The sequence below is a fragment of the Ursus arctos genome, unplaced genomic scaffold (assembly GCF_023065955.2).
Source record: "Ursus arctos isolate Adak ecotype North America unplaced genomic scaffold, UrsArc2.0 scaffold_9, whole genome shotgun sequence".
Lineage (NCBI taxonomy): Eukaryota > Metazoa > Chordata > Mammalia > Carnivora > Ursidae > Ursus > Ursus arctos.
This window is the reverse complement of record NW_026623111.1, coordinates 35,514,182-35,586,270: the sequence shown is the minus strand read 5'-3', so window position 1 is coordinate 35,586,270 and position 72,089 is coordinate 35,514,182. Positions and strand designations below refer to the sequence as shown.

General features: G+C 35.1%; 2 protein-coding genes across 2 annotated transcripts; one reads left to right on the top strand and one right to left on the bottom strand.

Annotated features, from left to right (window-relative positions):
• The first annotated feature begins 15,514 nt into the window (after positions 1–15,514).
• Positions 15,515–40,140, top strand: GNPDA2 (glucosamine-6-phosphate deaminase 2). Its single transcript, XM_026508822.3, has 7 exons — positions 15,515–15,658; positions 18,973–19,134; positions 23,175–23,276; positions 24,352–24,534; positions 29,856–30,040; positions 33,787–33,961; positions 39,114–40,140. Exons 2-7 carry the CDS (start codon positions 19,011–19,013, stop codon positions 39,173–39,175), a joined length of 831 nt encoding a protein of 276 aa, XP_026364607.1. The 5' UTR covers positions 15,515–15,658; positions 18,973–19,010; the 3' UTR covers positions 39,176–40,140.
• Positions 40,141–42,648: 2,508 nt separating this feature from the next.
• On the bottom strand, positions 42,649–64,166 carry GUF1 (GTP binding elongation factor GUF1). The gene is made up of 17 exons (XM_026508821.4): positions 63,759–64,166; positions 61,917–62,028; positions 61,613–61,761; positions 61,265–61,345; positions 60,306–60,383; positions 59,263–59,346; positions 55,345–55,409; positions 54,653–54,856; positions 52,984–53,123; positions 51,691–51,814; positions 51,163–51,295; positions 50,207–50,350; positions 49,155–49,288; positions 46,159–46,260; positions 45,209–45,328; positions 43,626–43,662; positions 42,649–42,825 (listed from the first exon to the last, which is right to left on the bottom strand). The coding sequence occupies exons 1-17, from the start codon at positions 63,921–63,923 to the stop codon at positions 42,688–42,690; spliced, it is 2,010 nt and encodes a 669-aa protein (XP_026364606.1). The 5' UTR covers positions 63,924–64,166; the 3' UTR covers positions 42,649–42,687.
• Between the last annotated feature and the right edge of the window lie 7,923 nt (positions 64,167–72,089).

Sequence of the window (72,089 nt, the reverse complement as noted above, 5' to 3'; positions counted from 1 at the left end):
CAGGCGTGGGACCTGCTTGGGATTCTCTCTCTCCCTCACTCTCTACCCCCTCCCGCTTGTTCTCTCTCTCTCTAAAAAAATTTTTTTAAATGTTCAAAAATTATACTTACTTTGGCATCTGCCCCATTCCAAATATTATCCCTTTCCCTTGGTGGTGGGTAGCAATATATACTAGCTAAAATTAGTAAGATGATTAAAATTGTCCTCTACCTGCCAGAAGGTAACAATAAAGGGATATCAAGTATGATAAAGCTTATATCAAATCAACTGGCATATATTATTGATTGCAAAATCATTTGCTAAAAAAATAGAAGTGGCAAGCCAGCAGAAAAGCAGGTACTTAAGGTAATTGCTAGTGAGGAGTTCAACTTCAATCAAACAGTCATAGAAAAGCGTGATCAGAACTTCCTAAAATGATCAGAACTTCTTAAAAATAAGTAGCGACCTGATATGTGGGCAAATATTAAATTGTAGTGCACATTCACCCTTGAACTCCTTACCTAAACAAACAACCGTAACTATATGGTATAATCATACCATTTTAGTCCTCCATCTTTGCTTTACCCACTTTGGTAGGCAAAATAATGTGCCCCCAAAGATGTTCATATACTAGGGCCTGTGAATATGTTACATTATATGGCAAGGGGGAGATACAATTGCAGAAGAATTGAAATTGCTAATCAGCCAAAATTAGAATAAAGAAAGTTCCTGGATTATCCATGTGGGTCAACGTAATCAAAAGGGTCCCTCAAATGTGGAAGAGGGAAGCAGTGGAGTCAGACCCAAAGAGAGGCATCGTGAGAAAGACTTTCCCAGCTTTGAAAACTGAAGGGGGCCAAGAACCAAGGAATCCAGGAAACCCCTAGAAGCTAGGAAAGACAAGAAAATGGATTTTCCTTTGGAATCTCCAAGAAGAGGAAATGCAGCCCTGCCAACACCTTAATTTTAACCCAATGAGACCCACTTCAGAGTTTGGACTTCTAGACCTGTAAGATAATAAGTCTGTGTTGTTTTAAACTATTAAATATGTGGTAATTTTTAACAGCAGCAATAGGAAACTAATATATGTGCAAAAATTGTTTCAACCTTCTCCAAATGTCCAGAAACTGCTCTCTTACCAAATATCCTTTCCTATTTCAATCACCTGTCAGTACTCCCAAACTATCTTTATTTGTAAGATGATAAATATAATCTGATAAGATAGTGATGTTTTCTATAAATTGCTTTGTCAAAACAATTACTAGGAAAGATATTACTGAAGACTTAATGAATATTTAAGTCATAATTATACAGCTATTTTAATTAATGTCATTCAGACACCAATTTAGAAGCAAAATATATTTTTAAATCCTCAAATAGCACACAGCAATTTTTATGAGATATTTTATTTTTGAGAAGACAAATCTGCTCTTTGTGTTGAGTTGATCTCGTCTTAAAAACAGACTATTTAAGAAAATTAGGCATTGTATGTTTGCTCTTCCAATAATAGGCACGTAAATGAAACATAAGAGAAGGAGGAGAATAAAGGTGTTATCTCACTTCTAATGCAATTTCACCAAGATAGTAAAAATGTGTTTAGATGCCTATGAAAGTCAAACACAACTGGGAATTGCAGAACTCAAATTAATATTCATGGGTATACAGATTGCTTCTGTTTCAAAAATGCTTTAATTTCAGTACCTTTTAGAAAGGTATGAGACTCTTATTATCTAAACAATAAAGAAATCATCACCAGATAAGATTTGGCAATGTACAATGAATCCCTGTAAACCTCAGTTTTTTTATATGATTTTACCAGACTACCCCCACACAGGTTAGTTCTGAGGATCAAATGAGATAATGTATTTAAAGCAACTTGTAACCTGCCAAATTAATTTTTTCCCCTCAGTTTCTACTATAGGTCAAACACCAAGATAGGCCCGCAAGCAAGAAATAAACAATAACTGAACAATTAACGTAAAATGTAAGACACAGAATGTTATGAGGATCCATGGCTAATACAAATTGGGAGGGGGATGGTGAGATATTTCCATTCCTAGGAAAAGAGAGTGCCTACTATGTGCCAGGCACTATGCATACTAAGTGTTTTATGCATGTTATATCATTTAACCCTCACGATAAACTGATTAGATAGTGCTATTTTCTCTTGTAACTGATGAGAAAAATTTAGGCCTATGTAAAGATATACTAATTTTTCCAAAGCCTGAGAAAAATAAGGAATAAAGCCAAAGCTCATTCATTTTTTTCATGGATTTATTATTGAGCACCTACTATGTGTGAGGCATGTTCCAGATCCTGAGTTTACAGTAGTGAAGACAACAGATAAAAATACCTACCTTTGAGAAACTTATATTCTAGAAAGGAATATAGAAAACACACAAAATAAAAATTAAAGAAAACATATATACACAGTAGTAGATCATGATAAATACCCACCAAAACAAATGAAACATGCAAGTAATATAGAAGGGGGTGAGACTGAAATTTTAATTAAGATGGTCAGCAAACGCCTCATGTTGAACATGTTAAATTTGACATACTTGTTAGATATCCAAGTGTATTTGTTGAATAGGCAGTGAATATACGAAAGAAGGTAACATTTGAGTAATTGCTTAAAGGTAGTGAGGGTGTTAGACGTGCAGACGTCAAAGGGAAAAGTATTTGAGGAAGAATAAACAGCAGTCAGAAAGGTCCTGAGATGAGAGGTCGGTGTGGCTAAAGTCAAGTGAGAAAAGGGAAGAAGAGCAGAAGATGAAATCTGGATGGTAATGGTGGAGGGGAATAGCTCTTGTACTGCATAGTCAGGTCTACGGCATTTGCTCCTGATTAAACAAAAACAGAAACAAAAACAAAAAACAAACAAAATCCTGGGTTTTTAGTCTAGGAGGACATGTTTTAACAGGATCATTTTGACCCTTATGCCAAAAGCAATCTGAAGAAAGGAATCAGGGAGGCAGGTTAGAACATGTCTTCAGGTGGCTGATCAATATTCCATTGAATATATGGACCACATCTTCTTATTCATTCATCTGTTGAAGGGCATCTCAGCTCCTTCCACAGTTTGGCTATTATGGACATTGCTGCTATGAACACTGGGGTGCATGTGCCCCTTCTTTTCACTACATCTGTATCTTTGGGGTAAATACCTAGTAGTGCAATTGCTGGGTCGTAGGGTAGCTCTATTTTTAACATCTTGAGGAACCTCTATACTATTTTCCAGAGTGGCTGTACCAGCTTGCATTCCCACCAACAGTGTACGACGGTTCCCCTTTCTCCACATCCTCGCCAACATTTGTTGTTTTCTGTTTTGTTAATTTTTGCCATTCTGTCATCAGGAAAGAAGATATTAGTTGAAAGATCATTTCTCTACGGTGCTGTTTCTTCGACTTATGTAGTTGGTGCTTTCCTTATGCTTATTTCAAAACGCATCTATCTTCATTAAACAAGATGTTAGTTAAAAGTTGAGAAAAAAAAAAAGCACATGTCTTCAGTAGTCTAGACATCAGAATGTAGGGCCTTGTGTTAACAACAGAGGAGTGGCAAGTTATCTCAACATATTTGAAAGTAGAGCCAACAGGATTTGCAGATAGACTGAATATGGGATATAAGAAAAGAAAGGAATTAAAAATGGCAGCAAGATTTGAGCAGCCAGAAGGATAAACTGCCATTAATCTTTGGGAGGAAGAGGTTTGTTGGGAAATACCAGGAGCTTTGATTTGGATATGGTAAGTTTGATATTCTTATTAGACACTTATGTGTACTTGTCAAGTAGGAAGCTAGATATATCAGACTGGAGTTTAGTGGAAAGACTCTGGGCTGGACAAATAGATTTAGAAGCCATTGACATTTAAATGTAATTCCAGATCTGTTTGATTCCCAAACCGAGCTCCTAACTGTTGAGAGCAATTCTCTAGTGCATTTCTACATGTCTCAGATTACCTTTTCAAGGACGTTTACATCCCAAACATCCTTAGAAACTGGAGAGAGTGTCTGAAAGGCTGATTTGTTTCCTGATCAAGATCATTAAGGTAATGTCTCCCTTGGAAGCAAAGATTGAACAGATTGGCTTGCAGCTTGCAACCCCCTTATAAGACTGGTTTCCTAAACTCAGTGCTCCTCAGCTACAACACAAACCCATTGTGTGTGCAATGTCTACTAGGACCCACCTTGCATCACCCACAGATGATGAAGGGGGAGCAAGAGGGACCAATGCAATTATAAAGCTGATGTTGCCTGATGTCCCGTGAGTCATAAACTGTCTAGATCCACTTAAGCTCATTGTTTCCTTATCGACCAAATTCATGGAAATGTGGGAAATAAGTCAGTCTAGCAGCTGAAGTAGTAGCTACTGCTTAGGGACTGTTTGACCACTTAACCATAACTACTATGTAAGAAAAACCATTGAAAATTTTGTAACAAGGGCAGAGGCATGATCTGACTTCAAGTCTGAATTTAAATTCCTTCTGATACCAAAGGGAGAGTTGGGCTGGAAAAGAAGAAACAAGAGTGGAAGATAAACCAGTCCAACTGCCGTTGCAGTAATCCACATAAGAAATGATAAAGGCCCCAAACAAAGGTATTAACAAAGGGAATTGAAAGAAAGAGACCTATTTAAGAGATATTTTAGAACTAAAATCAATTGGCTTTTCATCTTTAAGTGAGAATAATTTTAACTTTAGGTAAGAGAATAATTTAGGGTCACTTTCTTATATGAGAAGAATAGAGATAGGCATAGTTGCTACATCCTTATCAGAGCTCTGTGTTGACTTCTCTGTGCATTGTTCTCAAGAAATAGCCTGGAGCATCACATCCTCAAACAGCAATGTCCATAACAGGAACGAGAGAAAAGTCTTTCCCAGAGGCTTTATACAGGTTTCCCCTCAAGTCGCATTAACCAGATTGGGCCAAATGCCCATGCCTAAATGCGAGTAAAGTTGAGAAAATGAAAGCTGGTCCTTTCAGCCTCTATAATGGTAGGGAGGTTTTAATAACAGTGAAAAGAAGGTTGGCATTGGCTGTTCGAGAGACAATCAATAGTGTCTCCCAGAGTAGCTGTGAAGGCTAAGAAAGAAGTCAGAATAATCACTTAGACAACTGACTTGGACCATTGTCTAGATGGTATTGCCATTCATGGAGCTAAGCAATGCGAGAGGAGAAGAGAGCCAAGGAGGGAATCCTGGAAAGAGAAGCCCATTTGAGAGATTGAAAAGGGAAGTCCATGAAAGTAATAAAGCAGGAGAGGGGTGCCTGACTGGCTCAGTCAGTTAAGAGCCCAACTCTTGATTCTGGTTCAGGTCATGATCTCAGGGTTGTGAGATGGAACCTGCTTGAGATTCTTTCTCTCCCGCTCCCTCCCTGCCCTTACCACACCCTCCAAGAAAAGCAGGGGAAAGCAATATTTTAAGATGGATGAGAGGTCAATGGTACTAAATGCTTCCCAGAAATCAAGTAAGATGAAGAACGCCTATCAATTTTAGCAACAAATATGTCACAGTAACTATTGCCAAGGAAGAAAAACACATGGGAGGTAGTTATAGAGAAATATATATTTATAACTATTTGTTATTCTGTTTATTTTTTTATGACAATGTGAGCCCATAGGAAAAGAGCTGAGAGATAGGGGAATGAGAATGATCTATAATGGTGATACAATGGTAACATACACTGCCAGGAAGTATCCGTGCCTTGGATCACTGCAGAACCAGCACAGCCACCCACCAAGCATCTCGGATGGTCCGTAGAGCTCCCTCTCTCTCCCCGCATAGAAAATACTGGGAGCCACTTCTCATTTCTACCCTTTGCTTTTTATCACTATTTTATATTCCGAAGAATAAATTTTCTTTATCAAGGTTAATTTTCTTACACTAATTTGCTTCAGTTTACTACTCACAAAAATGGAGAAAAATCAAATTTAATAAATATGCTAACCAAATAAAAGCACAATTCCTGTGGCAGTGATCTGAGACAGAGTCCCAGTTCATGTGGAAGGGCTGTTATTAGTGAAAAAAGATCCTAAAATTTTACATCACTCTATTTTATGTTTTTCTTTTCCTGTTCTCTGATAAAACTTTTCAATATTATAAACGAAAGTAGATACTAAGTTGTATATTATAGTAAATTTCAGTTTAATGGATTTTTTAAATAGTCTCTATTGTCTGTTACGGCTATCCTATAGAAGGTCAGCTAAAATGAACTACTATCTATAAAGAACAATTGGAAAAACAAAACCCACAGCTCATAAGAAAATGCTGTACTATCAGCACAGCCTGTTTTATATCAGGTTCAATCATGCCCTCTTGTGTATAACTGTAGCATAGCAGCTTCCATTTTTAATTGAAATACAATGAAAACTAACACCTATGTTTCAGGTTCTATACTGGGCGCTGAGGACACACCTGTGGATAAGACCTACAAGGTCCCTGTCTTTATGGAAATTATTTAGGACTTACTTTAATTATCACAGAATTTTAAATTCTTTTTTATTTTTTAAGATTTTATTTATTTATTTGACAGAGATAGAGACAGCCAACGAGAGAGGGAACACAAGCAGGGGGAGTGGGAGAGGAAGAAGCAGGCTCATAGCAGAGGAGCCTGATGTGGGGCTCGATCCCATAACGCCGGGATCACGCCCTGAGCCGAAGGCAGACGCTTAACCACTGTGCCACCCAGGTGCCCCCAGAATTTTAAATTCTATTTGAAAAATCTGTTTAACATTTAACATTTCATTATATGGTACAAATAGTTTTATCAGTTACAAAAGAAATATTGTCAATAATTTCTTTAGTCTATAATCTTAAATTATCAATTCGGTTTGCCCCTAAACTTTTCTCCTTAACTTCTACTGGTAAAAATTTCATAATACACTGATTTAGTATTATAGTTATTATTTGCAAAGATATAACCTTCAATAAAGTACACTGTGATGTTTAATTCTAAAGCTCTTATTTAATCTCAGTGTCAGTAGTCACCTAGAAGCCTCCAAGGCTATAATTTCATAGTTTATGATCCCAGGAAAACTTTCTTTATTAAATTACCAACAAGAGACAACGCTTTAGTCTATGTTATTAAAATTGAAATTCCCTAAATCTCATTATATATTCTTACCATCTGCATTTTTATGATGCTTATCTAAAAAACTCTTCTGAAAAATCTCAGTGCTGATATAAATTCCTCAAATTTTACTGCGGCTTTCAAAAACAAAAGTCCTTGTTTTAATTTAAAGGAATTGCAAATCAATTGTGTTGGCTGATATTGATGGCATATTATGTAGTCCAGAATGAACCTTCCTATAATGAATACAAATATAAGATATAAACCATGGTAGGCAGATGTGGGAGAATTTGACTTTAAAGAAATACTTAAATCAATACTCATCCATTCTAGCTTTTGATTACACAAAGACTATTGTGTCACCCTAAAAGATCATCGAATCTCTGTATCAGGAGATTGTGCTGTCATTCCAAAAGTGTGAAGACCCACTGAGCATTTCTCATTTAATCAATTGCCCAATCCCTCTTATTCTTACTGTAAGAGTGCTCTCTTATTCTACTTCAGTGTTTGTGGGGAGTATCTAGTTAAGCTTAGTCGTATGAATGGTGACTTTAACTCCTCCTCTAAGAATATCAAACCCCAAATGACCCCAAATAAACCTAAATCCTAATTTAAAACACTGAGCCCTCTATGGAAATGTAGCTTCAAATCAAGTTCCCCTGTCTCTCATTACAACTAAATGACTGACTCAAAAGCCCACTTACATTAAAAATATAAATGTCCCTGTTGCCCTCTTAGACTGTGTATTTATTTTCTTTAAGAAATTAATGATATAATCATTTTCCACTTTCCCCTATGAATGCTTTTGCCCCATCTTATTGTATATATTTAAATATGTGGCTAAAATTATGAATGAAAGCTTGTCAAATTGTAGCACTCCTACAATGTCTACCTTGTCTATGGAGGCCTAAGCCATGAACCAAGAACCTAATCTGACCAACATTTACTCCTGCCTGATGCAAAAGGTAAGGCAACATCTTTGCTTGGTCGTCGTGAAACCCACCTCAGCAGATACTTCCAATATAAGCTCATGTTTGAGTGTGGAGGGATCCATCCATGATCACATTCTTTCTCTAATGCATTACAAAAGATGTGTATCAGTTATCAATTGCTATAACAATGATGTAAAATAAGCCACCACCAAGCACAATCACATTAGAAAGGGTATAGATATAACGAAAGATAAAGAACTGAAGCCATTTCTGCAATCAGTATGCCACAAGATATCCAGTAATAATGACTATAAAATTTTCTCCTTTGTGAATCAAATCAGACCTTACTTTTGCTTTTATTATAAACTCTAAAATTAAAACACACATGCATGCACACACAAACTTTCTGGGTCCCCCCACCAACACTCATGAGCTCAGTCATGCTAATCTCTATCTGTACAGTTGCTACTTACAGCAAAAGGTCATTCAAGATTTAGACTCACTTTTCATGTAAGGGCTTACAAATGTTTTCATGTAATGGGACACATAAAAAAAGATCATATACATACAGCACATTGAACTAAACTAGTGGAGTCTTGAGGGCATCTACGTCAGGCTAGTGGAAAGTTGTATTAACTTCTTCATATTACATAATTCAGAAAAGAAAAATGATATATAAAGCATTAAGAAAGATATTAAGTTTCAAATTGTACAAAACTTCCAAAGAAAACTGTTTTATTTTTCTTGGCTGAGGAATTTGAACGTGATTTCATGAACATAACATATTTTTCTATTAAGTTTTATGCTTGACATGGCTATAAGTAATCCCTGATAATAACTTTTTAGTGAAGAAGTTTCTGAAAGTTTAACAGCCACTTTTATAGGAAGCAAATAGGTTGTAACACTGACAGAAGAAAATGTATTACTTTTCCATTAACGACAGCAACTCACTTCTCAGCATTAGACAGAATTGGAGTAGTAAAATTTCCTTAAATGGTATTTCGAGGATCCAACCATTCTTTAAATCTAGCTGAGATGGAGTCAGATCTGATTGGCCTTTCAGGCTTAAACAAATAAAAAACTGGACAAAATATATGAAACAATAACTCTCAAGACACTGTACATTAGGCAACAAAGGATAGTGATCCCTGAGTAATGGGAAATGAAAAGTGAGCCCTACGATTATCCCAGCTTAATGCCTAGAGAAAGTTCTCACCATGTAGCACAGGGAAAGGAACCCAGGCGGAGACCCATGGTCTCTCTGTGTTGAGGGGAGAGATTTGGGAGTCCAAGGAAGCCATGATACTACAGAGCAGCAAGATCGCAGATAGAGAACTTGAAAGATCTGAAGAGTGGTCCCCTGAACTATTCAGCTAAGTACCCATCAGCACAAACATGTAAGGAAACTACCTGAGACTGAGAACCACGTGAAAGAATTAGAGGGGACCCTGTCTGAGGCACACATAGTAAGAGACATAGTTCCTGTTGCTACAACTAGAACAGAAAAATCGTTATTCATGAGGTAAGGTTTATAATACTAACAATAAGGTTCTTGCTTTCCAAGTAGGGGAAATTAACTCTAGAAAAATCCCTGCTATATTCCCACCTTAGAAAGCTTCAGAGAAGACCCAAAGGGAGCAAATTATTTCTAAGTAGCTTAGCCATGTCCTAGAACAATTTTCAAGGACATTTTTAGAAAATAGCAATATGCAGCACACAAGAAAGTAAAATTCATGATGTGAAAGTCAAATAAAAATTATCAGGAATGCAAATAAGCAGGAAAATACGAACCACAATAAGGAGAAAAATCAATCAACTGAAAGAGAACCAGATGTAACATGCGTGATAAACTCAGACAAGGAAATTAAAGCAGTTATTATACTTATATTCCATATGTTCAGGAAGCTAAAGGAAAGACTAAAGATGTTAAGTAGAAACACGGACAATATTAAAAAAATTCAAACCAATTGTTTAGGGATGAAAACTACAATGCCCCAAATGGAGTTAGGTCACAATACATGTCTTAACAGAAGAAGGTTGAAAACATATCAAGTATCTTTACTAATCATAATGGAATAGAACTAGAAATCATAACAGAAGGAAAATACATAAATATGTGGGTGTTAAACAACACTCTCCTAAATAACGAAGAGGTCAAAGAAGAAATAAAAAGAGAAATCAGAAAATATCTTGAGACAAATGAAAAGAAAACAACATACCAAACTAAATGGGATGCAACAAAAAACAGTTCTAAGAAGGAAGTTTATAGCCATAAATGCCTACATTAGACAAGAAGAAAGTTCTCAAATAAACAACCTAACTTTACACCTCAAGGAACTAGAAAAAGAAGAATACATCAAGCACAAAGTCAGCAGAAGGAAGGAAATAATAAAGATTAGAACAGAAATAATCAAAATAGACAATAGAAAACTACAGGCCAATATCCCTGATGAGCACAGATGCAAAAACCCTCAACAAAATACTAGCAGAACAAATTCAACAACATATTAAAAGGATCATACCACATGATCAAGTGGGATTTATTCCTGAAATTCAAGGATGGAACAACATAAGTAAATTAATCAATGTGATATACCCCATTAACAAAACAGAGGATGAAGATTGTGATCACCTTAATAGATATAGGAAAAAACATTGACAAAATTCTACACCCTTTCATAATAAAAACTCTCAACAAACTAGGTATACAAAGAATTTACCTGAGCATAATAAAGGTCATATGTAATAAGTCCAAAGTTAACATCATATTCAATGGTGAAAAACTGAAAGCTTTTTTTCTAAGATCAGAAACAAGACAAAGATGCCTACTCTTGCCACTTCTAAACATAATACTGGAAGTCCTACCAAGAGCAATTAGGCAAGAAAAAGAAATAAAAGGCATCCAAATTTTAAAGGAAAAAGGAAATTATCTGTTTGCAGATGACCACATTTTATATACAGAAAACCCTAAAAACTCCACAAATTGTTAGAACAAATAAATGAATTCAGTAAAGTTGCAGCATATAATACCAATACATAAAAATTAGTTGCATTTCTTTACATTAACAAAGAACTATCCAAAAAGGGAAATTAAGAAATTAAGAAACTGTGCCCAAGTCAGGTTTGTTTCAGCAATGGAAGGTATACCTAACATTCAAAAATCAATCACTGTGATTCGCCAATAGACTAAAATAGAAAACCGTACTATAAAAGATGCAGGGAGTATTCGATAAAACTTAACATCCATTCTTGATTAAACACACACACACACACACACACACACACACACACACACACTATCAGCCATTAGTGAAATGTGTCATACTAGGGCTGGGGCAGGGAAAAAACAAAATGAGCCTGGGGTTTTTCTGAATCTGGATCTTTGCTTCTGTAATACAATCCTCACCCATTCTACCTCCTTCCTAAAACACAATCTGCTAGTCTCTTAACACATTCATGAAGTTTAAGAGGCTCCCCATTGCTTCAATAAAGGTCTAAGTTCAATGCATAGTCTACAAGGTACTTCATTTCACTTCATTTCTGTCTCTTTCCAGATTCAATTTCTGCTAGTTTTTGAAATATATTCTACTCTTAGCTACACGGGAGTTGTTCAGAATTCCATATGTATGCTTTTTTCCTTTCCTGGTGGCATACTTTGTGCAAGCTATTTCCTGGGCTTAGAGGGCCTTCTCTGTATTCTCTTTCTAAAAAAAAAATCCAGCTTACCCTGACCTACCCCTGACCCAATCTTTATCTGTTCTTTTTTTTTTCTTACATACAAACCAAATCACGGTTTACCCTGTTAAAACATTTTGGAGCATACAGAAACCTCATAAGCCATAAATTCCAATATGCCATTCTTATTTTTCTTTAATAGCTCTATATAATCTATATTTTTAATATCTTTTTCTTAAATCTTTCCCTCAAGCCTCCTTCTCATGAGAGCAGGAAACTTAAGTCAATTATCTTTAGATTCATCTTTATGTTTTAGTGTTTTTGTAGTCATTTCAAATATAAATTCTGTCCTGGGCACCTGGGTGGTTCAGTCAGTTAAGCTTCTGCCCTAGGTTCAGGTCATGATCCTGGGATGCTGGGATGGAATCCCACACCAGGCTCCCTGCTCAGCAGGTAGTCTGCTTCTCTCTCTCCCTCTGCACCTACCCCCGCTCATGCTTGCTCTCTTTCTCAAATAAATAAAATCTTTTAAAAAATATATATGTATGTATATGTATGTGTGTGTATATGTATGTGTGTGTGTGTATATATATATATATATATATACATATATACATATATATATATGTATGTATTCTGTCCTTTCTGAGTATCCCCCCTTCCCTACCTTTGATTCAGAATGGAATCTAAAGTAGAGAGACTACTTGAATTTACATCAGTGGAGGCATCTGTACTGGTGTCAGTTTCTCTTCTTTGCCATCCACTAAAATGATAGTTATCTCTTTCTGTGTATTTTTAGTCTTTGGCATCTGCTGAAACATTTTTTGCCTGTTGGCCTCCATTTGCATGATCCATGTTGACTAAAACGCTACTTCATGCTGTCAGCCAACTTCAGCTGTATATCAGCTACTCAGGATTACAGGGGGGGTTGTCTGATGCTTCTCTCGGTGCCCTATAGTAGACCAGGGTTGTCATCAGCCATATTTTCCTGTCACCTACATAGCCATCTCTACTATAGTGCTCCTATGGCACTGTAAATTTGTCATCTTCTTTGGGTGACAGCCTATTAAAACTTTTCTTCCAAACTCGCCATCCAAACCCTTGGTTCAGGGGAACTTTCTGCTAATCCTGCCATTCCTTGGGGCTTCATTTGGAGAACAAGACACAGGTCCCTTCTTGCTCAAGCCATCTCCAAATATAAAGGAAAACCTTAATTAGAGTCTCATGACTGAGAATACTTGGCCTTTTTCGGATTTGCTGGGTGACTTCTACATCCCCACAAGACTTACTTTATTGCAAGCAAGGACTGCGTGTCTGTTTTACTCATGTTGGTATCTGCCACATAATATGTTCTTGGCAAGTATTTTTTTTAAAGATTTTATTTATTTATTTGACAGCCAGCCAGCCAGATAGGGAACACATGCAGGGGGAGTGGGAGAGGAAAAGCAGGCTTCTAGCGGAGGAGCCTGATGTGGGGCTCGATCCCAGAACGCCGGGATCACACCCTGAGCCGAAGGCAGACACTTAACAACTGTGATACCCAGGCGCCCCTTGGCAAGTATTTTTTGAATGGACAAATTAATAGCTCACATGTCCCTGCCTTTGTCAAAAATAATATTTTTTTCTGATTAGTGTTGGGTATTTCTTTTTTTGTTTTTTACAATTTTATTTATTTATTTATTTGACAGAGAGAGAGCACAAGCAGGGGGAGAGGGAGAGGGAGAAGCAGGCTCCCCCTGAGCACAGAGCCCGACATGGGGCTCGATCCCATGATCCTGGGATCATGACCTGAGCCAAAGGCAGATGCTTAACTGACTAAGCCACCCAGGCACCCTGGGTATTTTTCTTTTAATGGCAGTAACCCGTTACTTTAATTATGGTACAGAGAGAATGGCATATGGGTTGCAAGAGGTGAGAAACATCAACTTGAGAGAAAAGGAAGACAGGATATGGTATAGGGCAATCAAGGAAGATTAACCATAATCAGTGCCTACAGAAGGGGCAGAACTTATATTTCTAGTGTCAGAAACACATAAAGAAGTAAAACCATTGGGAAAGTATACATTACACAAATATCCTTCTACTCTCCAATAACATTCCCGGCAAAGCTCCTTTTTATTAGCTGCAGTTCTTTTTTGACTGCAGTAGATGTATATTTTTGTTAGATGGTAAGTTATAGTACTGGGAAGGTGTTGAAAATTGCTTTTGCAAAATGAACTCAAGCCTAGAGTGCTAAGAAATCTTGTCCTCTAATCAGTTCAGGAGAAACTTTGCTGTGTGAAGTCTTATCATTGAGAATGGAACATCCCACTCTTGCCCAAGGAATTTCAAAATTTGACCCCGAGAAAGAATTTACAACCCATGTGCAGAACTTCAGATAAAGAGTTTAAGGATATAGCATTTTTCATTTATCTTAACCTTGTCATGTTCTAGGAAACAGTACCTTGAGTCTGCCTGTCATCTCATGCTGGTAGTCAGACTGTATTGTTCCTAATAGAACCCTAAACAGTGTTTCTGATGGGAACATTAATGAAGCCACACAACCCTTCTTTTCAGTGACTGCTGTTTTACAATAACTTCCCTATCCCTGCTTCCTGCCTTCCCCATCCTGAACAAAGGATGTGTGGTACCCAGGTCATAGCTGATCGTGCTTCCTCTACCTCTTCTTAGAATAGTTCAGCACAAGTTCATATCCTATTAAAGTCCTGACCCCAGGACAAGATGCCCCGAAATGTATCATAATGGCATATTAATTACTTTGAATTGAAGCTAATTGAGGAAAAACCGGTGCAAGGATACTGAGACCCTCTTGTCACCCCAAAAGCAGGAAACCAACCTGCCATATGAAAAATACCTTCCCTGTACTAAGAAAAAGACACTCCAGGGGCGCTTGGGTGGCTCAGTGGGTTCAGCCTCCTCCGTCCAAGTGATGAGCTCCTGGTCCTGAGACAGAGTCCTGCCAAGGGCTCTGAGCTCAGTACCAATCAGCTTGGGATTCTCTCCCTCTCCCTCAGCCCTTCCCCCACCCCACACTACTGGTGGGCAAGCCCTCTTTCAAAAAAAAAAAAAAAAAAAAAAGACACTCATCACCAGAAATAGACTTTGAAGTTGAGAAAGCTGTAGAAATAAACTTTGTTACATTTTTACTAATCTACTAGCTTAGCCTAAATTCCCCTTAGTAAACTCCGAAACGCCTGTTTTCCTTATAATTAAATTCCTCACAAATTTATTGTTTGTCTAAAATGTACAAAAGCTGCCTGACTTGGTCATTTCTTTGGGTCTCAATATATTATTGGTCCTCTATGCATGGATAATAAAACTTTGTGTTTTTTCCTCCTGTTAATCTAGGTCATGAAAATTGAATTCTTAGGCCAGCTGGAAGACCGTGAAGGGTAGAGGAAGAATTCTGCCCTACAGTGTCCTTCTAGGTTTATTCCTAGTGAGCCACTCCAAGGCTTCCCAGGGTCTACACTTTGCTTTTCTGCAGCATGTAACAAACTTAACTTTGATGACCTTATTGATACAAGGCACTTAGTAAACATTCAATAGCTGTGAGCGCAGAGTACATTCAATAGCTTAGAGATAAAGATGAATTCATATTGCTATTATAAGCAACAATTTAAGTAATGCTTATGTATGAGCACTGCAATCCTACATACTAAATTTCATAAGCCCGAAGAATCTACCTCAGTTCAACTTCTGAGAGTTGATAAAAAGAGTAGCGGCAAGGTGATGGCCCAGGAACTGGAAACTCCCGTGTAGGAAAGGATTCCTGTCTCACGAATTCGTAAAAACCTCCGCACAGCTCATCCCTAGAGAGCTAGAGGTACGCGCACGCGCATGCGCAGTACCCGCAGGCTGCGCTGCCGTCCCATCTGCGCCTTGGGTTTACATCCGGGTCTTTGGGCTTCGCGTTCCACACGCCGGCTGGGGTCGCTCCGGGTTCCTGGGTACGGATTGTTTCCGCCGTTCCAACATCGGAAGTGTGGGTGGATCGGCAGGTGAGTCCAGGTTGGGGACCAAGAAGGGGAGTCGGGCGGGGAACGGATTGACCATTGCCCCCTCGGTGGGCTTTGTGCCGAAACGGGGACGTGCGGCCGGAGCAGATTGGGGTCCCGGGGGCGGAGGGTGGCTCGTGGCTGCTGGTGCCCTTCGGAATTGGGCCTCCGGGAGCGGGTTCTTATCATTTCGTCTCTTTTGGCGGCTTTCTCCTGACACTTGTTAAAAATCTGTAACAGTCATCCTCTTGTATTCGTTAGAGTCTGCGGAGTGATTGGGCCCAGCAGTCACGCAATTAAGGAGGGTTTGCAGCCCCGGCCTTCTGGGCAGGGACCACAGCCTCCTCAGCTGCTTCTCGCCGCGCAGAGGGATGCGGCTCCCCTGCGCTGCACTTCAGAGGCCTTTTCAGGTCAGGTGTAGAAAAAAAGCTCAGAGCAGGAATTAGGAAGTTCAGATGCTAGTGTAGATTCTAGACTAACTGTGCAACCTAAGTCGTGTGCAAGTTCCCATCCTGCTCTAAAGTTCTGAGATTTGTATTCAGTAGCCCATTCTCCAAGTTAGTGCACATTCAGAATGAATCAGCACCAGAGGAAGGTGAGGGAATGGGGGTGGGGAGTGCTGTGTAATTTTTTGAGTGCTATCTGGTTGTGATCTCAGAGAAGTGCCCAGAGCCACACCAGTTTGGATCTATGAGGATTAGCAAAAACTTGCAAAACCACATTCTTAAAAATCTGATTAAAAGTGACCAAAACATTCTGCTTTTCCTCTGCGTGGAATGATTCATTTGAGACTTGTGTAATGAAGTCTGAGTCTTCTGAGTTTAAAACAAACAAAACTTGCCTGTACCTGATCTGAGAGACTTAACTTGAACTTCTTTGCGATGAAGTCGCTTCCTGTGGTGTGCTTTTCGAAATTTAACCTGATTGTAATAATCATCTATGATATTTCTAAAAGTGCAGATTCCCTGGATCCCCTTTCACATCTGTTGAAACACTTATGAACAGTGAGAGGGGCCTGGAAATCTCAATCTCTAGCAAGCATCCTAAGTCCTCTTCTAAGGCACATCTGGAGCATGGGTCTTTCAGTCAGACCATCTACCATTAATAGCTTTATAACTTTAGCAATAAATTTCTGAGTTGTAGTTTTCTGTATCTGAAAAATGAGGATAATAATTTCTACCCCACAGACTATTCAGCGATTCTAAGCCTTAATAGTAGGGCCCCTATCGTAATCATTTTTGTGACTACAGAACTTAGTGCTTGGCATTTAATAGGCCCTTACAAGTGGGTTGAATTGAGAAAAAGAGCGTGCCCAGAACACAGAATACACTTGGAAAATTCTAATGCTCTTCCTCCTTACATTACAGGCCTTTTTTTCTTTTTATCAATAAACAGTTTGCTGAATATTCTTGTTAGAAATAAGTATATTATTAGAATTAAGTGTATCTCTTTATGGCTGGGAAATCTTTCTGATTCTTGGTGTAACTTCGAAAATTGTTTCTGGCATTAGATCATTAATGAATTTAAATAGAGGCGAAGTCCATTTGTGTTGGAGTGAATTTATGACTTACTATGTAAATTATTGTCTGTAAATGCTATTTGTCTTTTGTTACTATGCCAGAATTTTAAATCATGGTGATCATAATTTCTTGTTATGCCAGAATTCTAAATCACTAAGTTCTTAAGAATGTCATTTAGGTTTCATACATTCATTGTAATAAGACCTACTATTCCCATTAATTTCAAGAATTTGACTTATTTTTGTATGTAAAGTGTATGGGAACTTAGAACTGCTGAAGCCATTTGTAAAAGGATTGGTATGGGTGACAAATCCATTTAAATATGAAACTAAGAATTAAAATCTGGAAATTATGGTTATAAAATACACTGTAATGTTATAAATCTTGTCAATACAAAAATAATACATTTTATAGAAATCGGGGGGTGTGAGTCATGTAGTAGGTCAATCCACATTGTCTAAAATGGAATCACAGTTTTTAAGTGACTCGGATCTCTTAATGTTTGTGAAATATTTTGTCTTAACCTTAGAGTACTCTTTTAGGAACCAAAATTGCTTTTTATGAAGAATTTTTTTTTTTCTTAGATCAGCAGTTTCAGTTCACTTTTTCTTTCGTTAAATTCAGGAAGAATTACATATTACGCTTTTTATTAAAAACAGCATCTCACTGTTGAAAATTATTTCTGTACATTCTATTTATATGTATAGATAGACATCTAGGATGTTGTATACCTAATAATAGTTTTTATTTCCTTTTTTTTTTTTTTTAAGATTTTTTTTTTTTTAGATTTTTTATTTATTCATTCGACAGAGATAGAGACAGCCAGCGAGAGAGGGAACACAAGCAGGGGGAGTGGGAGAGGAAGAAGCAGGCTCATAGCGGAAGAGCCTGATGTGGGGCTCGAACCCACAACGCCGGGATCACGCCCTGAGCCGAAGGCAGACGCTTAACCGCTGTGCCACCCAGGCGCCCCAAGATTTTTTTAATTTATTTGACAGAGATAGAGACAGCCAGCGAGAGAGGGAACACAAGCAGGGGGAGTGGGAGAGGAAGAAGCAGGCTCATAGCAGAGGAGCCTGATGTGGGGCTCGATCCCATAACGCCGGGATCACGCCGTGAGCCGAAGGCAGACGCTTAACCTCTGTGCCACCCAGGCGCCCCTAGTTTTTATTTCCTGATTTGGGTTGATTTTTTTTCTTCCTCTTATACCTTCCTGTATTGAAAGAAATTTTTGAGAAGTGCAGGTATCATTTTTACAAAAACATTTAACAAAAGGGAGGTTTGGTTATTACACTATTTATAGGGAGAGTTCCAGATTTTAGTGATTAACCCAAAGGTTGCTAAGTAATCACTACTCCCTTTAACTTGCGTTCAAGAAATGAGTACTACTTTGTTTGCCTTTAGTTTTGTTTTATGTTGCTTTATATAACATCCCTGTCAAGACAGTGTAGTGTGGTGTCTTATAAAAACTTTTAAGTTTGCCTTGATATGAATTCTGACTTTGGCATTTAGTAACTGTGTGACCTCCGTCAAATTATGTGAGTTCTTCTCATCTAAAAGTGAGTGTTATATTTACCTCACAAAATTGTTGTATGTACTCACATTACATAGGCTACTGCTAGAACCCAAGGTCTGTTCAAAAGGGAAAGCCTATTACTATTTTAAAAGTACAGGTTGTATTCGTATATAAGTATGTCTTTCTTAAGTAATGTCCTTTTTACAGTCAACAGTTTTAATACACCTATGTTTGAGTGTCTGTAAATTACTTAAAAGTGCTCTGCAATGGAATTTTCTCAGGTTTGAACTTCTTGTCCTGGAAGCTGTGCATCATCATAATGAGGCTTGTAATTCTTGATAACTATGACTTGGCTAGTGAGTGGGCAGCCAAATACATCTGTAATCGCATCATCCAGTTCAAACCTGGACAGGACAGATACTTTACATTGGGTTTACCAACAGGTAATACACCTTTTTTTTTTTCATTTTAGGTACTTAACATCATGGGATGGAAGAGTTTACTTTAGTAAAATGTTTCCCCTTTATTTCTTGCCATATCACTGATTGAACATATTAGTTTATAAAGCCAGAAATGTGTGTGTGTGTGTGTGTGTGTGTGTGTGTGTAGATATATATAGATATATATATATATGTATATATATATGTATATATGTATATATATATATCTATATATATCTGGCATCTGTGTTTCATTACTCTTTTCTTGTATTAAAATTGTACATCACTTGCCACTCCAAAATGCAAAAGGAAATATCCTAAACTTAAGTGATGGTCATAATATTTTTGTACCTTTATCTAGTCATCTTTTGTTTGTTTTTAAGGATGTTACTTTCACTATTCATATAATTAATTAGATTAGCCTTTCTAATGGTTGTTTGGAGGTATCTGAAGTATGTACTCTTGCCTCTTCATTTCACCTCCCCTGTTTCATATACTGTTATTATCTTATTAGCCTTTTATAATTTGTGTTTATTTTCTTTTTATTATAGAAGTATTGTGACTGAAAAATTGAAGACTGGTATGTCTTCATGACAGAGCAAACATAAATATGAATTGCATGTTTTATTGTATTTAGTTCCCTGTTAAGGTTTTTTTTTTTTTTTTTTTAAATTAACCAAGTAGTGTCATTGATCTCATGGCACTTAATTTGATATTGTTGGACCTGGAATCAGAGCTGCTACTTTCTTGGTGACTGCAGGGCATTTATTCTACCTCCCTAATCTTTGGTTTCCTTACCTTTAAGAAAGATAAGGATAATAATAGCCAATAATGTTGTTTGAGGCTCATATAAGGCAGTGTTTGTGCCACTCCCTTGTATACTGTAAATACTGTATAAATTTACAGTTCTCATAAGTGTGTCTTATTTAAACAGTATTTTGTTCTTTCTGCTCCTCCCCCCACATGTGCTAACTACATAAAAACTACAGTCATACTTTTTTCCACTTGTGTAATTTTCATGAAAGGTATTGTTTAACTCCTCAAGTTGTTTGTGTGTTATTTTGCTTTTTGTCTTTTGGTCCAGGGCAGTAGATATTGGTGAGAATGGCAGAGAGGGATTTTTAAAAATTGTACATACCAGACTGGCACCCTTAACACCTACATTTTTGATACAGGAGCCCCAGTGGTTGGACATGGCCTCTGTGTCAGTTTGCATACTGTGAACCTAGGCTGCAACCAGGCCAGCTGCTTTGATCACTCTGTCTTAAGTATGATGTAGAAATAAACAGTAATTTTAGCTTGGGGGCAGAAAGTCTTCAAAGTCATGAATGCAAACAGTCCTAAACATGCTTTTGTGTGTTTAGATCTACAAGTTTTCCTTATTTTGGGATAGTTTAACTGCTAATAATAAACCTGCCGGTGACATATCTTGGAAAACCTTTCTTGACATTTTCCACTTTCCTCCTTAATTGACCATTGACAGTGTTAATCATGCTCTCTCCTCCTTGCCTTTGAAGTTTGAACATTTCTGTAATTGTCTGTAGCATGCTGTGTTTATCCCTCCACCAAGCACAGTTTCTGGGGAATATCTTTTCAGTGTTTACTGACGTGATCTTTTTTTTTTTTTTTTTTTTTAAGATTTTATTTATTTATTTATTTGACAGAGACAGCCAGCAAGAGAGGGAACACAGGCAGGGGGAGTGGGAGAGGAAGAAGCAGGCTCCCAGCAGAGGAGCCTGATGTGGGGCTCGATCCCAGAACTCCAGGATCATGCCCTGAGCCGAAGGCAGACGCTTAAGGACTGCGCCACCCAGGCACCCCTATTGACATGATCTTAACAAGCTTCACATTTAAGGGCCTCCGTGCTTCCTGACTCCCAAACTTATTTCTTGATTCTCTTACTCTGAATCATGATAGGAAAATTAGACTACTTGTAGTTCAAAGAATAGACCTAACCTTGCTGGCTTTACTTTCACTCATGTTGCTAGTGAGTTATATAATGAAAACTCTATGAGCCATGGAACCAGACAGAATCTCTTGAATCTCTCTGGCTTCATCACCATATTATATTTGGCAAATTCCTTAATCTTTTTGACCCAGTTCTTCCATTCTCAAAATGCAAAAGACAATGCCAGTTTCCCAAGGCTGTGAGATTTACGTGAGCTGATGTGTAAAAATACCAGTATATAGCATCTATCACATGTTAAACATACAAATGTCATTGCTGGGTCTCCTCTCTGATCTTTTTTTTTATTTTCAACTATAGTCTAACTCTTAACTATTGGAATTCTACACCTTCTTCAAGACTTAGTTGAAATGTCATTTTCTTGGATCCTTCCTCCAAAAACAAGACTATAATCTTTTCTTCTTTGATTTACAACAGTTCTCCAGACTTCTTATAGGTTATTTATAATATTTTCCTTTGTTTTGGTTATTTTGTATTTGCCTGGTCCTATCTTGTGAGGTTTTTTAAGGTAGAAACAGTTTTAATCTTTGTTTTATCTGAATCATAGTAAGCACTTGATAGTAGTTATGTTAGTAAATGAGTTTTGCCAAGCAAATATTAAAATGAAGTTTTTTTAACCAGTGCACCATGTACCATATCTTTCATTATTTTATTTTCTTCAGCCACATGGATTAAAAAGTAGAAAATGGATTTTTTTTTTTTTTTTTGTCTTCACCATTGCGACTTCTTTTTTTATTCATATATTCTTAAATCAAGGGAGCCCTATAATTATACTCTTGACATTGAAACAAACACAGATTTGTTTATGCTTCTAGGAAGAAAGAAGGAAAAGCACATTTATCCGTCTTTTAGATAGGTTTTATGTTAGTGGGGTATAGTTTTTTGAGATGGAATTATAAAATTTGTATAAATTATTAATTACAATTTAAAACAGTATGTTTGCTTTAGCTTTTAGAAAATCTTTTAGTCTTCCGTTCTCTGAACCTCTATTTATTATTTATAGCCACTTACATTATTCTTTCATCTCAAATGAAAGGCAGTCTTTTTACTACTATAGAATTTCTTTTGTTTTGTTTTGTTTTGTTTTGTTTTTTGCCAAAGACTGTTTAGTTCTGTCGTACTTCCTCTGTCTGGCACTTGAGTAGAAATTTTGTGTGCAGATGTTTTGTTTTGTGATGGTGGATATATTAGGAATTAATCAATACTCCAGCCAGGATTGGGAGGGCCAGATCACTTGTTAAGAATGCAGTCAATCTAACTTTCCAGTTTGTAGTTAAAATGAAAAAATACAGCAAATTTAAAAACAGGTCATCTTCAAGTGGCTAAATTTATTTATCTTTATTGTGTCATGTCAAGAAGCACTGTCAAACTGATTTTATTTTATAAAACTTGTAAAACAATCACATTTATAAAACAATAAAATCAAGAACTGATATGAAGTATCCAAAGCCAAGATCTCATTTCCCAGAGGTCGTTTTACTTTATACATTTTTTGCTGATACATGCTGAAGATAACGCAAAATAAGAAACAGAACCTCCAGTTAAAATCATAAAGGCTAATGTTCCTCAAACAGTCCTTGCCAATTTCTGCGTCTATTTTGAAAGCAGAGGCAGTATTTAAATTTAGCTCTGGTTTCCCTTTTGATTTCATTAAATGGTCAACTTGACCTTTTTATATTTCATTTATATGATATAAATCCTTCCCTAAAAAAGCTTTTTCTCAAAAGGTGAGTTGTTTTTCTTTTAATTCAGATGTGCTTTCTAGAAGTTTCTAATCTTGGAATATTCAACATTAATTCCAAATACTGAACAATTCTAGCATAATTTTCCAAACTATAATTTCTATTGACAGATTTCCAGTTTTATTCAGCAAATTCTAATTTACTAAGATTTCAAGGTACCTTGCAAATGTATGTATAATTCAAAAAAATTTGTTAATTTAATATTTAAATTAACCATTGTTTCCCTAGTAAATTACAAATAGAGAATATCATTAAGAGAATAAGTAAATACAAACTTTTTTTAAAAAATAGATTTTTCACATTATGTTAGAAAATGGAATCTCTATCTGTTTTAGGGAGTACACCTTTAGGATGTTATAAAAAACTAATAGAATATCACAAGAATGGAGACCTTTCTTTTAAATATGTGAAGACCTTTAACATGGATGAATATGTAGGTAAGCTATATTATTTGAATATATTATTTAGATATATTTTAAATAAAATGAATATAGTTTAATAATATATTATCTGAATTTATGTTTTGAATGTAATATGATTATTTCTAGAAGATAATGTACTGCCTTGTGATGAGGTTGGGAGTTTTTATTTAAAAAACATATTTTTGTGATGGCAGCACGATATCGTGGAGGAATATGGTACTAGAAATCAGAAGATCTGTATTCATTCTTGGGCTCTGCCACTTACCAGTCATGCAACTTTGAGCCAGTCCCTCACAGTTCTCATTTTGTTTTTTCCTTCCCTTAAGGCAAACTTAAAACCAGTGTTGTTGTGGGGATAAATTGAGTACCACATATGTAAAAGTAATTAGTAAAGATTTTTCAAATATAAGTGTATTTATATTTGTGGCTATAAAGCTTTTATGATATATTGATTGTTAACTTGCTTAACAGGGAAGATCTGTGATGCAAATAAACTCTTGTTTTAAACTTGGAACATAGGAATACATTTTTAATGGCAGCCTAAGTGATAGCCAAAGAATTGTTATGATTCAGTATACTTTGCATGCATATAGGAAAAATTGATGAGAAACATAGACCAACATTTCAGATGTATGGCTAATTAATTTATGTTGAAATTAACACATGGATCAGTTCCACTGGTAAAAGTTTATGTGTTTGAGAAGTGGAGTACAGTGATTAAATGCATGTGAACTAGACTTCTGTGTTTAAATTCCAGTCTTTCTATGAGCTGTGTGACCTTGGGAAAATTACTTAATATTTCTGTGCTTTTCTGTTGTGTATCTGTAGGATGAGAATGATAAAGGTAATTCCATAGATGCTATATAAAATATTTGAGTAAGTACATGTAAGGTGATTAAAATAACATCGCATATAATGAGCATGTTTTCCACATAAAAATGCCTTTAAATTGGATTTAATTTGGCTATCCATTGGATATGGAATAGAAAGGTTATATGTTTTAAATAGCATTTATGGCTTAATCAGAAAAGTGAACTTTGGATTTATTCCTGGAAATACTTACATTTTTATTTGTTAACTTTTTATTTAGGACTTCCCAGAAATCATCCTGAAAGCTACCATTCTTATATGTGGAATAACTTTTTTAAGCATATTGATATAGATCCTAAGAATGCTCATATCCTTGATGGGAATGCTGCAGATTTGCAAGCAGAATGTGATGCTTTTGAAAAGAAAATAAAAGAAGCTGGAGGGATTGACCTTTTTGTTGGAGGTATGTAAAACATTTTGTCGTTAATCTTAACCTTTGTATAATGTCTGGAACACCTGTAACTGTCTATAATACCTATTCAGCTACTGATTTTTATTTTATTTTATTTTCATCAAAAATAATATTAAGGTTGCAAGTTAGAATTGTTTAAATTATGTCTTGAGAAATAAGTTCCAATACCTGCTAAACTTTTATATTATCTCTTTTATAATTAACAGTTTACCACATCTTACAGAATGAGTGATGTTTCTTTTCCTAAATTGTAATTCTTATCTTTTATGATTTCTTTAAAATTCCAACCCAGCTTTCTTGCCAAATTACAGGGTTAAATCTCTAAAAGTTTGCATGTGAAACAGGTGGATTTTAGCATTTCTGTACTGATCACTTAAATTGCTTCACTTAAAAAAAAATCAGTTAAGAATGATGTAAGACTTTATCATCACCCTTTAGCTAATGTGAACTAAGCTGTATAACTGTCTTCATAAATTCCACATGAATAAATGCTTAATTGGCTAAATTCCATTTGAAATTTATATATATCTACATGCATGCATGTGTTCATAATGTACTGTTGAAAATAGGAAGTTTCTTTCTTTGTAATGACAACGTGGTTTTCTATCGTCATTATGAAGCCTGAGACAGCTAATTAATTACCATAAGAATAGCATAACATCAACTAAACTGAAACCAAAATTGCTTTTTGCCAAAGTTTTTAGTATTCAACTAAACGTACTAAAGCTCTAAATTAATTTCTCCGGATATGTCTTATATTTAATTTATTAAAAGACTGCTTAAAAATACATGAATTAGATCTTCAGTAGAGCTGTATTGAGGCTGATTGATGGTTGAGGTGGCCAAGTATGGTTGTGGTAGTTGGTTGCCCTTGGGAAAAATTGGGTATTACAGTCAGACATGATTTGCATTCCGTTCTGGTCACTTCTGACCTTGGGAAGTTTATTGAAGTTCAGTATAATTAAGTTATTTGTAAAACGGGATTAACCATTCCAAAACTTGTGAGAATTAACCATGTTATAACATGTAAAATGCTTGCATAGTGGTTGGTGTGTCATTGGTATTTGATTAAGTGTTACTTCAGTCTTCTCTTTCTAAACTGTAGATAATGAAATAATTGTTCCTTAGTTCATTGAATTTCCTGCTTTTTTACTAAATTACGTCTAAGGGTATCCAGTAAGATTGAGATTTTTCTCTTGGAAGAAATTTTTTTCTCTACCTAACAGAGCCAATATTTACTTTCTTTTGTAGGTGGGATGGTTTTTATCTGAGCAAGAATCCAAGCTAGACTATTTTGCTTTTCAAAATAGAAAGTTATCTATGTTTTAAATAAAATTTGCTAATATTACCTCAGTATTCCTGGAAAACATTTGTATTCCAGTTTTGTCCATATGGCTCAATTTTGAGATAATTACTATTTGTACTTGCCAGTATCAAGGCTGTGGCAATCCACATTTGGGAACGTTTAAGGAGTGTACTACCCATGCATTCTTTAGAGTTTCTAAACTCCATATCAAAATCAGGTAGAATTACTATAATGTATACCTAATTACTGTAATGTAATTATACCTAATGTATCTGTATTTTAATTATATTGAGAAATATTTTCACCCATTTACATTCATTTGAGTATCTTTTTTTTTTCCTGTTAATTTATTTGCCTTACATAAGGAGCCATGTGACAAATCCCTTGGGGATTCCATGCCAGAAAATAGAATTTACTTGGGGTGGGGGTGGGGGGACCTAAGAATTCCTAAACTCCATTTTAGCCCTTTGTCTGTTTTCCAGAAATTATTTACCGCTTAATGTAGTGTTTAAGCCCGAATATCCCTTATCAGAGATTTCTCGTAGAACTTTCTTCTTTTCCTATACGTTTAAGTCACTTCTCTTTTTTGCTTAAGCTTTTTGGTGTATTTCCTCACTATAGGTCACCTTAGTTTTCCCTTTGAAACAGATGGAGTGTAAATTATAATTATGTATGCGTATCACTGACTCTTACTACTAGAAAGAACTTTGCTTTGTTTTCTAACCAATTTTTGTCTTGAGCTTCCTGTAGACATTCCCTCCTGACCAATCAGTCACTTAATCAGTCAGTCAATAAATAAGATTTCCTCGCCTCTTCCATTAACATCTTTACTGTAGTCGTGTCATGATCCAGGGCCTACCATTTTATATTTACCATCCAAAGGATGTAATTACTCTGTGTATAGGGGGAGAAGGGTTAGCTTATTGCATTTTCTTTGAACTTTCTCCTATTTGGGGCACCCTCTTATTGGATGTGTACTCATGAAAGAATCTTATTTGATTCTTTGCCTTTGTTAATCTAGGTTTGTTATTGGATTTTCAAGATGAGGCTTGGTATTTGGGTATTTGGGTCTTATCACTTACCCTTCTTTTGTTCCAGGGTTTGTTGGTTAATAAAAACACTAAGAACTGAGCCAAATGGGATCAAAATATCAGCCTTATTAAAGGTAAAGTTGGATTAGAGATTTCAGGTTGGGCTTGAGGCCAAAGTGGGGTTTCCTATTCTTCCCCTCTAAACTGGAAATAGTAGAATGAGAATAGCTCAAGACTATGAATCCATCGTGTCTTACTCCTGGGAAGTAGAACAGGAATTCCCTTTCTTCAGTAGAAAAGAAAAAGGAAATATATTCTGCCAAAAGTTCTCATTCTCCCTGTGATGACAGAATTGTTAAAAGAGAGAGTAAAGTGTATCATGCAATCCCTGACCCACCCCCAGCAATAAAATACACAGATATGAAATTTTATAGATAAACTCTATAGAGATATTACTAACTTTAAAATCATCTTAAGGTACTGTTTTTAAAAAATAAAAATAAGTGGGGAAAACTTGAACCCTCTCCTTTGGCTACATTATTAGAATCTTTCATTTGCAAGTAACTGTAATCTACTTTGGGACCAAAAGTGAGTTAATTAAAACTGGAATGATTCTGGGCTGACTCACAGAATTGTTAGAAGAGTTGAGACAGCCAAGTCTGTGGAAGAACAAGAACCAAGGAGCCTCAAATCTCCAAAGCAGAAATTTATGGATACTCTCCTGCAGCGCTGTCGTCAGATACCTCGGCTGTAAATGCCTGCCTTCTTTTCTGCACCCCTGCTCAATTTTCAGAATTTCCTGAGACAGATTCTGACTGTTTCAGCTTGGGACAAGTATTGATCACTAGGCCATAATCATCCTGACTCAGAGAGAGACAAAGTAGATAAAGGTCCCCTCCATTGTGAGGGGAGCAGGGTGAGGTAGAAGAAGGAGAGAGAAACTATACCGAGCATACCAAAGAATAGCAAGCATCTACTCATTTATTCGGCCATTATGTATTGAGGGTCTTCTATGTGTCATGTATTGAGGGTCTTCTATGTGTCATGTATTGTTCTAAGAGGTAAGGGTATATAATTAAGAGAAAGTCCTTACTCCAATGAGATTTACATTCTACCCCCACAGAACTGTAGGAACACAGGGAAGGCCTATAATCCAGTCTGAGGTTTTATAGATGTTTCATAAAGGTGTAAATATATTAGTTTAGACTTAAAGACTGAGAATGTGCCATGGTTTTTAGATTTCATGATTATTTTCTTTAAAGTTTTGTAAAGCTTTATGAAACATTCTGAACGCTTTTAGGACATATTTATATGAGGAAACTCAATTTCTAAGAGGTACTTATGGTCAGTAAGGGAATATATTGACCTTTCTCTGTCATGAACCACTGCTGATAATTTCAGCCTTACTGTACACTTTTGTATGACTCACAATACAAGCTAGAACACTAATGTTGATCCTTGAGGACTTCCTATTTTTTCTGAAACTTTTATTTTCCTGGTGCTAGCCTTTCCTGTTTATACATACACAGAGAAATACAAATATTTGCACAGATATATACTTAAGAGGAGAAATTATAGTTTTACAAATCTAGAGAGAAATGCATATCTATAATTTAAAACTTTTATTTATAGGCAGATATATATACACTAATGGAAAAATCCATACATATTAACCACATGTAGGTCAGGTTTTATGTCACCACATTAAAATTCCTAGAATGTGGTGCTTTGGTAGCTTATATCTGCTCCCTAAGATTTTCATTTCTTCTTTGTTCCATCAAAACAGGTTCTTCTTTGTCATATTTTATTTTATTATAATCTGGGAGAAATAGGTTTGGATTATAGGCTAAGAGTCAGTAAAATACATCTATCATTAAAGTAAAATGCAGAGTATAAATGTAACAGGTATTTTAACTCAGAACTTGTGGGTTTTTTTTTTCATTGAGGTTGTCAGAACTCTGACTAGCTGGTAGGGTACACATATGTAGAACATGATTTATTCATGCCTTAGAAAGAGTCTTCATTTTACAAAAAGATTTCAGTTTCATTCAAATAAGGAATGTATTTTTATCTAAAATAGAGATGGGCAGTCCTAGAATATTAGAGCTGGCGGTAGGTCTTTTTAAAGCAGTGTTTTCAAGTTTTGGTCGTCACCCATTATTAGGTCATGAAATCAATATAGTCATTCACATTCTGCATTTCCCTTTTGTGTTTTGCTAATGAAATAGAATGGCTTCTAGCAGGGGTAAGTATTATTTCATGCAGTTCTTGTTTTTAATTATATTTGTATGTGTGTATATGTGTGCTAGATTGCAGTGTCAAATATATTTCTTGTAGTAGACTGTAGTCAAAATGTCTGAGGAAAACTACTGCCCTATATTGTCCAATCTAGACATTTTTGTAAGTGAGGAAACTATCCTACAGGGATGTTCAGTGGTTAATCGCACCATCTAGACTAGAACCAGGCAAGTTAAAAGTGTTGATCATAAAGACCACTGGGATAGGCATCAGAAGATTTAGATTTGAGTTTTATGTCAGTATTTACTAAATTGTTACCTTGAGTAGTCATGTATTATCCGTGCATGTCAGAGTTTCCTTCTGAGCTCAAAAAAGCTTGAGGAGATGAGGAAAATAGATATTCCTAATAAGATTATCTCACAAGATTGTTGACTATATGTGTTCTTAAGATGTGAAAATACTTTATAAACTGTGAAGTGTTGTGTTTTAATATAAGCCAATGTGCTAAATTTTACTGCTATTACAATCATGCTAGCTCAGTGCTAAGCATATGGAATACATTGCAATACTTCTTGAATCAAATACAGGAACAAATATTTTAATGCAGCATGAGAAATTTGGCTATCATATAAAATAAGGTGAGCGTGTTTATGACTATTTGCTCTTAAAAACAAGTTGAACTTTGAGAAATCTTATTTACTCTCTGCATCTATGTGTGTGTATACTTCTTTTAAAAGGAATTGGTCCAGATGGTCATATCGCTTTCAATGAACCAGGATCCAGTTTAGTATCAAGGACAAGATTAAAGACTCTAGCAATGGACACCATTTTGGCAAATGCTAAATATTTTGATGGAGATTTATCGAAGGTGCCAACTATGGCTCTAACAGTTGGTGTGGGGACAGTGATGGATGCAAGAGAAGTAAGAATTCAATATTCTTTGATGTCTGAAGATTTTGGAGGAATTATGGCATCAAATAATTTTGGTTACATCCTGTTAACTATGTAAATTGTTATCTAGCTTTCAATGACTTCTGTTAGTCTCATTGCATGTTTTGAATCCAACTAAGTTAAGTCTTTTGGAGCTTATGTAAACTAAGAATTAGGCACCACCCCTTCTGGAATACTGCTATATTGGCCTGTTCCTGCTTCACAGTTTGAGTTCCTAAACTCATACTGATCAAATGGTCTGTTTTTAAGTGAATTGTCTGTTATAACGAAGATGCAATGCTGGTTAACACTAAACAATTTTTGGAGGCTCAGGATAACTTAGTATAAAGTACTTCTTGACTGTGGGAGGATAGCCAGTTAGTTTCCAGCAGAAAAAGAACCCATCTAAGGTGTTCTAAATTTGGTATTATGCTTAAGAAGGCAACTACTCTGAACAATAGAACCTGCCTAATTTTTAGATTTTTAATTGGGCTTTCATTTCCTTCCCTGAGAATAACAGAACAAATTATAGTCAGCTCATGATTATAAGTGGTTCAATTATATGGAAACTCCATTCCTTCCTGATAACAAGATGGGACAGGTTCAGAGGAAAAGCATACAGACAAATTAAGATGAATAAATATCAGATCTTAATGTAAATATTTCTAGACTTGAACATACGAATAGAACTGTCATTCAGAATGTAGTTTGTCATCTAAAAATCTATCAGTATGTGAAGAAAGACCTTTCAAGAATTGAAATTCCTTAGTAAAAAAGTTGAAAAAGATTTTAGAGCAGTTGTATTTCTAAAATATGAAACTGAAAGTTATGCAAATAGACTTACATTTAACAAGATTTAAGTTGTAATGTAACAAGCTAATTCTTAGAATGAACAGAGAGTTATTAAGATACTGATTTTTTTTTTCTTTTGGTCAGTTTTCCAACAAAATTTTATGCCACTCACCTCATGGTATTCACTCCCAGCATGATTATAAAGAAAATTATTATGGCAAAACTATTCTAGGACTTCTTTAAATAAAGAAGTCCCGGGGGCCTTAGTGCTTTGATTTTTATATCCTTTTTTTGAAACAATATCATGTCATTATACTTAATGATTTTCTTCAATTGTAAGGAGCTTAGTGTGTACAGATTTTCATTTGCCAGCGAATTTAACTGTGATGTGAGCTGTTCTATAATTTTAGTTTCATTAAGATCAAATACACTTAATAAAATTTGGAATCAATGTGTGGGGAAGATGCTATTGTTAGATGGAAAGTACATATGAATGGTAAACTAAATTTTAAGTGGTTAGTCATCAGGAAGCAGCTTCACAATTTGACATCTCTGTTAATGAGGACCTTCTGTACACACCTTGGAAGTGACACGCTGGAAGTTATTATAGGTTTCCTTAAGACTTGGGAATTGTCAACTAGGTAAGGAACCACACCGGTCACTCCTTTATCACTCTTTCTTTGGCTTGAGGCCCTCACACTGATGGTATGTGTGAAATGCTCTACTTTTCCAGACCTTGCTTAGAAAATGGCACCTTTCAGTTTTCAACTTTCAAAACTCCCTTTCTTGACCATAATCCTCATCGTCAAAGTTACTTTCTTCTCTTTTCTCTTGACCACTCTGTTCTTTTCCTTTGTATCACTTCTCACAATTTCTGATTGTTCTTGTATGTTTACTGGTTTAATATCTTTTTTCTCACTAATTTACAATCTCTGTGAGTTTCTATGTCGTGTATATCTAGCACCTTACACTACCTGTCACATAATAGGTATTTAATAACGGGAATCGTGTGAATGAATTGCGTTCATAATTCATGTTGGAAAAAAATTCTATCCACAGCTTGGTCGTCTACTTGAGCCACCAAATCTGATTTTTGTTGACTTTTGGCTCTTCGCCAAAATTTAAATTTACCTGCAAAGAGTTGAAATTTGTTTTTACTAAGATATATTTAAAGATAAGGTCATATATTTAAAGGTAATTTCAAAAGAGAAAACAAATTGTTTTCCACTATTGCAACATCTTTATAATTGTTATATATAATAATACTTTGGATATTTATTCTTAAGGTGACATAGGAAAAAAAATAAAATTTAAAAATCTGCTTTTGATTTTGCTACTTTACTAAAAGTCACAAGGTCAGTAACGACTTCTCTATTGCTAGCACTGGCATCTTCTCTGCAGGTTTTATCCTACTGGGTCTCTTTTCATCATCTGCTACTGTTGACCATCCCTCCCATCCTAAAACTCTGCCATTACTTTTCTTACTTTCTGAGCATTCCTTCCTAGTCTGCTTCCCAGGCTTTTCTTCTTCATCTGCCTTTTGAATAATCTTGTTCCCTAGGATTTCATTCTGGAACTGCATATTCACTCTGCATGCTTTGGGGCATGACCTTTTTTTTTTTTTTTTTTTTAAATATGTCAATAGCAGTCACTGTTTGGAACACTCTTTCAGTAGTGTTATCACTATTCCAAAAAGATAAAGTACTCTCAATACAGTGAGAATAATACGTATCTTTGTCTTGTACTCTTTCTGAAGCTGCACGTTTTGTATTTCCAACTTCCAGCTGACATCTAGATATTTAGACTACCTATACTTAAGCTGTCTAAAATTTATCTTTCCACCAAATTTGCCTTTCTTCTGGATATTGCCTCCCTTGGTGAATAGCAGCACTCACATGAAAATTATCTGAGCTTGAAGTATGTCATTCTCAGTTTCTTCTCTACAACTAATCAGTCACCAACTTTTAACAAATAATTTAGAGGTAAATAAGGATCTTGCCCTCCATCACCACTGCCTATTAAGTCTGTATATCAATTTTTTCAAGGATTATTAGTTCATTCTGACATATATACACTTACATTTGCACATGTTCTTTGAATTATAGACTTTTAGGAATTTGGGACCAAGAGCTTGGATTTTCTATAATTCATAAGGGTATTCTTAGTCTTGTGTGCTTAATGGGCAGGTCTTACATTTAAGTAGATCCCTAATCCTCCTTTAAATCTAGTTTTTGTTTCAAGACAACTCTGGTAACATCTGTTCAGTGAAATAGTCTTTAGGCTTCTTTCTCTAACTTTCAAAGTAATATCTACTGTAATGATTGGATTAGAGCAATTTGGTATATCATTCCTGGTTATATAAGTTCTTGGTTGACCTGCAATTCTGCTTTTGCAAAACAGCCCTTTTCTTTCTTTCTTCTTCATTTTCCCAGCTCATTTCTGCACATCAGTATCTAATGTATTAATAAGTACTTGCATTATGGTATATTCAATAATACTTCATAAAAAGAAACTGTTTTACTTTTTTTTTTTTTTAAAGATTATTTATTTATTTATTTGACAGAGAGAGACAGCCAGCGAGAGAGGGAACACAAGCAGGGGGAGTGGGGGGGGGGAGAAGCAGGCTCCCGGCGGAGCAGGGAGCCCAATGCAGGGCTCGATCCCAGAACCCTGGGATCATGCCCTGAGCCAAAAGCAGACGCTTAATGACTTAGCCACCCAGGCGCCCCACTATTTTACTTTCTTAAACCGGAAGAGTTACACTTTATGCTTGCTTTTACCTTGAAAAATAAAAATAAAAACTCAAACTGTGAAGAAATATGTAGCTATTTTTATTCTACCTTCAGAAGAATATTGGTGCTAACATCTTTCTGTTAGAAAAATAGAGTTTTTTAGTCATTTGAACCATGTTTTAAGAATTAACATGTAATGGTCATGACTTTTCAGGTAATGATCCTCATAACAGGTGCACACAAGGCATTTGCTCTCTACAAAGCAATAGAAGAAGGAGTAAATCACATGTGGACTGTTTCTGCTTTCCAGCAGCATCCCCGAACTATTTTTGTGTGTGATGAAGATGCTACTTTAGAATTAAGAGTTAAAACTGTGAAATACTTTAAAGGTGAGCATTGAAATTTCAGAAGCAGACTGTGAGAATGTCCCATTGTAGATGACAATTAAAACTTAATAGACTGTGGAGTTACATCTGCACTGTGCCTGTTGAAACTGGCATTTTGCCAACACAGTAGCCAGTTCTTTTTTAAGGAATAGAAAACTCTCATCTCAAGTAATAGTAGCTTTCAGAATAGTTTCCTATTTTTTTCTTGAAATCCAAAATTTAATAAAATATATTTTACTTTCATATTGTATATACAAGATTAAATAACCCAAAAGGAAATATATATATATGTTCTGATTTTCTTTTGTTTCCTTGTCCCACCTTCCTTGCCAAGCTATGGTTTAGAATCTAATCAGCAGATAAGTTGGGTTGCCCACTATCTCATTTAATCTTCACAATTTCAAATTATTCCCATATATCAGATATAATGGTTCAGTGTCAGAGCAGTATGGAATAAACTCTCAAGTAAGCAAGGGTTTGACTGCCCAGATTCTGCATGTAGCTTGTCCTTTTGACTCTTCCTGCAGTCTAGTTCAGTAATTCTTAAACCTTACCGTAGCAGGTTGTATATATGAAACCACACGTGCTTGATGTAGTGGGTGATTTAAGAGATGTTCAAGGAAAATTTGACTATACTGTTTAGAAACCATTCCCTGCTTAAGATGAATTCCCCATATAGATACACACACATAATAAACAAGCTGTAAAATAGGTGCTCTTTATAAAGTACTTGTATTTTATATAGCTGATATGAAAATATTATGTAACTGGTCATACATATATATATATAGGTTAGTATTTCACAGAGTAGTATGTATACTGTTGATATTACATGAATATGTATTTTTAATCTTTTTACTCTAGTTACTAGGTGTTTATTTAACATGTATTAGAAAAAATACACTGAATCAATCAAACCTGTATTCCATGAATATCATTGTTTTGACAGAGTTAAAGAAGTTACCATATTTTATTTCCTCTGAGACACATCTTTTTTCATATCTATCTTGTCGAAATTGGGATGTGTTTAAAATTGGTGTCAATATCAGTTACCTAGTAGCATTTTTTCTTAATGGTATATAAAATAATGTCTTACAGTCTCCAGCATCTCATTCATGAAATATAGTATATAAACTGTAAGTCAATTTAAAGGAAATCTTTAACTCATAGTTCATGTAAATGTGTGAATGTGGCAGAGATCCTGAAGATGATACACCAATGACGTTTGATGAACAGTGAACAATCACAATTTTGATCATGTTTATATAGTTTTTGCACTTAGGTTTTGTGAGCATTTTCCTATCACTAAATATTCTTCAAAAGCATTTTTAATGGCTATATAAGTAGATGTATCATAATTTACTTAAACCTATTCTTACTGTTAAATGCTTATTAGATTATTTCCATTTATATTTTTATCAAAAATTATTTTACCAAGCCACAAAAATATGAAACTGAAATATTGTCAAGTTTTTTTAATAAGTTGACAGGTGAAAGAGAAAGATCTGTGATGAGTTTTGAATAAGAGCCCTTGTATGGAGTTTTACCTATATATTTCCATGTAGTCTTTCAGATTTCATGATAAATACTAGATTCCTTGAAAAAAGTAATGGAATCCCCATTATCCACATATTTTAATGTCAGAGATTCATTTAACATTCCTATGTTCTGGTACCAGCAATCCTCAGGTAAACCCTTGTGCTTATCAGATGTTGTCAATTCGTTTTTATCATAAAATGTTTACACTTTAGTGAAGTAAATATTTATTAAGATACTTAATAATAGCCAATACTTTTATGACCAGGCACTATTCTAAATGGATTATACTTGATTTACTTTATTCTCATGATTCAATGAAGTGGGTATTCTTGTAATCCCATTTACAGATGAGTTAACAGGCTTAATAGATATGTTAAGTCACCCAAAGTCATACAGCTCATATGTGGGCAGAGCTGGGTAAGTGAAACTGGGTTTATCTGGCTTCTGGGCTTTTGTCCACTGTTTGTACTGCCTCATAGAAAGGAATAAACTCTGGCTATCTAAATCATATTTGTTTGTTTGGGTTGCTTTCATACTATAGTAATTGCTTCCAAAAAGGTATAGACATAGGTTAAAGATAATTTAAAACAGAAGGGAGGAGGTGAATACATGTATTTTGTTCTTTCAATTCATCTATCCAGATTCTAAGCTGTTCTGAAACATTTTGAAGTATAGACTATTCATGAGAGAATCACTGCACTGCTCTTTTGAGGATACTGTGTATTCTACTATGGATCTGTATTTATTTCTGGAGAGGTTCAGGGTATCAGCCTCAGTCAGAGTGCCTCCCGTCAATATGGAGAAAAATGGAATTGAGATATTATTCTGGGCTATGTGCAGACCTCATTTTACAGTAAGGTATTTTAATACAGGGTAAAATAAATCAATATTCATAAATATACATATTATAAGTGTAGTTTTATCTATTTGCCGTATTTTCACTGAGGTATTTTATCACTTCAAGATGTACTGGAGGATATGAATCCTGTAGTTACCTTCTGTAATTCTTCAGATTCCAGTCACATTACTACGGTTTCTTCTGCCATCACTAAAAAGTGCATAAAAGGGCTCTATTTAGGTCCTGAAGAAAATCTAGGTTAATTGCATCTAAAACAATAAAAATCATTAGCAAATGGGACATTTCAGTATATACCTTTTGGAAGATAGTAACTCATAGGAAAACAGTTTGTTTTATTCTAAATTTTTTGGTTTTGATTTTATATAAAGCCTGTGTTTACGTACTTGAGAGTTTATTTTCAAGACCTCATCATCATGGTGAACATTTTTTTTTGTTCCATCCTTTGTAGGCCCCACTCCAGTAGTTTGAGACAGAGATTGAATGGGTTCAGATTGAGTCCAAACCATAAAACTGACATTTAGAATCTATGACATTTAACTACTTCTGGCAACATGTTAGGAAGTCTATACTTTTTAGTACTCAGAATTTTTTTCTGTTAAGTAGCAATTATTTTTTTCTATCAAATTCTTGTATAAAAAATTGTCAGCTTTACCTTAAGTCATAATAAATTCTCTATGTAACATCCAGAATGCATTTCTAGTTTGGAAACAGCCTGTGTGTAAAAGTTACAGACAATGTATAGTTAAACTTTATAGAATTGAATTTTTAATGTTTATTCTGATGTTTTGTGTTTTCAAGCTCTAATGTATTTCCATGATCAAAGCTGTAAGTAAATGATAGATGAATGTATCAAGTAGAATGATCCTCTTAATTACAGCTGCTTCTCCATAAGAGGTTACATCTTCTAAACTGAGTGGCTAAGGTTACTGTTGTCTTTGTTGTTCCCTCTCCTGGGTTTCTCCAGTCCCCATTTTATTGCTCTTTACATTCTGGTTGTTGACATGGATTAAACTTTTCGGTTAAATCCTGTTTTAAATAGGATTGGTTTAGAGATATCATCTGGTAAATCGTTTTCATTAGCAAGTATTTCTTCTGCATTATAAAAATTACCCTTTATGTTTTTGGTAAATATAAATTATATTTTCCAGTTAGTGTCATCAGCCAAGAAAACAGGCCCAAGTGCCTTCAAGTACATAGTCTCACATGGTGGTGTAAGAAGTATTTCTTCCTGAAAGTATTTGATTCAGCATCATAAAAAGTTGGCTCATTAAGTGATTTGAGAAAATAAAATGTAATATATTTTGTTAAAAGCTTTGCAAAGGTAGGGACTTAAGTTTTATTCACTGCATTACTTCAGCATCTGGGAGTGTGCCTGGTACAATGGAGGCATTTGATAAATTGTAGGTAGTTGGACAGGTGGATGGGAGAGCACTGGACTATGAGACCACCACAGTCTAAGCACTAAATGATGTAAATCACCCTATGAAGCCCAAAGGATATTAAATAAAGAGTTCAATAGTAGCTGAAGAAAACTTTTTGAGTTGATAGAATGGAAGGCCCTAGAAAATGGATAGTAGCACTCAGATTGAGAGGAGATAGCATAAGCACAGCACAGAATTTAAGGAAGAGCTAACACAGGAGCAGAACAAGTTCTTGTTAATAGACTAGAGAACAGTTAAAGTATACTGGTATAAAATGGGGCTAGATTGTATTTTTTTATTTTTATATTTTTTAGTAATCTCTACACCCAACATGGGGCTTGAATTTACAAACCCAAAATCAAGAGTCGCACGCTCTTTGACTGAACCAGCCAGGAGACCCTGGGCTAGATTATACTTTAAAAGCAAAAGGGAATGCTGAGGTTAAGAACAAAAAGGAAAATCAGGGTTCAAATGTTATGACTCTTAATCTCTTTTGGGTCATGGACCACTATGAAAATCTGGTGAAGAGACTGTCCTCAGAAAAAAATGCACACACACTTGCATACACAAATTTATATTAATGCAGGAGATTCAAAGACTCCTTGAACCATCTCTAGCTCTATCATATCCTAGGAGTTGAGGCTATACTTGATTTCTGCGAGGTGGACAGCTGCCAGCTGTCATCAGTTTGGGAGTCGGAAATGATTCAGTATTGACTGCTCTACTTTTTTTGCATTCTAAGTTTAACTCTTTGGTTATGTTTAAATGTGGAGTCTTCAACTTTTTAATGGCACCTTGGATTTTTTATTAACCTCCTTCAGTATAGTTTGTTATCACCCCTCTTGTAAAAATACACATGTCAAAATAGTGGAAAATAATTTGCCAGATGAATGGATAGCGTAATACTTTGGAGAACTAAAGCTATCCTACTTTAACAATGGTTCTGAGTCCCTGGGCTAGAGTCTGGTAGAGAAATGCCAGAGGATCAAACTCAACAGACATATAGGATGTAATTAAAATGTATTAACCAAGTCAGGATTCAAATTTGTTATTTTGCCATTCTGAAGCTCTGAAGGCAAGAGCTGCTTCTACTCCCAAGAATTTGTACTCATTCTGTATCTACAGCTTCATAAATAACTGCAAATTGCTACTTGCTAGGTAGTTAACTAAACATTATGAAACATTTCTATTTGCATTTTTCAATAAAACTTAACTATTTTGTATCAGATGGGAACCAGTATACTTATTGTATCTTATAAAGCTTCTATTTTCTAAGGTGAATGAGATATAATTCAAAATTAAAAATAAAACTAGAATTGTGCTTTTTTTCTTTAAGGTTTAATGCATGTGCACAATAAACTTGTGGATCCACTATACAGTATGAAAGAAGGAAATTGAAGGAGATTGGAGCAAAATTCTGCTTGAATGAACAGAACACTTTTATAAGTAGTAGACGAATTTTCAGCTATGCAATATGATAAAACATGGGGATTTTTTGAAGACTGTCATTTTTGAAGTCCAGTATCTATATGTTAAACATTCCATATTTAGAATGTGTCCATTTTATACTAAGGTTTAGGAGAAGTAGTTGGCTCTCACAAATAGCTGTTTATTATAAAAGTACAGAAGCCACACAGCCACCCTGTAAAACACCACAGAAATGAAATGTCTGTTTAAAAAATTTCAAGTCATTTTAAATGTCTATACATTTAAATCTATACATCAAATATCATTCATATGAATCTGGTTGATCAAAGTTTTATTTTTTAATCACATAAAGACACTCCAAGCCTTTCAGATATCAATCATTGCAAACCTTTACTTTTGGAATGTAATCTTTGTATTTTCTGTGCATTACACACAAGCTTTTCTGCACGTGGTTGCCTTAGTCATCTTTCTGCAGTAGCATCTGGACATCAAAAGTCCTGCTATATATCGTTGGAACAGAGAATCTGAAGAGATGCCAGTGCCTAAAAGTACAGTTTACGTCCTTTTGGAAAGTATGTATAAGTGCATGATTTCTGTGCACCATCTTCTATAGCACTTTTTTACAAATGTGCTCTTATTTTTATTTAATGACTTGGGTTCATGCTTTTAATATAAGTATTTTGGCAATTATGAACTTTATACCTAGCAAAACACTTAAAGAAATTCTTTTGAAGACAATTTTCTGATTATTGTTAAACTTCATAAACGATTAGCTTTATTCCTTACGTATATGTCTAAAAGGATTACGTGATGAAGTATATATAAAAAAGAATTACTGTAAACTTAGATTGCCATTAACAACTTGCATCATTAAATTGCAAATAAAAGTATATTGTTTTCTATCTTTAACTCAAATAAAGATTATAATAAACAAATGTTATCTAAATTTTATTTCCAGAAGTGAAACTGAATACGTGCATCTGAGGTATTCCAACATTATTAGTAGTATTCACTCAGCATTTACTTTTTGTTGCCATCAGGCATTTAGGAGATTTAACTTAAAAGACAATAATTCTACCTGTAATTTCTTAGTCACTCAGTGGGGAGTAAAAAATTCTCCCATTTCTTCAGCATATTTTGCATCTCATATGTCCATCTCAGAGAAGCATTACTTCGATACTTAACTGAAATGTGACTGAAATGTATTTACAATTAAATTCCTTAAATGGCAAATAAAAATTAAATAAAAATAAATAAAACTTAATATAAAGTATGTTCCTTAAACTCCAAATAATGTAGTTTATAATTGCCTTAAGTGTTATATATCATCTTCTAGTCACATACCTGGTAATAAAGTACTGGTTACTACAATCTACCTTATCTACCTTCTATAGAAAGTCACAGTTATAGTGAAAACCTTAACTTTTTTGATGCATGATTCAACTAGTTATTTCTGTGCTTTAAATGTGCTAGCTGAAACACAGTTTAGAAGATCTTTCCATCACTGCCCTTGATGTTAAGGGGCTAGTTTGAATCAAACCCATGTACTCAAGCTCCTCAGCAAACTGATTTCTGGCCACTCTAGCTCCCTAGCTCAGAGGCTAAGTTGCTGTTAATGAACTAAGAAGCCCATTAGATTTCCACAATGTAATAAACCATGGTAGCTAAGAACTGGTAGGGTTTGGATAAAGAAACCACTGTTTGAATCCCAGCTCTGTCAGTAACTGACACCAGCAAATATAAGTCTGAGCTGCTTGCAATATAAGACAAGATGGTAATAGTACCTGTACCTTGACTGTTGTATAGCTTGAATGAGGCAATGGCCTGCGGAGCTCAGCTCACCAGCTCTCAGTTTATTATATTCAATAAATGGTGGCTATTCTAATACATTTAAATTATTGTAATGTTTGCAAAAGTCTCAGTAATGTTAAGGTCCTCTGGGGAATATACTTAGAAGGCACACAACTCTTCCTCTGTTCGGGAGAGTGGTCAGGGAGAGAACTTTAAGCTTACACTACAAAATCTGAAAAATACTTTTATCACTACAAGTAAAACAGCTTCCTAAAAAGTCAGAGGTTAAAGGAAAAGAACTAAATGTGTCCAAATTATACACCTACTAATACAGCACAATATTAAATAGTAGACACGTGGTGCATACTTCGTGCCAGGTACCAACCTGTAACCTTTCTCCTGACAATAATGGTAGAACAGAACATTCGGTCTTAAAAATTATATGTAAATGCTCTTCTAGGTTCAAATATACTATACAAAATACAAATATTGTTATGGAATCTCAAATATTTCATCTGTTTTATTACAGCTAGATGGGATAGGAAAGATATCTGAGTAGATTATATAAGTAGGATGAAATCACAGGTTAATTAACTACTATATACAATTTTAAGTAAATCCCACTATCTTATAGTGAGAAGTACCTCATAACGTAATAACCTTAGTATAAAATATATCAATAGTCTTATCCCTAAAAGACATTTAATTCATTCAGTTCATTCAAGGTAGAGGACAAAATTCAATGGCTAACACATCTTACTGTAATATAATCTGCCCTCTGGTTTGTTCACTAACTGGGTGGAGATAAGAACACATGCTTTGAAGCATGACCGCCATTTACTGGATGTGTGACATCAAGTAAGTTACTTAACTAAAGCTTGGAGCTTGGTCCCCTCAACTGTGAAATCTAGACAATACTTATTAAATTGCCATTAATAACAGCTGCTGCTAATACCAAACACCTATCGCTTCACACAAATGCATCTTAATTACCAAAATTAAGACAGCCCCTACCCTTATTTTAATTTAGATGTGTATGTAAACTATTTCAAACATTTAAAAAAATTTTAACAAAAACTAGAACATGTCCAGCTAGAATGCTATTTGACTTTATTTAATAACTGATTCCTATAAATCTAAATTTACCCAGCTAACAACAAATTGATACTTAGGGGATTTTGAAAATACTTTATCTTAGGTTTGAACTAAATAGACTGTTAAGTATGGGGCCTTTTAGTGTAAGAAAAAATATGCGTGAAAACAAAATAGTTCAGATTCACTGAACACTATTCTTAGTATTTAGTATTTAAAGAGTATTTAAAATACTCTTCTGAGTATTTTAAACATACTATCTGATATAACCTTCACAACAACCTATGGCGGTAAATAACAGTATAATCCTGATGTCACTAAAGAGTAAATAGAAACGTTAAGTAATAATTTACCTTGCTAGTGAATGGTGGAACAGAAATTTGAAACCAGACAATATGGCTCCAGAATCCAAGCTCTTACCCACCTATTATTACTTCCTTTTCAAAGAAGAGCTAATAGGTTATTTAAACCTAAAAACCTTGAAAGCAACAAGCAAATTTTATAATTTTCATTCTGTTGTCAACATATATATTACTAAGAAAAATTAAAAGATCCACAAGTTTTAATTTATGAAAATTCATTGTATTTTTTCCCATCAATTACTTATCAGGTTGTGTTCTTAGAACTTTTATAAAAGCATCTTTTGGAACTTCAATGTTGCCAATTTTCCTCAGTTTTTTCTTTCCTTCTGCTTGTCTCTTCAAAAGTTTCATTTTTCGGGTAATATCACCACCATACTGAAAAATATTTTTAAAAATTGGATGTCCAAATCACTCCATAGAAATTATATAATTACATACAGACATCAATACAATTATAATAACTTTACAATTATTATGAGGTAGACATCTGCAAAGTTACCTTTCTAATCACCTTCATAGCAGATCATAATTTAACATCTTCTCAGAGAATGATAAAGGCTTTATTTATTTTTTGGATGGAGATGAAGATCACCAAGGAAACCCAGTATTATGTTATGCATGTCAAGAAGAATTATCAATCCTCTTACTGATTCAAGTCTTAAAATTCTGGGTCATATAGCCATAGTCTAATAAATTCACATAGGCATAAGTGTGCCAGTCCTGACACTAAGGATTTAGAAAAAGCATTTACCATTTATTTCTCATAACTGAGTTAAGAAATTTTAATAGAGGAGGCCACAAAAAGCAAAGCAATGTAGGAGAGGTGGATTTCAAATGGCCATATTCTTCCCACTGTAAGACAGTCATTGTCTTCAAAATTTCTCCTTATAAATTAGATCAATAAAACATGTTATCCTGATCTGTTACAAAAATACCTTATTGGGTAGTACTTCATATAAGAAAATTTCTATAAATAAGATGGAAAAATAAGAATTATCAAAATGAATATATTAACAGTCAAGCTGAGATTTACCTATTTAAAAAGAAAACTGGAGATGAAATGGTTATTACAAAAACAATGGAAATCAATATATATTATTTATACCCCCTCCTCTGATTTTAAACTCATGAAAACAGATATATTAATACAAAGTAGAATACAGGCAGATACGTACACATTTTGCCAAAACGTTTTTCCTATAGGCTTTCACACTGTAAAAGAGGAAATTTTATATAAATATAACATAATTTCAATATACTCTTTAAAGAATTTTATTTTCAAAAACAATGTCCACTTTCAAGGTTCAAATAATCATGTCATACCTAAGTAAAACTGTCGTAAACAAATAGATAGCTCAAATACTCTTTTATCTATTTTCATATATTTGACATAAAATAGAAAATGGATTCAACATGAACATCAACGTAAATTTTACTAAGCACAAAAAAGGTCAAGGCTTGTGGGTAGTCTTGATTAGGCCAAATTCAAGAGTAGTATGACCTTAATTATAAGATTATACAAGGTCATTTCTGGCTCAACCTAACACTGTTCTTACCACTACTACTTCCAAAAAATTTAAAAATGGTTATCATCGTGTTAATAACTCTACCACATGTGGGTTAAGAGTGACTAGGAATATAAAAAATGTATTACTTTTATAAAACCCTTTTCAGGGCAAATAAATAATTTTAATATACCCACCCAAGCAGATACAAACTCATCTATTTCTATAGGGTTTCTAAATTTGAAGAAATTTGAAAAAAATTCCATTTATAATAAGTATTCCTTAAGAAGATATAAAAATCTATTTTTTTTCCTCTAAGATAGCTCCTACCTAACACACTTATGTTAGAATTATTTGCTATTTTAAATTGTATTTTCCAGGATGTTCCTTGATTATCAACTCTACTCTGCCCAATCTCTGGTACTCATGAAACTCAAAACAATTAACTAAAGCAAAATTGTGTTAGGAAATGAAATTCACTGCAAATACAGGTATAAAATTTGTCCCACAAGATGTAAACTATGTAATAATATTGGTTGTAATTTCACCACTACTGATACAGGTAGGTTTGGGCTTAAACTACAATTGAATAGCAATTTCCAGCTAGGGGACACTTCTGATTTTCCAGAAGTCAAGGAAATACGCTACACGATATTTCCTGCACTTACTAGTAGAGCAGCTTATTCCATGTTCTGATTTATACCTCACATCCCTCATAAAAAAGACCAGTTTCCTACATAAATTAACCTATCTTCCATGTCTACTATAGATCACATAATCTACAATGCAAAGCTCAACATATTAGCATTCCTCTGTCACCTTTCTGATTTCTAATTTGGCTAGTTCTGAGAAGGGATATTAAATGCTTCAAGTAAAAATCGTAATTTAGTTTTGTCCTTTGGAAGAGTATCTCCAAAACTTTTTTTTCCCCCTAGGAAGTTAACAAGTTTCAGCTGCTATTAGTTTATAAACTATACCTTGCCCAGGAAATTCAGTAGCCATTCAGAGTGGAAATAAAGCAATTCCTCAAACCCATGCCCATTATATATCACTCAGTGTTACTTAAGTAATTCACTGTAATGGTATCAATTAAGTGGAATTAAAAAATCAATTGTGTTTCTACAAGTAAGAATAAAGCTTAGGCGAATATGAAGTTAAATTTCTCAATATTATTTCATAATATAGTTCCAGTCCTATCATTTCTAACCATTTATCATTTCTAAAACAGGGAACAAAAATGAATTTCAACTCACGTTTCTCTTGCAATGATTTTACTTCCAATAGCAGCTTGAATTGCTATCTCAAACAGCTGCCGAGGAAGAGAATCCTTAAGACGTTCACATATGGCTTTGCCAACAGAGTGTGCTTTGTCTCTGAGAGAGAAAATGCAACTATTTACATATCCTAAATACGAATATTTACAGTAGCTTTCTAGTCCATATGAATAATCAATACAAAGGCATTTCTCAAGGAGGTTCAAATGGAATTCATTTGTCCTAAACATCCCTTACTCTGAATTACATGACTTTTCTGATTGCAAAAATAACATTATGACCATTACAGGAAATGTAGAAAAATATACATAAAAACCATGCTTGATGCCCTTCCCTTCACCCACAGAAAACCAATGTTAAACATTTTAGAATGTCTATGTTAAACTATATCCTTCCGTTATTTTTCTGCATGTTTGATATCTTACAGTTTGAATCAGTGTGTGTGTCTACCTTTCTATTTAATAGATATTTTTATGTCACTTAATATTACTTCACAGTATAGTTTTAATAGCTTAATATGATTATTAAATAGGTGCTCCATTATTTATTTTTATCAATTTGCTGAACATGTAGGATATTTCATTTTTCATTATAATTTTTTATGAATATAAAAAACTTTTTGTTCTCAATTTTAAATCTATCGTAAAGTTTAAAATATTTCTTCTACTTTGTCTTACCCTGGTGAGGGAAACATTTCTTTCCATGACACTATTCTTTTTGGCTACTGTAATTCTATTCTTTTATATGTAATAGTTTGGAAAGAGAAGCATGGAAAAAGAATGCAAGGAAAAACTAGTACAAGGAAATTTAACTACTTTTAAGTTTTCAAAATGTAGCTGTCAAATAAAAATAAGCAATCAATAATTAAATAAAAAACACGTCAAAAGTGTTTACTTTCACATTCCGTGATTAGTTTCTATTCAACTTACTTGTGTACAATAGTTACCAGCTCCTCTACAAGATTTCCATTCAGTAGAATATCCATTTTTACAAGTTCTGCAGTCTGGTAGCCTGCATCTTCATAATCAAAACTAACAAAAAAACATCCAAATGATAGATAAATATACTTCCCAAGAGACTGTATTATTTTTCTTTGCAAAACATCTTTTTCCTATCCCCCCACCCCCACCCAAAGATCTAACTTTCTATCAAAATATTAAATATACATTTCACATAAATGGATCTAGATGACCACAGTGAGCAACAAACTCCCTCATCTTTTTACATTTATGAAATGAAAGGCAAAAGCAAGGGGAACATGCTTTATAGGGAAAGGAAAACAAACTGGTAAGTCAGTCTAGGAAAATGGGACACTGAAGGCAAATGTCACCTTCTTGTCAATGTCTCCTCCCAAGAGCTGGCGAACTGTAGACAACAGTATATATTAATGGGTCGTTCTCAGAGATTCATTAAGTTTGGGTTTCTGTTTAGCTTTCTACTACCTGTTAAATAAATGCTCTGGCACTAATAGAGTAGCTATATAAGACTCTTGGATTTCATATACTACTCCTTAATTTGAAACTTCACAGGGCTTCTTTGAGGATGAAATGAGTTAATACGTGTCAAGCACTGAAACAGTACCTAATACAAAAACAGTGTTTAGAACAGAGCCTAACTTAGCACATAAAAGCACTTGGTTAGCATCAGCTATTATTATTAAACAATATGGTCAAAGCTTACAATGCTACTCAAAACAGGTTTTACTCTCAAAACTGAACTCTAATGAGAAAGAAAACTAATTATGATTACATGTCTTTTCAATTATGGATAAGAACATGTACAGTCCTAAACTGTCTTAATTTTAAAACAAACTGATGTGTAGAGCTGCAAATGTTTGGTTTCTAAAGGAAGGTCACAAGTTGATACTAATACTCTAAAATTATATTATTACCTAAAGTTTTGCTAAAATCCTTTCTTCAACAAACATTAAACATTTACTATATGAAAGATACCATCTTAACTACTACGCAGAATACAAAGAAAGATAAAATCTAGACATAGTCCCTAGACTTCTCCTGTTCACAATTTTAAAATCTTCTGTGCTCCAAAAGTTTAGAATTTCTTCACTCATTTTTTCAAAAGAAACCATTACACAAATGTGTTTCCAAGCCAGCCAAATGGAAACCTAACCTCCATTCAAAACACAGTTATTCATAAGTGTACCCCTGGAATGCAGGAAACATATTTAGGACTCCAAAATGCTACTTGGAGTTTAAGGACAAACAGTTCCATCAAGTTAAATACCAGAAGCAGCCTCACTATAGTCTTCATATAACAAAGGAATACTTCTTCTGACCCAGCTGCAGAAGATTCTTGCTGGTTTAAGAGAAATTGTTCCTTATCTCAGTCCACGAGAGGCCAATGGATTAGGCTAGAAGGTCACAGATTATGATGCATTTTTAATAAGTTAGGAATTGACTACATGTAAAAAAAAATCCATTTTGAACATAAGAATCACCTTAATTCTGGAAGCTGGCATTGTTTCATTTTTACACAGTTCAAAATTAAACATGTCATTTCATTTAATCTGAAGTATGTTTAAGTGTCTAAGCTATAAGATTTTAAGACCACTTAACTCATAAGTTGGTACTCAAATGCAAACTACAACTGACTTTGTTAAAAATGTTTATAAACACTTAGCTTAATCATTCTTCTAACCACAATAATTGTTTTTTTATTATTTTTTGTTTGTTTAAAGATTTTATTCGTTTATTTGTCAGAGATAGAGAGCACAAGCAGGGGGAACAGCAGGCACAGGGAGAAGCAGGCTTCCCGCCAAGCAAGGAGCCCGACTTGGGGCTCGATCCAGAACCCCAGGATCATGACCTGAGCCGAAGGCAGATGCCTACCCGACTAAGCCATCCAGGCACCCCCTATAATTATTGTTTTTAACAACATGCTGCCTCAATTCATTTTACTTTAAATCCCACTGCCACTTATTTGCTTAAGTTCTTGTCTGAAAGAAGACACGGAAGAAAAAAATTGGGTGACAAGTAGAAAAAATAATCTCTCAATATAAACAAACACAAAGAACACTCCTTTATATCGATTATGATGACTCTTTCATTCTAAAGCTCATTTCATAAAGCTAAATTTCCAGGTCACACTGTAGCATGTTCTTTGAACACTGGAATTTTTCTTTCAATGTTAATGTTAAACATGCCTGCACATTCATGTAGGTGCATGTGTATTTTACAGATGTAAATGTTCATTTTCCCCCCAACTTCCCCAGCATATTTTATATTTTCTTTATATTCCAATATATGTTTTCCAATAACATAAGATTTTAGGATACTAAGGGCATCTAGAGTTATTTACCCCAACATAAAATACTCCCAAAATGCTATGCATGGAGCTTTTTGGTACTTAGTATTAAATCTTCCTTCACTTATATCAGGCTGTTCCTCCACGCACTCCTGGGGATGAGACGACGGTTTTCATAATGTGGGACACTTACTCTGGAGAAGACCAAGTTATTAAAGTGTTCACAGGTACAGGGGCACACCTAGCATTTTCACAGACTAAGTATGTACTTAGGTTTTACAAATACATAACAGGTGCTCCTACGATTACATAACACACAAATACAATGTGCCACCATACAAATGTGCCACTGAGATCACAGGACCTTCTTGAAATTACGTATAATTTTTAACAGACAGGGGCATATACTCTTTCATGAAGAGGACACTACAATTTTTTTTATTAAAAGAAGGGTAGTTCGATGAATTGAAGGAAGTCATTCTTCCATAAGCAAATTATGAGTACTCTCGAACACTTTTAAGGTTGCTTCAAGCCTGTCTATCCTTCTCCACTATCTTCAAGAGAGCAGAGATTATTAAATCAGTGGAGTATTAGTATACTCATGGTGGTCAGTATTTCAAAAGAATTATCCAGGTATCTGAATTTCCCATTAAACTTTTACCTGGCATATCCAGAAGACAGGGATTTCAAAGAATCATAAAAATCCACCACAATTTCATTCAAAGGGAAGAGATATTTAAGCATAACTCTATTTTGATCAATATATACCATATTCTTCTGAACTGCTCTTCGAGCCTAAAAGAGAAAAAAAAATATGTTTAATAACCTACTTAAATGATTTACAACGAATATAGAAAGATGTCAATTATCAACTTAAAATTTTCCTTACAAATCCTAATGAAGAGTGGGCAAAATGAAGGAATATTTAATGGTCTACTAAAAACTTGCAACAATACTTATAATACAGACAGAACTATTTCGTATTTCAATTATATTTATCACCAAAGCTTTTAATCCTGTCTTTATCTAACAATTTTATCTTTTTAAAATTATATCATATTAAATGATAAACCAAACGTAACTACAGATAACATCAAAGTTCTAATTTCTTGTTTTACAAATAAACTTAGGTCCAAAGAATTTAAGCAACTGACCAAAGTTTTCTAGTTTGTGATTACAGAATTAAAATGCAAGTCCACTAGTAATCATTTGAGAGTTCTTTCCAATGTATGTCAGAGTACTTCAAATAGTTTTTTTTGAGGAGTATGATTTGTGGATTATTTATTACATTGTGGCAAAAACTAAGGCAAAATGGGGAATACCCACCCTTTAGTCAAAAGTCTCAAGTATTATAGTAATCTTTGAAACTATCCTCAATTTCAAGTACTATAAAGGCTAAAAGAAATTACTCTTTTAGCTAGTCAGTAAAAATAAGCATCAAATTTCTTCCCTGTGGGCTAACATATCAACTCAGTAAATTAACAGAGATGATCAAAATTCTGGTTCTATCTTTTCCTTACTTAAAATCAAAATTATTTTAAAAGTATATCTATACCAACATCTCTACCTCATATATATGTAGATGTAGATCTGTATGAAAATTTCTTACAAATTCAGTGTACTCTACAGAGAGAAATCTTTCAAAACCTGAGTGGGAAACCAGTTAGAGAGGACTAAAGTTTACTTTTACATTAAATTGTATTACACTTATACCTGGCAAAGCATCATTATTTTTCCAGTATATTCATCTGGTGTGATAATGGTACCCAAAACAACTGGCTCCAAATATTCTGTTACTTTTGATTTATCAGGGAATTGTGCAGGATTGATGATTGTAATTTCCTTTTCTCTGTATTCCTAAAAATAAGAAAAATCACCTAGAGCTAAAAAAAGTCTTAATTACCGTGTTTTAAAATTTGCTTTTAATTTATAGTAAATGTTAGAACTTACTATAATTGCATTTGTTGAATAAAAACAAAAGAATTCCTAAAAGTTAGACTATATCTTAACATGCTTTATATTTTAAAAACCACCCAAATGAACCACTTAACAATTTTTAATAAGTAACATATCCTGTTCATCAACATTTACTACACACATCTCATGTACCACTTAGAAAAATATGATGTAAAAGCACATTTTAATCTGCCCTTTATAAGACATTATCATTAGTTTCCTAAGTAAATTTTGTTGGAAAATATTTACAGATGTCCAAGTTAAAATTTGTTTAAAATGAAGAGCCTGCCATTCACATGGAATATGATACCTTCTCTATAATATCTTGAAATCTAAAATTTCCTACAGCCAGGTAGCAATGAATACTTCACCTTTCATAAGATAAACTACTTATGACCAAAATTATATTCTTCATTTCTGTACTGGATTTAGAACAGCATTTTAATTACTAATTCTATGTTTTACTCTCAGTAACAGGCTAGTATTGACAATAAATAGATTTCTATCAAGTTAAGAAAAATACTGTACAAAAAAGTTCTCAAGTGACTTCTCCATCATTAGTCATAAAGTATTCAGTTTTTAATGCTACTAATCAAGAATACTTCACATAATAGCTAGTCAGCTAATGGTGTACTAAAAAGCTTCTCTTGCATTCTGCATATACATACACACTCTTATTTAGTTTTCTCTTGTATGCTGGTTCACAACAGTACCTTTATCAATTTTGCTGATGAAAGAACAGCTTTATATGGAACAGTTGGGGTTGTCAAAATTACAGAAGCATTATATTCTTGCTCCAGTCGCTGGTTGAAAACTTCCATATGCAAAAGTCCAAGAAATCCCAACCTGGGAGGAGAAAAAGCCAAACTCCAAAATGTTTACGTCTCATGGGCTCTGGTTTCTTTGATGAATATAGTGTTACTTAGTGGGAGATGGGTAGAATCAAAAGTCATTAAAAAAAAAAAAGTCATTCAAGCAATTCACATCATAATTTAATGCCAGCAAAACTTCATTACATAAGAATCAAAATTTAAAAAAAAATTTCTATTGGAATTGTATTTAAAATTGCTATAAAGCCTACACATAGAGTATGAGTACAGTGTAAAATAGGCAGATGTTTGTTTAGGTTCGCTTTACACTAAAAAGTACTTATTTTCAGAAATGAAATGTTCAGGAGCAATGAACCACTTAAACTTCACTTTTCAATAAAAATTTGATGCTAGAAGGTAAAAGAATCTTACCTCCAGCCAGCACCTAAGGCAAGGCTACTATCCCGATGAACTGTCACACTGGAATCATTTATAGTCAGTTTTTCTACAGCACTCTTCAGGTTATTATATTCAGATTGGTCTATAGGGTACATTCCTGAGGACACAATGATTTCTAATTATCACATGTGAAAATCTGCCTAAAAACTAAATATACAACGCTTCCAAGATCAAAATTAATCATTTAGCTTTTAAATTACTTCCCTACATTTCACTGACCGCAATAACTGGTTTGCTAAAAAAAAACTGAATATTAAGTTACACTGGCTTCAAAGTATCTTGCAAGTTTCAGAGCTGTAGTGAATTTACAACTGGATTCATACTTCAAGTGATGTTTTTATGCTTTTGCAAAAATATAAGAAAAATAAAAAAGAACCATGGAAATTAGGCCTTTTAGAAAAATACATTATTTCAAGAAACAGAAGTTGAACACATTCCACAACCACAAATGAAACTCCATTAGTAGATGAAAAACAGAAATAGAAATGAAAACTACACTGAATCCTTAATTCTGTAGGGCAGATAATCTTTAAAATCAAAGATAAATTTTGCTTTTCTCAATTCACTGACAAAAACATACAATTACTGATTCATTAGATTCTTTTCATCTCACACTTCAAGTCCTCATTTCTCAAATCCTCCAAAATTCAAATGATTGACTTTGCCTAAACAGGGTAAACAAACTTCACACTTCCCAGTGACAGATACAAAGGGAGAAAAGCAAGCGCTGGTACCCAGCACAGAGTAACTTGATGACCTTCAATCAGGCTTTCCTTTTCCAAATGTCTGTAACATCACACAGTAGTAAAAGGCTGTGAAGTCATGCTTACGAGAGTTAACACTATCCTCTGCCATGTCTACACTATACTGTACAATATTAAAGAAAGTCCAACTAACAGGAAGGCAGTCAGTAAATGTCCACTGATAATTAGTAACGAAAACATCCTAACTAGAAAAATATTCCAAATGCAATGACCAGCGAAACAAAAAGGAAATTCACATTACTTTGTTCTTTTATATATCAGCGAGCTTGTTTCTTAAGAGCTTATACTTTTTAAGAAGTCCTAAAAAAATGTAGGAAATTATCTCCCACATAAAGTTTCTCTATACACATGAAATTAACTGATACATAAATAGCACACAAAAAACTGAAAGAAATAAGAGTATTCCGGAATTAGCTGTTATTTACAATGAATATTTCTAATAATTCTTATTTCCATTTACAGAATAAATTGGCCCTCATTCTTGAATTTGTGAGCTCCTCACCTGCAAATACCATTGGTTTCGCTGATTTAAACCCAGGCAAGGGCTCCACTGGTTGTTTATGTAAATATAATGTATCTCCTATTTGTGCTTCAGTGACATCTTTCATCCCAGCAATCAGATAGCCCACCTGTCCTGCATATCTAAATAAAATTATTATATGGAAATATTTACTGCTTTAATGTTTCAAGTGCATACTCACATTAACTTCTACCTTTCCCAGAAATGGTACATTTTCCAAACAAAACCTCATCAAATTCAAAGTAAGTGCTACATATCAATTATCAACGCTAAACTGTCAGTAAAAGAACATACCATGCCTTACAGTCCATTACCAAGGATTTCTGCAACACCACAAGTCTATAGCCTTCCTCATGACTCTGCCCACCTTTGCATATTAAACAACGCTTCTAAAATATAATGTAAACATAGTGAAACTAAGTGCAGAAACACAAAATAACTTCTTGTAGTGTAAAACACTATTAAGGAATTGTGTCACTAATGTGCTTTAAAAAAAAAAAAAAGATAAATTTATAACCAACCTGAAAAATGTGAACTCTAAACAAATCTGACACCAATTTGACGTTCCTCTTATAGGAAAAGAGTACATCCCAAGATTTCAGAGTTTTTTTGTTTTTTTTTTTTTTTTTTTTAAAGATTTTATTTATTTATTTGGCAGAGAGAGAGACAGCCAGTGAGAGAGGGAACACAAGCAGGCGGAGTGGGAGAGGAAGAAGCAGGCTCCCAGTGGAGAAGCCTGATGTGGGGCTCGATCCCAGGACTCCGGGATCATGCCCTGAGCCAAAGGCAGAAGCTTAACAACTGAGCCACCCAGGCGCCCCAAAGATTTCAGAGTTTTAGCTTAGCTTTTGTGGTTGTTTTTTTTTTTTTTAAGAAGCAAATTTCCTACCTGATAACAAACTAATTTACATTTAGAATAAGGCATCAGAATCTTACGTGAAGATACAATGGTCAATGTATGATCTAAATGATGGAACACAGACTTCAGAAATATTTTGAGTAAAATTAAAATAAACTTTATGACTCAATTAAATACAAAATGTAATGAACAAAATAGTGCTAGTTTTAGACATACATTAAACTATCAAGTGTAACCTATATAGTCACTACCTTAACTTTTACAGATGAGGAAACAAAGACCTTAGAATGTGCAAATATGTATCAGGCGATTTATCTCATCAGCACCTGGAGTACTGATGGAGGAGGCACTCAAATATTTGTAAGTGAACTCAGAATTCAGTTTTTCTAATGCACACTACCTTGCTAACCCCATGTGCCATGCATTCTAGTTAATAAAAGTTTTACCATGAATTCTGTACAAAAGGAAAAATCACCAAATTTTCTTCACTACTTTTATGTTGAAAAATCTAATTATAAAAAAATTAAGTATCAAAATTGATACCCAGTGTGATTTGGATATGGGTGAGAGAACCATCTCTTTCACTGTCTCATCAAATACATCAAATTTATATAGTCCTTTACACATGAGATTCCTTTTGCAAGAGCATTTAATATTTAGTTGCATTAAATAATCAGTTTGGGTTTTTTTCCTGAGTTACCAAATTGGGATAATTTTAAGCATACCAAGCTAAGAAAGGCAGAGATTGAAACACATACAAATGTATTTTAATTACTATTGCAAATTACTTACAGTTTATGTGTTGGCTGCTCATTAGGATTCAGAACTCCTACTTCATTAACTTCATATATCTTTTTAGTATGTGCAGATACAATTTTATCTCCTTTGGAAACCACTCCATCAAATAATGCTACATTGGCTATCACACCCCTGTACTGGTCAAAGGTGGAATCAAATACCAAAGCTTTCAGGGGATTTTTGCGATGCACTTTGGGACTATTAAAAATAAGTAAAGAGAAAATATACACATAATAAATTAAAATCTTAATAAAATGCCTATTTTAAACTCAAATATTATGCTAATTTATTCTAGTACCTGAGAAACGCTAATTACTGACAGCCAAAATAAAAAGATCTTCCTATAAAGTATAATGCTTATTTTTATATTAGTTTTATTTCAACCTTGAGTTTTAAATAAATGACTGTTTTAAGATGATTTATGGAACTGATGAAATACATTCATTCAGTATTAAAGCACAATAACTGCTAATGTATTCAAGTCTCTTTACTACAGTGATTATTAGGAAGAGATCCCTACCACCCTTGTTTGCTTTCTTTTCTATGCTGTACTTGATTTCTATGTATCACTAAAAATAAATGTATTTTCACTCATCACAAGAACAGTCTAATCTAAAATTACAGATCAGACTGACGGCCTTTGTACTACTAAAAATAAACAGTACAAAAAATAGCAAAATACTTACGGTGGTATTCTTTCAATGACTGCCTGAAGAACTCTTTCAACATTTGTTCCAAGTTTAGCAGAAATCTAAAAAAATATGTATTAAAAAAATAAGGATTTAAAGACTCAACTTTTCTATCCAGGTGACTGAGCTTTATAATCAGAAAAAAGAAAGAATTCTAACAGGTATCAATTTGAAGAAAGTAATAAAAGGAAGCACAAAGCATATACTATACTGACAAATGTCCTTCCATTACAGTTAGGTGAGTCTATGGTTCTTAGATTAAATTACAGAAGCATTCTGATTATGGTATTGAAAGAACAGTGGTCTAAGATTTTAAAAAAATCTGAGTAACAGTTATGACTCTGTATAGACTGTATGAGACTTTAACCAATATATATTTGAGCTTCAAGTTGCTCATCTAATAAATGATCATTTATATTTTCCTAAATCTGAAGATTGTTGTGTAAAGAGAATAACATAAGTGGATGTCACACATTTAGTGAAAGGCATATTATTACTGCGGTTCTCCCACTGAGAGAGCAAGCCTGAAGACAAAAAACACAGGTATGACTCAACTTTGTCATCACTAGTAACTGGACTGCCTCTGAAATCTTTATTTCAAAACCCATTCCCTAAAAACCACCTCTTAACCTTTAAACTCTGTCTAGATCATCTCACATCAGCACTAAGGACAGTTTGGGCTGGTAACTGTTTTAGGGGTTGTTCTGTGCACTGCAGGATGTTTAACAGAATCTATGGAATGCCATCTGCCCACAACATGACAGTGGCACCCGCTCCCCATTATGACAATAAAAATCATCTCCAGATATTGCCAAATGTTTCTTAGGGGGCAAAACTACCCCCTAATGAGAACTACTGCTCTAGACTCTAGTACCTTCTTTGCAACAATCTTTCAAGTTCCCATCTCGAAACCATTGAATGGACTACCTTTTTTTCACTATCCATTAGCCCCTTGCCCCCTTCTTTCCCAGCTGAGACTCCAAGGTCCACTATTTACAATCACTGTTCAACCACTATCTATTCTCTCCCTATCATAAGGTTGGTAAAACTCAACTGTGACTGCTTCCAACGTGTCTTTTTTTTTTTTTTTTTAAGATTTTATTAATTAGAGAAAAAGAGAGAGAGAGAAAGAGAGTGAACGAGGGGGGAGGGACAGTGAGAGAGGGAAAAGCAGACTCCCCTGCAGAGCATGGAGCCCAATACAGGGCTGGACCCCAGGACCCCGAGATCATGACCTGAGCCAAAGTCAAACACTTAACCAACTAAGCCACCCAAACGTCCCAACAATGTGTTTTTTCTATGCCTATGATATAAACGGCTTAACATTACTGGGGAAAAATCAAGTAACTGGTCTGGTTGGTTTCTTGAGAATTCATGACCACACATCTCAATGGCAGTTAAATTTCCTAACTTCCCAGGATGCATCCCATAGTAAATTCACATTACCACTGGTACATGTTTTCCCCTCTGGCCAATTCACTCTTGGTTGATGACTTTGCCTGTTATTTCATTTAAGCAAACAGAAAATATCACAAACTCCCTTATCCAAAATATACAAATCTTTCTGTATCTATAGTCACAACTTCTCTAGGACTCTAATTACTATTTGAGAATTATTCCCTGTTCTCTGAAGACTCAATCGTTCCACACTTTCTATTCTGAATCCTACTCTAATCCTTCTTAAGTTCTTACTCATAATGCCCTCAAATTGACAATAACATAGTTTGGCTTCTAGGACCTTTCTCTACACTTCTCCCTAGAAAACCATATTAGTTTGCAAGGCCTCAATACCACATACATGTTTAAAACTCCTAAGTATCTGTCTCTGGCCCCAGTTTTTTCCAAGAATGCCTGAACTGTAGATTTACACAATATCTCTACTTTGATGTCTAACAGACATTTCAAACCCACTACGTCCAAAGCAAAGCTTTTTATTTTCTCCTATAACATTTCCTCTCTAACTCCTCCTCATATCAATATTAACACCTACTATCAACTAATTGCTTAAACCCAAAGCTATGTACCTGATTCTTCCCTTTATTTCACTTCCTTACATGTAACCCACCAGCAAATCTAACCTATCTACAAATACACATCAAATCTGCCCACTTCACCAACATCACCATCACATACTTAGTCACCTCCATAGCATCTGAGCTGTTACTGCAAGCTGGTGTCCCCTTATCTCTTCTTCTTATTTTCTAATGAATTCTCTATAAGTCAACCTGATCAGTTTATTTTCCTCACTTACTTTAAAATCCTTTATCTTAGAATAATTTTCAAACCTCAGCACAGCAAGAGTCTCAGCATGCCTTGATTTCCCGCCTATCCCTACAAAGCCATCTCATCTAATTTGCCTCCTTTCTGTTCCTTAAACATGCCAAACCTTGCCAAACATGCCAAGCCTTTACACTTGCTCTTTCCTCCTCCTGGAATGTGTTTCTCCAAACTCTTCATTTCTTCAGTGTCAGTTCATCAGAGATGCCCTAAGTTACTCTGCATCATAGCATCTCTCTGAGAAAAAATGATTTTTCCACGGTTAAGTATGATACTCCACCTGAAACACCACAATCTTTTGAATGAATTTCCTTGATAACATGTCTTATTCAATAATTACTACACTTACTTCTTTCTTTACTTATTTAATGACTACCTCTCTAAGGAGAACATGAACACAATGACAGAGTGGTCTATCTATCCTGTTCACTGCTGTGCCCCTAGCTGGCACATATGAAATAAGTATCTGAATGAATTTTTTAAAGATGTATTAAAAACAGAATAGTTAATTGTACTTTAATATAACATAACCCAAGTTATGAAACCATAATCCCAGGACTGCTTTATGAGGTCCCTCTTTATAATAAAAACCATTAAATTCTGTATGTGTGTATCCTATCTCCAAGAAAAAAAAAAAAACACTGCTTTTTCAGTTATATATTTCAGTTATATATATATTCAGTTCATACCATGTTGTATGTAATCTTCCACTGTGTTAAGGTTAAACAAACAAAAAACACTTCATCACCTGAAACCTGCTTCTTCAAAAGTCAAAGGATTGAAGGTGGAAGCTGAACATTATACTATTGCACTGACACACTTACAACACAAGCACGTAGCATAGCACAGTCTGGCCGTGGCTACTCAACACCTAATCATCATTTAAAAGTTAAATAAAAAAATTCAAATTTAAAGTAATACCAACTTTGATATAAATAAAATCTACTGTTTCTTAAGATTATTACTATAACCAATTCTTTTATTAAAAAAGCTCTGTCAATTCCAAAACGAATACACACAAATGCCTTGATATTAATTTGAGCCTGCTCTTTAAAGAGAATATTTCCAGAGGCGCTTGGGTAGCTCAGTCAGTTAAGCCTCTGACTCTTGAGTTTGGCTCAGGTCATGATCTCAGGGTCCTGGGATCGAGCCCCAAGTCAGGCTCTGTGCTCAGCAGGGAGCCTGCTTGAGGATTCTCTCTCCCTCTACCCCTCCACCCCCACTCTCATGCACTCTCTCTGTAAAATAAAAATAAATAAATCTTTAAATAAATAAATATATAGAGTATTTCCATAGAGGCAAAATGGCTAACAAGAAATGCTACTATAATCAGTTACAGAAGACCTCCGTTTTAGTCCTGGCACATTAGCTAACTAGATTTGTAATCTTAAGAAAGTGATAAAATGTTTGTGTCTTAGTTCTTTCAACTGGGTCACTAGAATAATTCCTATCTGTCCTAACCATGTAATGAGGATTTTTGGTGAAAATCAAATGAAGTATTATTAGTAAAAAGAACTTTGCAAAACTACGAAAACTTTATATACCAACGGGATATCAAATACTATGAAATTTTACTCAGGCCACTACCTGAAATTTTTTGAAGTATAACTATATCTTTAAAGAAAAAAAGTCTTTTACCTTAATACATTCATCAGTTGGAATATCGAACACTTTTTCAATTTGCTTTTCAACCCTTTCAGGATCAGCATTCTTCAGATCTATCTTAAGAACAAAAATTCATTATGTCTTAACACAGTAAAAATAAAATGTATTACATATTAACAGCATTTAGAGACAGTTAAAAGCATACCTACATTAACTGATCCCTCTATTTTCTTTCCAAAAGTGTTAAAATATCTAAATATAGGCAATGCAATTTTAACAAGTATGGCCACTGAAAAACAGAGGGCAGGCAGAACTGAGTATGCAAAAAATTCAGGCAGCTGGCAATTCAAGGCAGAAGAGTTCAATAATAATTTATCAACCAACACCATGTAAACTGATTTTATAAGTTAGGTGTAACTTATCACAACCAACTGTCTTACCATAGACAACTTTGCCTCTTTTAAACTCCAATATAAAAAAATTCAACTGAATGCAATGCAGATTTTTTTTTTTTTTTTTTAAGTAAACACCGTGTCCAGCAGAGCCCAATGCAGGGCTTGAAATCACAATGCTGAGTTCAAGAACTGAACTGAGATCAAGAATTGGACACTTAACCGACTGAGCACCCAGGCGCCCCATAATGCAGATTTTTAAATTAAGATTATTAATTTCAAAATATAAAAGTTAAGGTTTATCAACAGTGCTCAGCTTAGCACTTAACTGTTATGCTTCAGTGTTACATTGTTTTCCCAAGATCATAGTGCTTTTTCTTTTCCTATATATGTTTTAGTGTGATAAACATATTTTTTTGGCTGCCCTGCACGTATTCCTTTCCTATAGAAATAGCCTTCAATCACTCCACGTCAATTTAGGGAGACTGTCTTCTCAACTACTTATAAGGATATAGGAGTTTGAGTTGCAATTCTATCATGTGCAATTCGAAGGAATAAATCCTATCAATATATTTAATATATAGTTGAAGATTCCTCATATAAAAAATGGTATACTTAATTGCCAAACACTAAATTCACTTTTAGAAAGTAAAATACTAAACATTATTGTCTCATTAGAATTACCTTGTTTATAACTGGAATTACCGACAGCTGTGCTTCAAAGGCAAGAAAGAAGTTTGCTACAGTTTGGGCTTGAATACCCTAGAAATATCAAGACAAAGATACTGATATGACCATTCTACCATCTATCACAAAACTTAAAACTTAAGACCATTCCACACATCTTCACCAAAAGCAGAGGTATAAAGTAAAGTATGATAACTATACTTCCATGAATCTGGACAATTCCTTGTGAAAATTCCTCTCATTTCGGGAAACATCACTGGAGACAAAAAAGGTGAAACATGAACCTTCAAGGTCATGAAAGCCTACTAAAGGACACAGTCATATGATGGGGTTTATAAAACCCTATACTAGGTATACAAGGTAGACACTGACTTTCCCTGACAGGAACAAGGAAGGTTTAACACAACAATTATCTTGGGTTTTGAATGAAAAGTTTGTGAGAAACTGAAATATATCAAAAGATTACTTTAATAGTACATATCATAGGTCTATATCATCAATGAATATATTTTTATGGTTATCTTTATACCACAAAAGAACTTGGTAATGTTATTGACATGTTTCTTTAAACTTAACATTTCCCAAATTTTTACCTTAAAATCACCCAAAATTACCTCCAAAATAGATTCAAGTTCTTCTAAAAATTAATATTAAAACCCCAAATTAAGAACAGCTAAAAACTGAGTTTTTGGTAGGATGACTGATAATATACTTCAACAATCCCTTCATTTTTCTAATCAGCTTAGTGTTTAAAATAGGAACTTGTCAATTTCACAGACTGCTTTAGTGCAATAAAATTCAAATTAACAGGACCAAATCATATGCTTTGGCTTTCATAATACAATAAATCTTATTATTTTCAAACACAAAAATTCTATTTCCAAAATATATTTTAAGGAAAACCTCTTGAAACAACCGAAGAGCATGTCACACCACATAAAATTGAAAGTACCTACCTCGTTTGCATCAACCACAAGTAAAACACCCTGGCAGGCAGAGAGTGACCTTGATACTTCATAACTAAAATCAACATGGCCCTGAGAAACAAAAAATATTGATACTTCTAAAGTTAGCTGTAATTTTTTTACAGAGGGGCATTATGGCAACTCTACTGACTCCCCTTGATAAAAAGTTAATACATTTCTTTTTTTACCCTATACTTGTGAAACAATTTACTCAAACATAAGAACACTGAGAAAACAAAAAGCAAAGTGCTTAACGGTCAGTTCAAAAGCTGAACAAGGATTTGTTCGCACTATTAATACAAGGCTGACTTAACAAGAGAGACAAAATATTAAACTTACCGGTGTATCAATGAGATTTAAAAGGTACTGCTTTCCTTCATAATTATAGAAAAGAGATGCTGTCTGAGCTTTAACAGTGATTCCTCTTTCTCGTTCCACTTGTAATTTATCGAGAACCTGCTTATTATTTTTTGTTTTATCAATTGTGCCTATAAAGAGAAATACTTATTGATATTTCTATGGGATTTTAAAAAGACACAATACTGCAATATAAAATTAAAACCAAAATTTTAAAAAACACAGTAAAAATGATGATTAATTACTCATGGCCATCAATTAACTATATAACATAAAGTGCAAGTACCTGTTAGTTCCAGAAGCCTGTCAGCTAAAGTACTTTTGCCATGATCCACATGTGCAATAATACTGAAATTTCTAATATTTTCAACAGAGAATCTAGACATGTCAATTTTTTCCTAGAAAGGGAAGAAAAATAAAACATTTATGAGTATACATTTTGCATGATATGAAAAATGTATACTAATTCAAAGAATATTCTTTTAGTCTGAACAATTTCATTTATAACATTTATACCATTCCTATGACAATAAAAAGATGTATGGCTATCATTACAAGCAACTGATTATAACAGCACTCATCAAATACATCAGTTTCACTGTCAAGGTGACAACTTAGCTAAATAAGAGTCCCTTATAAATATTTCCATCACTTCGAGGGCCAATAAGGGAATTAATTTATTTTCATGAATGACGAACATAAGATACCTAGAACTCCTGAACAGCCTAGAACACCAGGTCTAACAAAACCGCTCAAGGCAAAAAAGCTACAGAAAAGTTTCTAAGAAAAAAAAGGAAATTCTTTGCCCTCATCACATTTAGTCAGCAGTCAAATCTATTTAAAAATCTGTGCTCCTAATAGAGTTTTCAAAAGTTTAATTTAGATACAATTGTATTGTTTGCCAACTTCTTTGGAGAGAGAGAAAAAAAGATAACATCAGCAAAACAACAACAAAAAAAAAGCTCATCACTTAAGCTTTAAAAATATTTTAAAATGTAACTCCTGATTTTTAGTTGTATACACCTTCTCTAATGTTTTGTGACGGTTCATTGCAAACAGCTAAAAATGGTTATTCAAGTAGAATATGTCAGTTTTTTTGTACTCTAAACATTTTATTTTTCCAAGCAAATCCATTTCATAATCAGCATTAAAAAAGGAAAATTACAATGAAATACACACTACTCATGAACTTTAAGTTTTCTTTTTATAAATGTTCTAATACAAAGCAGATAATGAAGGTGCAACTTATATCTGAAAGAAATTCTGAGAAAAAACTAAACCTGATTTGTCTGCCCCAGTGGATTTCCCACACTGCCCTTTCAACTGCCATTCAACTAAAAAGATGAACAGGACTGCACCACTTTTAAGAATTTTGAATTGCAGCATAAATCCATTTTACATTCCACAGCATTTTAGAAGAGGGCAATTATCATACTGAAGTCTTATTTTTTCCAGGTACTCATAACTTGCAATTACTCTTATCTGCCTAAACTGTATCTCTTCCTAGTAATCAAATAGTGTAGTTTTAAAGAGTTGCTGAATTTCGCACTTTCTCCACCACAAGAACAAAGATTCAGAAAACAAGTTTGCTTTGGGTCACGTTAAATAAAATAAAAAACAGAAGCTAAAGCATACCCAGCACTTCTTACATTCTAGATACTGGACTGAAAAGTACTAAAAACTACTTACGTAGTTCAATCCTCATGAATAGCCATTCTGTTTTATTCTTATCTCATTTAGCAATAAAGAAAACAGTTACAAAAGTTCAAGTAGATTCCCCAGGCCACAGAGCTAGTAAGTTGCAGGAAAATGAGGTTATGTAGCGGCCTCTTCAGCAGGCTTTTAAGAGAATTAAATGCATGCAAAGCCCCTGCATCAGTGCCTCGCATAAACAATCAATAGATAGTTACTGACATTACAAGCTAGCGAACTCGAGAAGCGACTTGCCCAAGGTCACATTGGTGAGTGGTGGAGGATTCAGAAACCTGCGCGTTCTTAGGTCTACCTCCCTCATAGAACCTCAACCTGCATTCGCAGGTAGTCTAGGAAGCCCTTCAGGCTTCCATTTTCGCAAGGAACACCCTCCCAAGTTTTAAAACACGGTTAATCAGAGACTAATGGCGGTCACCTTGCGGTCGGCAGAGCTGTAGAGCCTGTCCTGACTCCTGGACTTGGCAGCAGCCCCACGGGTCGGCATGGGGCGAGGCTCCAGGATCCCCCGATGCGCAGCTGCGGTGGCCCACACCGTGAGCGCGCAACCGTGCCACCTGCCCCGACCCATGGGAGCCCACATCCCTCCGCGCTACGAAGGCGTCAGGAGAGAGTCTCGAGACAGGTCGGCGCCATAGCCTAAGGCGCGATTTTCCACAAGACGCTCGCCGCTAAGATCCGGCGAAAAACCTCCAAACAGCCTTACGCAGCGGGAGAAGAAAAAGTACCGGGGCCAGTGTGGCCCAACTTGCGGCTCCAGCGCGACACCGGAGACGCAGCGCCGCCGATCGGCGCCTGCACGTCGCATGCAGGATGACGTCAGCGCGCTTCCAGGCGAGGCTGTAAGGAAGTCACGTGAGGGCGAGCCCGCCTCCAGTGTTTGTTGTTCACTCAGCCGCGTTGTGATTTAGCTGCCTACCAAAAAAGCGAGCTAAGATAGCAGCTTTTTTAGAATTTGAAAGGCGAAATAAACTCCCCCTGTTGTTAACTGATATGGCTATTATTTTAGTGCATCTGTAAGGAAACGGAAGGTAAAATTGATTCCAATACTGTATCCTAGGAAAGTTTGGACCAGAACGGAAGGTGGAAAAAAGTTACACCCTGAACTCCCAGAAGTCTCCCATCATCTTCAAGTTATTTTTTTTTATTATATTTCAACAAATACTGACCTTGCAGAGGGAAGATCTCTGGCTAAGTAACGTGGGTGATAATGATAAGAGATCATGAGACCCCTGTAGCTCGTTCAGGGTCTGTCTCCCACTATCTCCCTTGGGCTTTTCTGGAGTATCTGAAGTTTGGTGCAGAGGAATGAGACAACAGCTGTGTTACGTTCACCGTTGTATTGGTTCTAGTTCATTCTTGGACTACTATAAATCAAAACAGTACTTAATACAACACTAATTGCTACCAACTTTGTTAGAGAATAAACAACAGCTACCTTGAATTATAATGAACACAATAGTTCACGGCAGTTCATATAAATCAGTTGCAAACTACAATAATTTGAATATTCTCCTTGATTTGACTATACATACTGCTATTATATACTTAATATTTTCTTTAAATCAAATTACCTTTTATACTTAATTTATTTTAAAAGAAAAATTTGTATCATTATCATAAATTGAAAAAGCATTGTGACCTGTCATAAATTAAAACAGTAAAAATAAGTGTAATTAATTTAAAAAATGTAATTCAATGCGAAGATCTTACTTGGGAAAGGCTCTGAATCTCTCTTGATTAAACATGTAGATTAGCAGGACTCCTGGGTGCTAAGTCAGTTGAACAACTGACTCCTGATCTCTGTTGGGGTCATAATCTGGTGTGGTGTGATCCAGTCAGATGTCAGACTTAGAGCCTGCTTAGGATTCTCTGCCTCCCTCTGCCCCTGGCCTTCTCCCCAACTCGGAACTCTTGCTTGCTTGTATGCTCTCTTTCGCTCAAAAACAAACAAAAACCAAGAGCAAATATAGATTAGCAGACATTAGAGAAAAATTTTAAAACATAACACTAAATAAAGATTTTTCTCCTTGATCTAATTAGCAGTATTGAAATACAATTGAAAGAATTTTCTTGGGGTGCCTGGGTGGCAAAGTCAGTAAGCTTCTGCCTTCTGCTCATGATCCCAGGGCTCTGGGATCCAGGCCCAGGTTGCTGGGCTCCTTACTCAGTGGGGATTCTGCTTCTCCCTCTCCCTCTGCACCTGGCTTGTGCTTGCTTGCTCTCTCTCTCTATATATATATCTCAAATAAATAAATAAAATCTTAAAAAAGAAAAAAAAAGAATTTTCTCTGTATGATTGAATATTCTTGATGCCATGTCTGTCTCAACTAAAATCATCTTGGTACTTTCATTAGTCCCACCCTTTGGAATCATTGCTGTATCTTATGTAGTTGATGTTACATTCCCAAACCCACAGATGAAATATGTATTCATTAGAAAAATAATCACTGAACATTCCTAAGTCAGGTACTGTACTTGATATGGAAACTCAAAGAAATTAAGCAAGTTGTCTGAAAGTACATAATATGTAAATGGAAAAATCTGTATTCGAAATCAAAGCCCAACTCTCTGCAATATATTTAACAGCACGAGTTTATTTAGTTTTCAATCTGGGAAGAAAGGGGAGGTTGAGTCACTAAAGTTTCAAAGTGGAGATGTATTTTCCTCTGGGCCTTGAAGGATAAACATTTTTCTCAAAGAGATAACTAAAACGTAACCAAGCAGAGGAATTAGGGACAGCATAATTGCACTTACCATGTTCCCAGTATTACTCTACACACTTTCTATCAACTTGTTTAATCCTTACGGAGCCCTCTAATGCAGGTACTCTTGTGACTGTTTCTGTACAGACACCTGAGAAAAATGTGGCTTTTTAAGTAACTGGCCACAGTTATACAGTTAGTGATGAAGTGGGCTCTGAGCCCAAGCAGGCTGGTTCCCGAGTCTGCACCCTTAACCATTCCAGTAAAGTCTGCTGAACAAGGGTAAAGGAGTAAAAACATATGACCTACTAGTAAGTTAATGGTCAGTAGAAGCAAATGGGCAAGAATTGGGACAGTGACATTTTACTTGAGGCAAGGATTTCTGAAGAGCTCGTGTAATTAAAAACTTACATAAATCAAGAATCATTTCCTCCTAAGAATAACTGTAACAGGGAGATTACATCCTTACATCTTATATCAACCCATAACTATCATATTTATGTATATTGTATGTATGTATTTTTAAACATTTGAAGGTCTTATTAGTGTGCTAGGACTGCCATAAAAAAGTACCACAGACTGGGTGACTTAAACAACAGAAATTTATTTTCTCACAGTTTTGGAGTCTAGAAGTCCAAGATCAAGGTGTGAGTCAGCCGGGTTGGTTTCTCCTGAGGCCTCTCTCCTTGGCTAATAGGTCATGGTCTTCCCTCTGTACTTGTTTGTGTCCTTATCTCCTCTTATAAGCACATGAGTCGTTTTAGATTTGTGCGAACCCTAAAAACCTCCTTCTAACTTAATTACCTTTTTAAAGACCTCATCTTCAAATACAATCATATTCAGAAGTATATTGGGGTTAGGATATCAACATATGAATTTGGGGGGGCACAATTTAGCCCATAACAAAGTGAATAATAAAAACATAATACATAAATAATTTTAGCACCTCTAAATTTGTTTCAAGTTATTGTGGAGCATTTGAACACTAGCGTACTATTAATAATGTTTAAAATAACGTTACAGTGGTCCTCACAAGCACATGCACAAATTTATCAGCATATCCGCAGGATGTTAACAAAGGACCTCCCATACTGCTATTAGGCAGCTAAAATGCTGCCACCATGTGTCTCTAGTGGAACATACAGCTTGAAATTCATTTTTTAAGTCCGTTTTTAAAATCCGTGATTATTTTCGGAGTTTCACATATTTTCAAATTAGGGCTTTATAAATATTTTTGTATCACAAAATAGAAGGTATTTGAGGAAAGAAGGAGAAAAGTGGCAGGAGTTATATATGGGAAAAACAATTTCAGTCAAGTTTGTGAAGAACTTTAAATAGGGTCTTGCTAGTTAGCATTTCACCATTATCCTGCGTCAGAAGCTATTGTAGCATAGGCCAGGAAATAACACACCAGGTTTTTGTTTTAGGAAGCCCACTCTAACAATGATGTGTAAATAGATTGAAGAGGAAAGCAGATGGAGTGATGACAGAGAAATGGGACAGAAAGAGAGGGGAGAGGCTCCTATTTTTATAACCTAGGTGAGACACAATAGGAGCCTGAATGAGTCACTGGAAGAGAATAGGGATGAAAGGATAACCGGTGGATATTTTGGAGATAGAATTAACAGGGTTCATTTGGTGTAGAGAGAGGGTGGAGTCCGGGATAACTTCATATTTTCTGGCTTGGATATATTGGAGAATGTAATTGATGTTTACTAGAATGTGAAACTTAGATACTCAGTATCTAACAGGTTTTTATAAATGGAGCTTGGGGGGAAAGTTCAGGGCTAAAATTTTAGAAACCACGTGTAAAAAGACAATGACAAAACTGTGGGAAGTTTTTGAAGTCAGAGAGTAGGAAATAAAATAGTTGAGAAAAGAACCCAACACGCTAAGTAGGATACCCTTTTGTGAATGAGAGAAAGAGTTCACAGTCACGGAATAGTATGTGTGTGTACGATGTGTGTTTATGTTTTTTTAGAAATTCTGGTAAGTATCCAAGAGCACAGTATTAAGTCAGGGAAGCAAAAGTGAGATACATATGGTTATGGTACTGTAAGGATTCATAATCAAGGGAGGAAAGCCATTACATAAAAGGTAATTGTATTACAGTGTTGTAATTGGTATGACAGAAATATGGATAAGTTGTTACAGGAGAATAAAAAAGAGGCATCTTCCACAGTCAGAGGGTGAAGGTATCAGAAAAGTCTTCACGTGGCACGTGAATTTATCCACACTTACAAGGACTTCGTGCGTGCCACATACTCATTTTAGCCCTTTATAAATATTACCTCAACTACTCTTCAAAGCAACCCTATAATTAGTATTATATTCCCTATGTTAGGATGGGGAAACTGAGGCTTCAGCAGGTTAAGTAGTTTGTTTGCATTCACATACACAGTATGTAGCAAAGGGATATTCAAACACTCCTCTGATAGATTTCAAAACCATTCCACTGGCCACAAAGTTATGTCCCCTACGTTGGGTGTAAAGGTTTAACCACACTGAGAGTTGGAAGACGAGGGTGTCCTTTCAGGTCCTATGTGAGCAAAGGCGTGATACACATGGGAAGCTTCTAGCACTTCTAGCTTGCAGGAATTTATAGAGTTCAGCAAGAGATGAAGCTGGAAAAGAAATCACCAGACAGACCATGGAAGGAGGAGCTTGGACTTCATGCTGGAGGTAATTATAGCCACTGCAGGGTTAGAAAGGTTTTAGGCAAGGGGAGGAACACGGTAATTTAGTGTTTCATGCAGGTCTTTCTGACAGGCGCTTGACAGCAGGGGTAAGTTAGGTTTAAGAGATAAATCATGACAGCCTATTAGGGCAGCGGTAGTGTGGATGGAGAAGAAATAAATTTAACCAGAAGGCAAAATTAGCCTGCCTTGAAAAGAGACTAGAATGTGAAAAAGGCAACTTTTACAAAATCAAATGAAAAAAAGAAAAAAAAAATCCTATTTCACACTTGAAATGTATCAACTGGTCTGTGCTTTTCATTCATCACAAGTATCACCTATTGGTTTAAAAGACTAAGGAAGAATACAGGAGAAGAGGCAATATTTTGTTTTGTTTTGCTCTGGTGAGTCTCTTGTGACAGCCTTTACAGATGAGGACCAATTCAACTACCTTCTAACGTCATGGGATATTAGTCTTTAGGATTTAAAAAAAAAATGGAAAAAAACCTTAAAAGCAAAGCTTCTGGTTCGCAAATTCCTCCATGAAACATTGATTCAGGAATTTGGAATTCACTGAAATGACTTGCCTTTGTCATTCTTACTTCTATTGGTTGGGTGTACAAAAACCTGTGTGAAGACCTAGCTTAAAGTCTCTGACCTGCTGAAGCAATGTGCTACTCATGCACTAAATTATGTCACACATGAAAGGCCCGACTGCTGTGTCCATCAGTCAAATAACTTTCATAACCACAAGGGAATGCCCAACAATGGCTGTACCCTTTGAACTACCATGTTTGGGAGCACAAATCTTCACTAGTAAAGCTATGAAAGCAATGTCTTCTTCCAAAGGCTATGCCAATGAGCATTTGTACTTCATTTAAGAAGAGTACTCAATTAAAAGTTTAAAATGATTTTGTTATAACCAATTAAATTTCAGGGTGCCTGGGTGGCTCAGTAGGTTAAGCATCTGCCTTCCGCTCAGGGGCTCAGGTCATGAGAGTGAGCCCTGCCTCCAGCTCCTTGCTCCTCGAGGAGGCTGCTTCTCCCTCTCCCTCTGCCCCCCCCCCACCCCCCGCTCATGTTCTGTCTCTCTCTCACTCAAATAAATAAATAAAACTCAAAAAAATTAAATTCCTAAGTCAGTAACTTAATATGGATGTCAATGTGTCATTTTTTTCTCTTAAAATATGGGGAAGGGTAAGATTGCAAGTGGTTTTGTTTGCTTGTTTGTTTGTTTTTAAGTAGGCTCCAAGCCCAACAAGGGGCTTGAACTCACAACCCTGAGATTAAGGGTTGTGTGTTCTACTGACTGAGCCAGCCAGGCACCCCCAAGTTTGGAAGTGTTTAAACTGAGAAAGTGTCTGAACCCAAAATGTACAACAATACCTAAGTGGAGGGCAGCAATAAGATCCCTTGGTTATTGCTGTGTTTACCAGAACATGTGCTGTCATTCTGGTCAGAACCGCATGGCTCTCAAATCCGGCAGGGTGTTCTCCAAAGGAGAAACTAGGTTCTTATAGGAAATGAGAACAGTGGTGGATACTGCTGCAGTAAATGTCCATTACAGGAATTAAAGGATTCATAACCAATCCAGGAGAGTGCGTTTTTTTTTTTTTCGTTTTTTTATTTATTTGAGAGAGAGGGAGAGAGAGAGCATGAGCAAAGGGGAGTAGCAGGCAGAGGGAGAAGCAGACACCCCACTGAGCAGGGAGCCCAATGCGGGACTCTATCCCAGGACCCTGAGACCACGACCTGAGCCAAACGCAGATGCTCGACCGACTGAGCCACCCAGGTGCCCCCAGGAGAGTGCATTTCTAAGAGCAAAAATGCCAAGGAAAATAGATCTTTATTCCTCAAGGGAATTAATTTTTTGTGACTTTATTTGTCTTTTAGAAAATCACTTTAGTATTGACTTCTTATTTATTTTTGGCTTCTCTGATATTTTTTTAATGAATCATTATTTGTATAGTGCTGATCGGTTTTTCCTCTTCTAATTGCTCTGATTTTTATCATTAGTTTCAGATTCATTAAACCCCTCACAAATATTCATTTATTTGAAAGGGAGTTACCTTTCAAGGGTGAGTCATTCCATTTCGTGCTTCTTTCTCTTTGGCGGTCGTGGAACTTAATTATTGCTCTGAAGGAAAGAAATGGTCACATCTAGAGTAAAGAAGATGAGGAATAAATACTTTTAAAGTTGCACTAAGGATATGAGAAAAGTAAACAACTGTCCAAAACAAACAAACAAAAAAAGCCTAGAGGTTCTACTGAGAAGAATCTCTGCAGATTGCAATAGATTTAAGTTTGCAATAAAATGTGCGAGCAGAAATTGTTGACACATTGAAGGTGTACATCAAACAGCTTTTGCATCACAAATTACAGTCTCTCATCAGAAGCTTTTGCTGTGGCCACATCAAGGGTGTAGCATTTTTTTTTCTAGATGGACTTATTTGCAATATTTCAGTATTTATTGGGGGTGTTTTTATACATAGTCCAAAAACTTCATTTTATTGATGAGAAAACAGAGATCCAGAGAAGCTAAGTAAATTGTTTGAGGTCAAATGGGGGAAGAAGACCGCCTATGTTATTGGATTTAAGCCTCCTTGTTTGCAGGAAACAATGACTAGGGAAATCTCTGAGATAAAACTCAGTGGCTGTCTCAGTGGAGAAACTTGATACTGTTCTTCCCTCTAGAAAAGGGTGAGCTGTAGGTCCTCTGGTATATTGTAAGTTTTGTTGGATGAATCTAATGCCTCCCATTTCCCTTCTTCATTACAGCAAATGATTTAGGGAGAAATAATGTGAGTGTCTAAAATCTAGAGGAGATATTATAATGGCTTTTGGTTTGGCTTGCCGGATAAATTATCTGACTTTCTTAGGAAAGGAGAGTTGCATAATATTGGCATGATATTGGCATGATATTGGCATGATATTTACAAAGATGAGTTTTTGCTCATTTAATTAGCTTTTTTTTTTTTTTTTAAAGAACTTACACAAAGGCAGTTTTACTGACAAGGTTCTTTTCTTATCTATTGTTACAAAGCAACACACATTCATTATCTCATAGTTTCTGGTTACAAAGCAACACACATTCATTATCTCATAGTTTCTGGTTACAAAGCAACACACATTCATTATCTCATAGTTTCTGGGTCAAGAAACTTCCCATGTCTTAACCAGGTCCTCTCTTTCATTGTCTATCACAAGACTGCAATTAAGGTGTTGAACTAGGAATGTCATCTGAACTAGAGTCTCATCTGAAGTTGCAGCCAGAGAAGGGTCTGTTACCAAAGTCACTCAGTGATTATTGGCAGCATTCAGGTCTTGTTGACCCAGGACTTCATTTCCTGTCTATTTACTGGAACCCTC

Bases quoted from the DNA above. Each gene is read 5' to 3' on its own strand.
- GNPDA2 (XM_026508822.3), top strand. From the start codon at position 19,011: ATGAGGCTTGTAATTCTTGATAACTATGACTTGGCTAGTGAGTGGGCA. The intron at 23,277-24,351 runs GTAAGCTATATT...CTTTTTATTTAG, and splicing joins TAACATGGATGAATATGTAG to GACTTCCCAGAAATCATCCT. The intron at 33,962-39,113 runs GTGAGCATTGAA...TTTTTCTTTAAG, and splicing joins AACTGTGAAATACTTTAAAG to GTTTAATGCATGTGCACAAT.
- GUF1 (XM_026508821.4), bottom strand. From the start codon at position 63,923: ATGTGGGCTCCCATGGGTCGGGGCAGGTGGCACGGTTGCGCGCTCACG. The intron at 46,261-49,154 runs GTAAAAGTTTAA...TTTTTTTGTTAG, and splicing joins CTGTCTTCTGGATATGCCAG to TTTTGATTATGAAGATGCAG. The intron at 42,826-43,625 runs GTACGTATCTGC...AATATTTTTCAG, and splicing joins AAAACGTTTTGGCAAAATGT to TATGGTGGTGATATTACCCG.